Source organism: Dermacentor variabilis, chromosome 3 (assembly GCF_050947875.1).
Source record: "Dermacentor variabilis isolate Ectoservices chromosome 3, ASM5094787v1, whole genome shotgun sequence".
Taxonomy (NCBI): Eukaryota; Metazoa; Arthropoda; class Arachnida; order Ixodida; family Ixodidae; genus Dermacentor; species Dermacentor variabilis.
The window spans coordinates 180,454,894-180,526,982 of record NC_134570.1 but is presented as its reverse complement, the minus strand read 5'-3'; the positions used below and the strand labels follow the sequence as shown (position 1 = coordinate 180,526,982).

The following is a 72,089-nucleotide window of genomic DNA, read 5'->3' as shown; positions in this document are numbered from 1 at the left end:
CGTCAAAATCTATTCATGCCAAAGCATCAAATGGCCCATTGGTCTATAGAGCCGGCGTCTGTAGTAGCGAAACGGCACTTAAATTGTGATTGGCTGCGACGCCACACCACCTGCATGCCTCGATCAGGCAGAGCGGGCGAAAAAGAACGCCTGCTGCAATGCTGTCGCGCCAGGTGCTGCGTGAGGGGAAAATTACCGAACTTCATTTATCGCATGTGTCTGCTCTAAAATAAATAAACAGGATCAATATTCTCACGTACGTAAATTTCTAGTATGTTTGAAATTTTCTAATAAAAATCAACACGGTCTCCAAAAAGGTGTTTCCTGCGATATTCGGCTTGCTCTGCTTAAGAATGACATCGGTTTATTCGCTTCCGCCTGTCTTTTCGCGTCATGCTGGTAGTGGTCCGGTAGTGTGCTCTCTGGCATCATGTTTGTTTGCGCCATGGAGGACTTAGTTCCACAGTTTCACAGATGGCCGAAACACAAAACTCAAGATTTGGCTTTCGTTTTTGAAGAAGTGCTCTTCAGATATTCTATTTTCTATTTTTACTTCCTAGAACCATGCAATCTGTTTCTTATTTGTTAAGTCAGGGCTATTATAATCACAGTTTCTTCCTTCGACAACATACCTACAGGCATGGGTACGTCTGTGTTACGTAAAAAAAAGAACTTTCGTGCTTTTTAGCATGTAATGCAGCTAAAATACAAACAGGTCCCTTAAATTATAGAGGCCTCTAGAATTGTGGCAGAGAAAGGAAATAACAAACCTAGGTTTTTAATGAGCAAGCATTCTATGGCGAGTACCTCAGGAAAATCTATTTTATTTGCACGAAACTTCGTAATTTGGGAAGTTAGGACATTTAATCGTTATAATATTGTAAACACGCATGATTGGTAGCTTTATAAGGGATAACGAACAACTAAAAAAAATGAAATTCAGGGGCGGGCCAATATTAATTTGGGGGTGCACCAATATAAAAATTACGGATTGACCAACTCAAAGTTGGGGCTGGGCCAACTTGAACTGGAACACTGAGGATAAGCCAACATTAAATCTGTCTACAACAAATAAAGTTTGGGGGTGCGCAAACTTTAAATTTTGGGCACACCAACTTGCACTTTGGGGTTGGGCCAAATGAAATTTGGGGGTGTGTTTGTGCATACTTAGACAACTCCAGTGGAGTTCTTGCATACCTTTCTGAGGAAGAGGAAGAAGGAGAAGCCGAAGGGAGCGGATGCATTTCACGCCGGCTCCGTCTTTCGTAAATGATTTCGCAGTGTTTTTGCAAAATATATCTGTGATTTTGCACCATCATCTCTCGCAAGTTATCCTGACTCTACCGATATTTGTCTTCAAGGTGGGAACTGCTTTTTCACCACTTTATTGGACCATTTCTGCCGAGCCGCTGCGCCGCCAAGCTAAGCTTACTCCTAAGCTTAGTGCCCCGGCCGCTACGTGAGCCGCAGTTCCGGCTGCGCGTCTAATTTCTTCAAGCCGCCATGGAAATACAAGTTGAAGGAACTGATATCTCACCCACCGAGATTTCCGAAGAAGCAGGATGGTGTACCATTGGCCCGCGCGAACGACTTTCTCTTTGGGGCAAGCGCGCTAACACCAAAATTGCATCAGCCTCTCAAACCGGCGTTGGAGGCACGAACAAGGCGCAGCGAGGCCCGCGCGCTCACAAGCAGCAAGTTCTGAAGGCAGGGAAGATGCCCACCCTTCCACGTGATCACCACAAAGTAGTTATCAGGCCACGGGGCGGCTTGAACGTTGCAACAGTCGGGGTCGTCCGCCTCGCTTCGGCCCTATATAGGGAAGCAAACGTATCTCCACAAGACGCCACGGAAGACATTGTCTGCCCAAATATGCAGCAAAGCATCATCGTTGTGAGTACCCCTCACTCTCCTAATGCAGAACGGTACCGCCGACTCGACAGCTTTGAAGTCGACGGACACCAGTTCGAGATACGGCCATATAAAACTGCGCCCGACTATACAGTCAAGAGAGTCATCCGAGGCATTCCTCTCGAAGAAGACGCGAAAGAAATTCACCTCAATATTGTCAACAAGAGGAACCCGAATGCCTTAGCGGCCAAAAGACTCAGCAAGACCACGTCGGTCATCATCGCCTTCGATGGTGGTCGACTACCAACGTGGGTCTACTACGCGGGTGCTATGCTCAGGTGTACCTTGTACAGAAAGCAGATTGCCGTGTGCCACCAGTGCGGACGCGTTGGCCATCGCATGGACATCTGCCCGAACCCCCCAGACCGTGTGTGCAGAGGCTGCGGAGCCTCGAACCCAGACCCCAATCACACATGCACGCCAAGGTGTCACCTTTGTGGGGGTGCGCATCCCACTGCGGACAAGACCTGCAAGGCTCGATTCAAGACCCCCTATCTTGTTAAGAAACGACGCGGAGACCGACAGAGGGCAGCGGCGGAGGCCGCCCTCGAGCTACAACAAGAGAACTACAATGAACATTTCCCACCTGCCTCCCGCTCCCGCTCTTGAGGCCGGGCCTGGTCTCGCTCGGCTGCGGGGCCTCCATCCCGCCGGCAGAGCAGGTCTCGGAGCCGGGCATGCAGCAAAACCCCCGGGCCGAGCCATGGCCGTTCGAGCTCTCGGCTTCCGAAGCAAGCCGGCCAGCAAGATTCGGACCTACCTGACAAGGTGAGTTGGGCAGTTGCGGTTAAGGGCTCGCTGAGACGGAAGGCTCAGGGAGCTACTGCCTCAGAATCCAATAATAAAAGGGACCCTAGGGATGTGGCATTAGAAGCAATGCCGCGCAAGAACGCACTGTTACGGACGGTCGTGCTACAATTAACCCACGAAATTCGAGAGATTAAACCGTCGATGGCGCAGACATCTATACCTAAATCTTCTTTAGTCCCGACTCCCTTCACGAACGGTAACGACAGTGCGGCGCCGCCCACAATGAAACGCGCGGTGGCCAGTTCCGAGTCTCAACAGCTCGAGAACCTCAAATCAGCAGTAAGTGATTGGCGCAAAGCACATGCGACGATATATGACTGGCGGAAAGAACCAGAATAAATGAGCAAGCTGCTTTCAGAAATTCAAACCGGGATCCGCAACATCGGCGTTGCGGTCAATAACCTCACTGCTCGAACAGACAGGGTTGAAACCCATATAGACAAAATCGAGACTCACATAGGCCTTCGCCCAGGCATGGAAATGATGCCCACCGTGGGCCCTACAGTCATTCACCCTAGCCTTATTTCAGCTAACACGCAAGTACAGCACCACGATGGCCAGCCCCACTAACGAGCTCGTGGTGTGGCAGTGGAACTGTCGGGGTTTCACTAAGAAGCAACCACTGCTGCAACAATACGTCCGACACGCGCAACCCAAACCCGACATCATAATGATACAAGAAACATAGGTACCATACCAAAGCTTCCAGGTTACACTGCGAATGCCTCGCCGATTCCCGTTGACCGCGGACTTGCAATCTTAATTCGGAAAGGGATAGTAGTGCAAGAACACAGCGTAAGCGGCACACATGCGGAAAACATGCTTGTAGAGCTGCTTCCCAATAGAACACGCAACCACAGTGTATTTCTCCTCAACGTATATAGTAATCCGGCTCATTCACGGGCTCGCTTCCTCTCGCTGTTTCGAGGGGCGCTTGCCTTGGCAGGCGCCCCTCGTTTCTGGATTGGGGTTATGGCTACACTACCGCCAAGGGTCGACGCTTGTGGCAGGACGTGCATGATGCCGAATTAACTCTTATTACCTATCCCACGGCGCCGACCCGCACAGGCACCTCTACGGCACGTGACACGACACCAGACCTGACAGCGGTCGTAACATCCCTCAAGCAATGTGGCGCAATACCTTTGAAGATCTCGGTAGTGACCACATGATCATAGAAACACGAATTCCTCAGGCAGGTACACCCCCTTTTCCTAAGCTATTCAAATGAACGGACTGGGACAAATTCCGAAAGCAGCGAGTTAAACAGAGAGGTGAGGAGAACATCGATGACATCGAGGCATGGATGGAGACGCTCAACGACGACATGAACAAGGCGACGCAGACGCTCGCACCCGAAGTCCAGGTTGACAAGATCGACAGCCGACTAGCCCACTTCGGAGAAGCCAAGACATCCCTAAACGCAAGATGGAAGAAGCAAAGGCACAACCGAAAGCTTCGTAGGAAGATAGCACATATCAACCGCCAGCTGGAAGAACATTGCCGGACCTTAAGCCGCCAGCAGTGGTATGACATCTGCAACGCAATCGATGGGCAGCTCCACAATGGAAGCACGTGGCGTCTCCTTCGTCACCTCTTGAGGGAAACGCAGAGCAAGTCTGCTCAGCGAGCAAACCTGCAACGCCTTTTGCAGAAGGAACAGACTACCGCGAGTGATCACCAGCTCCTGACACGCCTGCTAGCCAAGTACTTCCCTCAACGGCCCGATGTTCCACACGGAGATTACACTAGAGACACAGATGTGGCACTCGATGAAGTATTTCACGAGTCAGAGATCCGCGTAGCTCTCCACGACCTTAATGGCAAATCAGCACCTGGTCCCGACAAGGTTACGAACAAGACTCCGAGAAACCTCGATAATGCCTCGATAACCGCTCTTACGGCATACATCAACAAATGCTGGCAAGCAGGTCGCATCCCAGAGGCGTGGAAACGCTTTAAAGCAGTCTTGATACCGAAGCCAGGAAAGCCGTCCAGCGTCGATTGCTTGCCGCCCTATTCGCTCACATCCGGCGTTGGCAAGGTGATGGAGCACGCGTTCCTCTCCCGCATGAACCACCACCTCGAGGACACTCGAGCCTCAAGGCGCCACTCCACTCAAGGCGTCATGCTCCAGCTCTACCACAAGATTATCAATGACCCAACTAGTGGCAACCGGGCCATGCTCGGCCTAGATCTAGAAAAGGCATTTGACAATGTAGCACATGCAGCAATCCTGAGCCGCATAAACAAGCTCAACTTGGCTGAGGGAAGCTACAACTACGTCAGAGACTTCCTGTCCCGCCGCACAGTCACCCTCGCGGTCGGCAGCATGACATCCGACCAACATACACTAGGAAGCACCGGCACTCCTCAAGGTTCGGTCATATCCCCGTTCCTTTTCAACCTCGTGATGCTGGGTCTCCCGGCCTACCTCGACGAGATCGATGGCCTCCATCACGCCATGTATGCAGATGACATCACCCTGTGGGTCAACAAGGGCAGTGACGGTCAGATAGAATGCACCTTACAAGCAGCGGTCTCTGCAGTCGAAACCTACCTCCAAGACACAGGTTTCCGACTATCTCCACTGAAATCGGAGCTGCTCGTCTACCGCCCTCGCCACCGACCCAAGCCTACAGCTGAATCGTGCCAATGTGACGACATAATCCTCTATACGCAAGACGGCTCCTGCATTACCCGAGTCCAGAAGATACGCATCCTAGACATGCATATAACAGCCAACGGGTCAAACATAGAAGCTATTCGCAAAATCGAAGGCAAGGTTACAGCGGCTAACCGCCTGATCAAACGCATTACAAACAAGCACACGGGCATGAAGGAGGACAGTGTCATGCGCCTCATACACTCTTTCGCAATCAGTCACATCACTTATGTGGCTGCCTTCCACAACTGGAATGTCACTGAAAGGGAGAAAATCAACACCTTTATACGCAAGACTTACAAGATTGCCCTTGGCCTACCGGAGTCCACAAGCACTGCTCGTCTGCTACAGCTGGGGGTATACAACACGCTTGAGGAAATCGTGCATGCGCAAAAAACCTCTCAACTCGAACGCATGTCTCCGACAGCCACGGGCCGGTACATCCTGCAGAAACTCGGCTTCAACTACCACGTCCAACACGGTCCGAAACAGGTCATTCCACCCGACCTCAGCGACACGCTGATTGTCGCCCCTATACCTCGAAACATGCACCCCGAATTTAATCGTGGCCGACGCCACGCCCGTTCCGAGACACTGCTGCGCTCCTTGGGTGGAAAGAGGACTACGCGCTTTGTAGGCGCCGCAGAATACGCACGAGAAGATCGGTTCACGGCGGTAGTCGTAGACGTTAGCTCCCGGCTTACGCACGCGTGTAGTGTCGCAACGGAATACCCCGAAATAGCGGAAGAGGAAGCGATTGCGCTTGCGCTTACGGACCCTCTCTGCGAGGTAGTTTTTAGCGAGTCACAATCCGCAGTTCGCAACTACGCGCGGAGGCGCATTTCCTCCGAAGCTCTCCAGGTTCTAAGGAAAGCTCGTCGACAGCACTTCGATAACACCGCGATCATATGGTTTCCAGCGCACGTCGCCACCGCCACCGATGAGGGCCTCATTAACTTGAACGAGGTAGCACACCGCTTGTTTCCATCCATACCTTTCTGAGGGGAAAGCGGCAGTGGGGCCGAAGCGAACAACGGCTCCACATGACAAATTAGTCCTGTGCAATCCTTTTTCTACAGGTCTCACTGCAGTTCAAATACGCATCGCTGTCTTATAGGCGAAAACAAAACATAAATGAGCATTACCCGTTAAATTATGTTCCATTTATTGAACACCTAAAGCATTAAAATTGCGGGCAGCAAAAGTGGCCTTGTTTTAGAAAGCCTAGACTAGAGTAAACTGAGTGCAAAAATTACTATTTAAACACAATGGGACGCCATAGGATCTGTTAAAAAAATATACCTCGCCGACGCCGTAAACACACCTCATTTCCTGAAATGACGTGGATACGGATTAGTGAGAATTAGCTAGGTCGTAAACACTGAGAATACGTTTGGGGAACGCGTGTAATCCTCTAACTACGCTGGACACGCGCCGTCTCCTTAAAGGACACTTCATCATCATCATCAGCAGCAGCAGCAGGAGCAGCAGCCTGGTTACGCCCACTGCAGGGCAAAGGCCTCTCCTATACTACTCCAACAACCCCAGTCACGTGCTAATTGCGGCCATCTCGTCCCTGCAAACTTCTTAATCTCATCCACCCACCTAACTTTCTGTCGCCCCCTGCTACGCTTTCCTTCCCTTGGAATCCAGTCCGTAATCCTTAATGACCATCGCTTACCTTCCCTCCTCATTACATGTCCTGCCCATGCCCATTTCTTTTTCTTGATTTCAACTAAGATGTCATTACCTCGCGTTTGTTCCCTCACCCAATCTGCCCTTTTCTTATCCCTTAACGTTACACCCATCGTTCTTCTTTCCATAGCTCGTCGCGTCGTCCTCAATCTAAGTAGAACCCTCTTCGTAAGCCTCCTGGTTTCTGCCCCGTAGGTGAGTACTGGTAAGACACCGCTAGTATACACTTTTCTCTTGAGGGTTAATGGCAACCTGGTGTTCATGATCTGAGAATGGCTGCCAAACGCACCCGAGCCCATTCTTATTCTTCTGATTATTTCAATTTGATGATCCGGTTCTGCGGTGACTACCTGCCCTAATTAGATGTACTCCCTTAACACTTCCAGTGCCTCGCTACCTATTGGAAATTGCTGTTCTCTTCCGAGACTGTTAAACATTACTTTAGTTTTCAGCAGATTAATTTTTAGACCCACTCTTCTGCTTTGCCTCTCCAGGTCAGCGAGCATGCATTGCAATTGGCCCCCTGAGTTACTAAGCAAGGCAATATCATCAGCGAATCACAAGTTACTAAGGTATTCTCCATTACCTTTTATCCATAATTCTTCCCAGTTCAGGTCTCTGAATACCTGCTGTAAACACGCTGTGAATAGCATTGGAGAGATCGTATCTCCCTGCCTGACGCCTTTCTTTATTTGGATTTTGTTGCTTTCTTTATGGAGGACTACGGTGGCTGTGGAGCCACTATAGATATCTTTCAGCATCTTCACATACCGCTCGTGTACACCCTGGTTCCGTAATGCCTCCACGACTGCTGAGGTTTCGAGAGAATCAAACGCTTTCTCGAAATAAATGTAAGCCATATATAAGGGCTGGTTATATTCCACACAATGAGTGACTATACTTGTTTCTGGATACAGGACGACTGATTTCCAAAACATTGGACTGACAGCTGCATAATATACGCCGGCATGTGACTTTTATGCATCGATATAAAATTCGCGGCAAGAATAATTTAACTGCATTTCTAGGAAGCGTATTCAGACACCCAACTCGGCAGCGTATTTAATTATTTCCGCAAATGATGACTCACTTTGAACGAGCTGACATTGCCATGGCGGCAAGAGTTCTTTAGAGCCGTTAGACGATCTTCAAAAAGTAAGACACGTATTTCCTCACCGAGTTTCCTCACAATCACATAGTGAGGTCGATTATAAAATAATCTGGCACTGGTCATATCGTTTAATGTTAAATAGCAAACATCTTCAGTGTTGGGCATTTACTTTAAGAAGGTATGCGACGCCGAAGTAACACCTCTGCAGATACAGTCACAATGCGTTTGTTTCTACGTAGATACTTCTTACGAGACTTGTCCTTGAGGCACCTGTGGCAAGGCCGACGCCTAAAGGTCAAACCACACGCGGCTAATCGTATGCGGTTGGCTACGCGTCACGCGTCGGCGAGGGCGCGCGCACTTGTCGTACGCGTCTATCTAGACAGGGGAGAAGCGCAGGCAGTGCCCCTGTCGGGCCGTGGTTGATATTGAGCGTCACTTTGAGCGTGCGCAACCGAAGTGGCAGCCTCTGCGCCATCGCCACGTGGCCTGCTGTAAACTTCCGGTGCGAGTCAATCTCAGAATGGCGCTGAGATGGCGCGAGTTGAATTGAATTCTGAGGTTTCATGTGCCAAAACCACAATTTCATTATGAGGCACGCCGCAGCGATAATCACGCCGAGAGTCCCGTCCGGTTCCGTGTCGCAAAGAAGCGATAAAGCCTATCAATAATGCAACTCTGGTGGCCTGCCTGAGCCTCGGCCTGCACCTTGATCAGCACACCTCAAGCACCATAAGAATAAACTCGGGACGAGGTGCTTGATGGTTGATGTGGCGCAAAATTTGATACCCAACGCTGCCATAACATGGACGTGATCGAAGTTTTATATGACTGTCGCTTAATCGCGATGGAACCTGATCGGGATCAGATTTTTCGATCGCTGATTGACTCTTTTGCGCAAGTTGAGAATAATCGTTCCTCAATCCTAATGACCAACGTCTCTTCCGAAAGTGATCTGGAACACTGTGCTACGCGCAATGAAGCGCTCTCTTGAGCACGTTCGTGTGTCTGCGTATCGTGTGGCTCCGCATTCACCCCACCGCGTAGGCTGCCGCGGCCTCTCCGAGCGGTGACAGATGAGAACATTACTTGCAAGAAACTTCGCGACTACGTTAAAAACAACAAAAAAGAAAGCACGAAATCACTTCGCTATTGTTCTATTTGCTCTACATTCTTTAGAATGTTTTGGTACATAATTCCCGCTGTAATCTATTATCTGAATTATGCTCTGTTTGTTTAGCCACGCGTCTTTGTGGATTTATCTTTGTTAATGTAGTAACTTCTGTTTTTTATTTTAATTTTAAACTTTGTTAGGTGTATGCAGTAACTTCTCTTTGTTGATTGTGAATTTCAAAACTTTGTTAGATGTGCGGTGTCATGAATTTGGAATTAATGCGGTTCGTACTTCTGGGCGTTGAAACAAGATGCCATAAATGTTCAAATTATCATTTTTCTTTTGTATGCAGAAATTTCAATGTTTCTGGATTTATATGTTACATTTTACTTGATTTCCTGACCGCTACGTGAAGTTGCCAGTGCGGGGGCCTGTGGCCTTGTCAATCTTCCTATACGACAGCTCTTTCTGCAGGCCTCTATCATCATGTACACGCGTGATGCGAGCAAGTTTATTATTATTATTATTATTATTATTATTAATATTATTATTATTATTATTATTATTATTATTATTATTATTATTATTATTATTATTTCACGGATCACCGGAGAAAAAATGATTGCCAGATTATCCTGAAGGGCGAAATACTAACAGCCACAGCAAGGTCTGTCGTTGCGCTTGGAATCTTTTATTTGTAATTTGAAATCTAGCTTCAAATCATTAAATACTTCAACACGCCATGTATGGCCTGCAATCTCATCGCACAGTTGCCACTGCGCTGTCCATAAAGGGCAGTGTCAATGAAATAAAATAATTTTCAGAGTACGAGTACAATTAATTTCTTTTTCGCTTTTTAATAGTGAGATTTAGAATAAAAGGCATACGGTATGAATGAATGCTTTAGCAACTTTGGTTTGCGTGCGGCAATTCGAAAAAATTGTAAGCAATAATTCAATTAAAACATAGAACTGGTCGCAGTAACATTGTGGCTGCATGATATAGCATCTACTTCGCATATACGACACATAATAAAATATAGCATACTTATACATCAAAATATAAGGATCGTCACGGTGACGACGCCGCCGAAAATTCACCGAGTGTCCGATTGCTATTGCAATAGAAGCGCTTGTGAAGCGGTCACCCGTTGAGCCGACTTAGTTGTACCTCAAGACACTTCCAAACCTTGTCCTGTTTACTAACCTTATATCTACGCAGGCAGCTGGGCTTGTTCGCTATACACCGAATAAAGATGCAACCTAACTGCAACAAATACATGTCATCAAGAGCGCAAGTCTGTTATTAAAACAGACCTTCCTATCCTTTCTATGCCTAATTTCCTAATCATCTGCTAGGCATACGCTGGCCAAGTATTGCCACCTTGTTGATTTGCGCGATCACAGCGCGACACGCCTATATGAGAGACATCTTTGGTGGAGCCCGGCGAAAGGCGATTCGTGTTAAAATAGGAGAACGGTGCATTAAGCTGAAGCTAGTTCCTCACCTTTACTCGGCTATCATGAAGTTCACTTTGCGGCATTGGTTTAACGACATCTTCATTCGAAAGGTCAGTGCATCGGTACTTACCGTTGTCGCAGTGGGCTTCAACTTCGAATTAAAGGTTACTATTATATATGACTGCCGCAGTCCTACTGATGTTGCTGCTGCTTTACTGCTAACAATATCCAGGCTTGTTCGTTTTACGCACATTTCTTTATGCACGTGGTATTTCATCATACGGGGCCCATCATCCGCTTACTTTGACCAGGAAGCCGACAGTCCAGCGTGACATATGGGTTGGGCTACGCATGCCTAATGCTAATTTAGCAAGATGTAATGCGATTGTAGTTGTTTTTCAAAAAGAAGCGTATGGCGCATTTCCTCAATATACTGTACAGCTTCATAAGGTGGGCATTTCTATCATCCAAGTGAATTGTTTTAATATATTTTATAATTTCATCTCTGTGGTATTTTAGACAATACAAAGTGTGGCTTCTCTTCTTTAAACGATCGCATTGATAGAAAAACACGCAAAAGGTACACCGTGAAGGCAATTTCGGCGACATAATTTGGACGACTGTGCCTAGTCGACATTAAGCAGCTTTAAAAGAGGAATTTCAGCATGAGTAAGTGTGGTTCTTGGAAACAGCAATTAAATATTCTATGTGACCATGAATCGGAGTTCACGATAATGTTCCAGCACCTTGTGACATTTGCACTAAATAAATAACATATTCATCTACTTCGCATTTACGTAGAGCAATAGGCAACGAAACCTGCCAGCAGTTTCTAACTGAAGATAGCGGAAATGGGAACTAGTGGCCGTTCTCGCATAAAAAGCATAAATTTAGTGAAAGTTCCAGAAAAAAATTTTAATGTTATTAGTCGTTTATCACTGAATGTACAGAAATAAAACACGCAGGCACGAACGGTACAGGCGCTAACTTCCGAATAACCTCCAGAGTCAGATGTTCTGAAAGTAAACAGCAAAACAGATAAAGGAAAAGAAGGAACATGACTAATCACCTAATTTTTCCAACACGTTCGCGTTACTAAGCACTTGTTACCAGCTTCCCTCCAGAAACTCCAGAACGAAAGAGACAGTAAGCTGACGCACTCACAATCATCACCATTCATTACAGCAGCTTCCAAAAAACTTGGGGGTGCAGCAGTCTTTGTGTCTCAACAAGACTGCAATGTTGTAAAGATACGCAGCAGAGCCAGAGTCACGGCAGTGTTCCTATCCACCCTTCATCACGTTCCTGCTGTGCTCTTTTAACCACTCGTTTCGGCATCGCTCCGTTCGTCAGGTCTACGTTCGTTCTGCCACACGATAGTGGTATCCGATACACAGTACCTTCGGCACATGCGATGATGATGATGATGATGATAAAGCAACATTTGCTGGGCCCGAAATAAATCGGTGGTGCAAACAGGCACCAGACGGGGTGGTTCCCTAGTTACGGGTCCCATATGTTTCCAGCAGCTCCTGGCCCCTGTCCGTCAGCGCGAGCTGAATCGGTAGGGCGGTGCTGGATAACAAGGTCTCCCATCGCTCAAGGGGTTGGGGATTGGGGGTGTTGGTGGGAAGGGGAGGAGGGGGGTCTTGAGTTCTGTGCACTCTGCCAAGACGTGCGGCAGGGTGCCCTTTTCTCTTCTGCAAAAAGGACAGAGCTTATCGTATTCCGCAGGAATTGCCTCCGGTTCATCAGTACGGGATGCGCTAGCGATCCCGCCTGCGCTCGACGCAGGATCGTCTGTTGTTGCCTGGTGAGTTTGGGGTGTGGTTCTCACAGTCTGCACCTTTCTTCTCGGTACATCCGGGTAATGTCCCGAAAGCTGGTAACCGGGTGCGGTAGCTCTTCCGGCTCGTGCTCGGCCCGGATTGACATTTCTCGGGCATGGTAGTCGGCGATGGTGTTGCCTGCTACCTGCGAGTGAGCCGGGACCCATATGAGCTCTATGGCTCTTCTGGGAGGCTTGTGCTTGGCTAGAATGGCTCGGGTCGCGGAGGAGATTACCCCACTGCGGAAGCTTCCGTAGGCTGTCTTTGAGTCGGTGACTATGGTGTCCACGCTCGGCTGTGAGAGTGCGAGGGCCACGGCCGCTTCTTCGGCAACTGCGGGGTCTGTTATCTTCAGGGACGCGCTGACGATCAGCCTGTCTTTTGAAGTAACCACCACGGCTGCACGGTCACTGCGTGACCGTGCAGCCGTGGCGCCCGCGCAGCGAGGCGCCCGCGTAGAGGACCCTGGGGCTCTCTTCCAGCTTACAGGTTAGGGCTTTGGCTCGCGCGGTGCGCCTCTCGTCGTCCTTGCCCGGCGTCATGTTCCGGGGAAGGGCTTTTGTCTGAATGATCGTTTTCCAGTCTTCCAGAAGGGGCGTCTTGATGGGTACTGGCTCGATCTGCCATCCTATCTTGCGTAGGACGGCTCGTCTCTGTTCCGTGTGACTGAGCCGGATCCTCTGATTAGAGAGGTGCGTTTCGATGAGCTCCTCCACCGTGTTGTGGGCGCCCATGTCTAGCAGTTTTTGCGTGGACGAGTATATGGGCATGCCCAGTGCTTGTTTCGTTGCCTTACGAAGCAGCGTATTTAGGGTGTCCCTATTCGCCTTCGTCAGCTGGAGATACGGGGCGGAGTAGGTAACCCGCGACACGACGAAAGCGTGTACCAGGCGCATGGCATCGTCCTCTTTAAGGCCTCGGTTTCTGGTTGATACCCTCCGAATCATACCACGTATCTGTTCGGTTATAGTCTTGATCTTTGTGATGGCGGCCTGTGCCTTTCCGTCGCTCTGAAGTACTAGGCCGAGAATCCTAATCTGCTGTGTTGTCTTGATGGTCTTTCCGGCGATCGTGATAATCACGTTCGGCGGCAGCTCCTTCTTGGTTTTTCCCGGTTGGATTATGAGCAGCTCTGATTTCTGGGCAGCGCAGCTCAGTCCGCACGACTTTGCGTACTCTTGCACGGTCGTTGCCGCCCGCTGCAAGACTTCCTCCATACAGGCATCGGATCCGGCTCGGGCCGTCCACACCGTAATATCGTCGGCGTAGAACGCGTGATCCACGCCTTCGATTTGCTTGAGTAGATCGGTCAGGGGCAGCAGGGCCAGATTGAAGAGCAGGGGCGACAAGAGCGATCTCTGAGGGGTGCCCCTATCGCCGAGCTCGACAGGGTCCGACTTCTCCTCCCCTATCCTGATGGTAGCCGTTCGGCTTGACAGAAAATCTTTTATGTAGCCGAATGTCTTTCGGCCACACCGGGTTTTGTTTAGATTCTGCAACACGCTCGCGTGGGACACGTTGTCAAACGCTCCCTTCAGGTCGAGAGCGAGTATCCCGCGCGGCGCGTGCCTCGTTGCCGGCTTGACGACCAGTTCGTAGAGTTGGATCATCACGTCTTGGGTGCTGAGATGTTGCCTGAAGCCATACATCGTCTCAGGCATCTGATCCGTTTCTTCGAGGTGCTTCTGCAGCCGGCGAAGGCCCATGCGCTCCATCACCTTCCCCACGCAGGATGTGAGGGAGATGGGCCGCATGTTGTCTATTGTGAGGGCCTTGCCGGGCTTTGGAATGAAGCGGACCTCGGCGTCCTTCCATTCCTTCGGCAACTGCGCGCTCTCCCAGGCTTCGTTAATGTGCTCTAGGAGGCTGCGGGCCGCTGTACCGCTCATGTTACCGAGTAATTTGTAAGTTATGGCGTCCCTGCCGGGTGCACTTCTCTTGTTACTGTCATCTACCGCTGTCCACAGCTCCGTCATGGTAAACGGCCGGTCCAGTTCTTCGTTGCCGGGTCCTTCGTACCTCTCGGGCACCGGGTACTGGCCCTTCTCTGTCTGTAGGTACTTGGCCTTCAGGTCTTCCAGGAGCCTGCGGCCGTCTGCCTTGTACGCGTTCAATACATTGGCGAGGTTGCGATTGGTCGCAGTTTTGCTGCTCAGCGGGTCGATCAGATGTCTCAAGAGAGACCACGTCTTCCACGTCGAGAGCTTGTCCTGTAGGCCGTCGCAGGTCTTCAGCCAATTTTCCTTACATAGTTTGGCCGCGTACTCAGCGATCTGTTTGTTCAAGGCTGCTATGCGCTTGGCCAGCTTTCTGTTGTGTCTCTGAAGTTTCCACCGCCGCGTCTACGAGTGTCGGGCCGCCCACATGTGGGTCAGTCTGGCGTCCACGTACGGTGTCTGCGACGTCGTTGCGATTTCTTGGGTATATTTATCGAGAGCCTTCTTCTGGTCCCTCACCCATTCGGTGTAGGTCCTTTGTCTTTCAGCCTGTCCCGTTTCTTCCTCGGATGCCTGTTCTTGTTCTTGTGTAAACTTTCTCATCTTGTCCCAATCCGTGATCCGCGCCGTCTCCAGCACAGCCCGATATCGGGAGCCTCGGATCGTGATGCCGATCACGCTGTGGTCCGACCCCAGCTCTACTTCGCTTCTCCAGGAGACGTCTAGCGTGTCCGATAACCACGACAGGTCTGGCGTGGCGTCTCTAGCGGCACTGTTGCCTCTCCTGGTGGTTACGTCCTCCTCGTTCAGGAGAGCCATCTCGTGATCATCCATTGCTTTGGCCAATGCTTTTTCTCTCTTGGACTGAAACTTCTAGCCCCACGTTTTGTGAGGGGTGTTAAAGTCGCCGAGGATCAGGAGCAGCCTAGTGCCCGCCAACCCTTCGGCCTGGCTCAAGATGCGGTCAAATTCGTACTGCCGTTGTGACGGCCGGGAGTAGGCCCTCGTTACAAATAAATTGCCCGAGCTGCCAATTTCTCTCGCATGAATTTCGACCAGCGTGTGCTCGCACCCACCCTGCGCCGTGACATGTTGAGTAGCCGCCACGTTACTGCGGACGAGCTCCGCCGTCCCGTTCTCCGTGGGGTCCGTGTGAGTGACGTACCCCGGGAGTCTTGATTTCCCGTTTGTTTCTTGTAGAGCAATTACATCGCGCTTGTTTTCTTGTTCATCAATGTGTAGTAATAGTTCCGCTTCTTTGTTGCGAATCCCGCGGCAGTCCCATTGGTAAATTACTGTGGTATCCCCCCCGGTTTTCTTCTTGTGCTTCTTACTTGGCGTCTGCATCATCCTTTCCGGACGTCTCGAGTCGATTGCGCCTTTTCGCGATCGCGCCTTTGATTTTTTCGGACCCCTCCTTTTTCAGGGACGCGAAGCGGTTCCTCACCAAAGTTGAGGCTACTTTTCGAGCTAGGCGCTTGTGCTTCACCGATCGCGTGGGAGACTGACTCTCGACAGCCTCAAGTCGGGCGTCGATTTTGCCTAGCCTTTCATTAATTTGGGAAAATGCGGCCAAAATGGCCGTCAGCTCTCCTCGCGGGATCTGTGTCGTTGCCTGGTCGCGGTCTCTGCGGTCACCGCTTCCTCTCCGCTCGCAGAGCTTATTTCGGCGTCCATCGCCTCTTGATTACTTGATGCACGCTGCGTAACCCCAACCTCTCCCGCCGCCCGCCCTAGGGGGGGCGAGGGAGCGTCTCTCCGCGACAATATGCGCAAGCCTGCGGCGTTGTTTGTCGCCGTGTTGTTTTTATGAGGGCTTGCATTTGCCGAGCGTCCGTTATTCGCCAGCGTTTCGATCTCATTCATAAGCGCCCGTATTTGGGCGTTCTGCTCCTGGATCTGAGCAATTTGGCGCTCTATGATCCTCTTAAGTTCTATCACTTCGCTACTGTCCTTTTGCGGATTCGCTTGTGAGTTAAGGGGTTGGGAGGGGGTGAGCGGTGGGAATTCGATGTTGTTGGTTCGAGCGACGGGAGGCCTGTTAGTCCAGCCCACCTTTTTCTCGGCGATCCCTCGGCGTCCGGTTGACTCGCTCCGGGACCTTTAACTGGCCCTTCTTGTGCTTCCCGCGATCTCCATCGTCGAATTCTATTCATGTCAAAGCATCAAATGGCCCATTGGTCTATAGAGCCGGCGTCTGTAGTAGCGAAAGGGCACTTAAATTTTGATTGGCTGCGACGCCACCACCTGCATGCCTCGATCATGCAGAGCGGGCGAAAAAGAACGCCTGCTGCAATGCTGTCGCGCCAGGTGCTGCGTGAGCGGAAAATTACCGAACTTCATTTATCGCATGTGTCTGCTCTAAAATAAATAAACAGGATTAATATTCTCACGTACGTAAATTTCTAGTATGCTTGAAATTTTCTAATAAAAATCAACACGGTCTCCAAAAAGGTGTTTCCTGCGATATTCGGCTTGCTCTGCTTAAGAATGACATCGGTTTATTCGCTTCCGCCTGTCGTTTCGCGTCATGCTGGTAGTGGTTCGGTAGTGTGCTCTGTAGCATCATGTTTTTTTGCGCCATGGAGGACTTAGTTCCACAGTTTCACAGATGGCCGAAACACAAAACTCAAGATTTGGCTTTCGTTTTTGAAGAAGTGCTCTTCAGATATTATATTTTCTATTTTTACTTCCTAGAACCAAGCAATCTGTTTCTTATTTGTTAAGTCAGCGCGATTATAATCACAGCTTCTTCCTTCGACAACATACTACAGGGATGGGTACGTCTGTGTTACAAAAAAAAAAGAACTTTCGTGCTTTTTAGTATGTACTGCAGGTAAAATACAAACAGGTCCCTTAAATTATAGAGGCCTCTAGAATTGTGGCAGAGAAAGGAAACAACAAACCTAGATTTTAATGAGCAAGCATTCTATGGCGAGTACCTCAGCAAAATCTATTTTATTTGCACAAAACTTCGTAATTTGGGAAGTTAGGACATTTAATCGTTTTAATATTGTAAACACGCATGATTGGTAGCTTTATAAGGGATAACGAACAATTGAAAAAAAATGAAATTCAGGGGCGGGCCAATATTAATTTGGGGGTGTACCAATGTGAAAATTACGGATCGACCAACTCAAATTTGGGGCTGGGCCAACTTGAACTTAACACTGACGATGAGCCAACATTAAATGTGTCTGCGCCAAATAAAGTTTGGGGGTGCGCAAACTTTAAATTTTGGGTACACCAACTTGCACTTTGGGGTTGGGCCAGGCACTTTTTGTGGGCTACATACGCTACAGCATGCCTGTGTTATCTAACATGGGGTCATCTTGTATATGCACGCTGGAGAGCCTTCAGGCTCAAGCACTACGGATATGTCTTGGCTTGCCACGCTGCACGTCAACTAAGGGCACAATAGCGGAAGCACGGGCTTGTCCTATCGACATATACAGGTCTTGTGAACCTGTGCGCACCTATCTTCGCCTGCTAACCAGACACTCACACCATCCACTGTCAACGCTTCCAAGCATCAACCTTGACTGTGCTTTTTCTAAAGCTATTGCATGTCACGCAAGCATTGTACCTGCAAGATTTTAGGCAACCGACATCCCCGCGACACCTCCATGGACATTGCCAAGACCACTAGTGAGGCTTCAGATACCCGGAATTAGGAAGAAATCTCACGTTTCCTCCATTGGCTTGAAGCAGCTCACCCTGTCCCATATATTTACTTTATATAGTGGGACAGTACAAGTATATACCGGTGGTTCGGTCACGCCATCTGCCACAACGGCCGCATTTGTCATCCTACAACTTGGAATTACTCAACGATTTCGATTAGACCACAAATCGACATCTACGGCTGCGGAACTTGCGGGAATACGGGAGGCTGTCCGTTTTATGAGAACGCAGGCACCCTATATATGGACAATATTGTGCGATGCCAAATCAGCGCTACAGGCGCTAAAATACTGTTTAAACAAAGGACCATACTATCTGCTCATGCTGGAAATCGTCGAACTTTATCTCAGTGCCGAGTTAAGTGGCCACGTGATCACCTTTCAATGGGTGCCTAGCCATTGTGGTGTTTTTGGTAATGAACTCGCTGACAGTGAGGCAAGATCGGCCTCCTCTTCCTCTGATGAAGTACGGATTGCCTACTCGCGACCTGACATCAACTCCATGATCAAAGCACTCATGCAGGACCTTGCAAAGGCTTACAGAGCCCAATCTGATAACATTCACAGACGTCTACATATGATTGACCCAGACGGTAAATTCTGTTTGCCCCCGAAGCTTACACGGAGCAAAACATCATTGCTACACAGGATTCGGCTCGGCGTTGCTTTCACCCGTCGCTACGCACACCTCATCGGCCAATCGAACAGCCCTGATTGTGTACACTGCCAGATGCCCGAAACACTGCAACACGTACTGTGCGACTGCCCAGCATATATGCTGGAGCGAAGGACGTTAGACAGTTTCTTAGCCAGTGTTGGCAGGCAACTACTGTCGGAGGAAGCTATCCTCGGCCCATGGCCTGACACTGCAATTTCAATGCGTGCAACAAAAGTATTGTTGGAGTTTCTGCAGGACACCAAGCTCGACGAGCGGCTCTAGCGAGGCAACTGTCTCATGTACATAAGCACTCACCACTTCTCTTATCATCATCATCCATTCCAATACTTTCACTCCCCTTCCCTCTTCCCCAGTGCAGAGTAGCAGACTAGAGCGCACTAGCTCAGGTCGACCTCTCTGTCTTTCCTATCAATAAATTCTATTCATTCATAGACAACTCCAGTGGAGTTCCTGCATACCTTTCTGAGGAAGAGGAAGAAGAAGAAGCCGAAGGAAGCGGATGCATTTCACGCCGGCTCCGTCTTTCGTAAATGATTTCGCAGTGTTTTTGCAAAATATGTGTGTGATTTTGCACCATCATCTCCAGAAAGTTATCCTGACTCTACCGATATTCGTCTTCAAGGTGGGAACTGCTTTTTCACCACTTTATTGGACCATTTCTGCCGAGCCGCTGCGCCGCCGAGCTAAGCTTACTGCTAAGCTTAGTGCCCCGGCCGCTACGTGAGCCGCAGTTCCGGCTGCGCGTCAAATTTCTTCAAGCCGCCATGGAAATACAAGTTGAAGGAACTGATATCTCACCCACCGAGGTTTCAGAAGAAGCAGGATGGTGCACCATTGGCCCGCGCGAACGACTTTTTCCTTGGGGCAAGCGCGCTAACACTAACATTGCATCAGCCTCTCAAACCGGCGTTGGAGGCACGAACAAGGCGCAGCGAGGCCCGCGCACTCGCAAGCAGCAAGTTCTGAAGGCAGGGAAGATGCCCACCCTTCCACGTGATCACCACAAAGTAGTTATCAGGCCACGGGGCGGCTTGAACGTTGCAACAGTCGGGGTCGTCCGCCTCGCTTCGGCCCTGTATAGGGCAGCAAACGTATCTCGACAAGACGCCACGGAAGACATTGTCTGCCCAAATATGCAGCAAAGTATCGTCGTTGTGAGTACCCCTCACTCTCCTAATGCAGAACGGTACCGCCGACTCGACAGCTTTGAGGTCGACGGACACCAGTTCGAGATACGGGCATATGAAACTTAGCCCGACTATACATTCAAGGGAGTCATCCGAGGCATTCCTCTCGAAGAAGACGCGAAGGACATTCACCTCAATATCGTCAGCAAGAGGAACCCGAATGCCTTAGCGGCCAAAAGACTCAGCAAGACCACGTCGGTCATCATCGCCTTCGATGGTGGTCGAGTACCAACGCGGGTCTACTACGCGTGTGCTATGCTCAGGTGTACCTTGTACAGAAAGCATATTGACGTGTGCCACCAGTGCGGACGCGTCGGCCATCGCATGGACATCTGCCCGAACACCTCAGACCGTGTGTGCAGAGGCTGCAGAGCCTCGAACCCAGACCCCAATCACACATGCACGCCAAGGTGTCACCTTTGTGGCGGAGCGCATACCACTGCGGACAAGACCTGCAAGGCTCGATTCAAGAACCCCTATCTTGTTAAGGAACGACTGGGAGACCGACAGAGGGCAGCGGCGGAGGCGGCCCTCGAGCTACAGCAACAGAACTACGATGAACATTTCCCACCTGCCTCCCGCTCCCGCTCTCGAGGCCGGGCCCGGTCTCGCTCGGCTGCGGCACCTCCATCCCGCCGGCAGAGCAGGTCTCGGAGCCGGGCACGCAGCAAAACCCCCGGGCCGAGCCGTGGCCGTTCGAGCTCTCGGCGTCCGAAGCAAGCCGGCCAGCAAGATTCGGACCTACCTGACAAGGTGAGCTGGGCCGATGCGGTTAAGGGCTCGCTGAGACACAAGGTTCAGGGAGCTACTGCCTCAGAACCCAATAATAAAAGGGACCCTAGGGATGTGGCATTAGAAGCAATGCAGCGCGAGAACGCACAGTTACGGACGGTCGTGCTAAAATTAACCCAGGAAATTCGAGAGATTAAACAGTCGATGGCGCAGACATCTATACCCAAACCTGCTTTAGTCCCGACTCCCGTCACGAACGGTAACGACAGTGCGGCGCCGCCCACAAAGAAACGCGCGGCGGCCAGTTCCGAGTCTCAACAGCTCCAGAACCTCGAATCAGCAGTAAGTGATTGGCGCAAAGCACATGTCACGATAAATGACTGGCGGAAAGAACAAGAAGAAATGAGGAAGCTGCTTTCAGAAATTCAAACCGGGATCGGCAACATCAGCGTTGCGGTCAATAACCTCACTGCTCGAACAGACAGGGTTGAAACCCATATAGACGAAATCGAGACTCACATAGGCCTTCGCCCAGGCATGGAAATGATGCCCACCGTGGGCCCTACAGCCATTCACCCTAGCCTTATTTCAGGTAACGCACAAGTACAGCACCACGATGGCCAGCCCCACTAACGAGCTCGTGGTGTGGCAGTGGAACTGTCGGGGCTTCACTAAGAAGCAACCACTGCCGCAACAATACGTCCGACACGCGCAACCCAAACCCGACATCATAATGATACAAGAAATATAGATACCGTACCAAAGCTTGCCGGTTACACTGCGAATGCCTCGCCGATTCCCGTTGATCGCGGGCTTGCAATTTTAATTCGGAAAGGGATAGTAGTGCAAGAACACAGCGTAGAGCTGTGTTCTTGCAAGAACACGTGCTTGTAGAGCTCCTTCCCAATAGAACACGCAACCACAGTCTATTTCTCCTCAACGTATACAGTCATCCGGCTCACTAACGGGCTCGTTTCCTCTCTCTGTTCCGAGGGGCGCTTGCCTTGGCGGGCGCAAACCCGTTTCTGGCCTGGGGCTATGGCTACACTACCGCCAAGGGTCGACGCCTGTGGCGGGACCTGCATGATGCCGAATTAACTCTTATTACCGATCCCACGGCGCCGACCCGCACGGGCACCTCTACGGCACGTGACACGACACCAGACCTGACGGTGGTCCGTAACATCCCTCAAGCAATGTGGCGCAATACCTTTGAAGATCTCGGTAGTGACCACATGATCATAGAAACACGAATTTCCCAGGCGGGTACACCCCCTTTTCCTAAGCTATTCAAGTGAACGGACTGGGACAAATTCAGAAAGCAGCGAGTTGAACAGAGAGGTGAGGAGAACATCGATGACATCGAGGCACGGATGGAGACGCTCAACGACGACATGAACAAGGCGACGCAGACACTCGCACCCGAAGTCCAGGTTGACAAGATCGACAGCCGACTAGCCCACCTCTGGGAAGCCAAGACATCCCTAAACGCAAGATGGAAGAAGCGAAGGCACAACCGAAAGCTTCGTAGGAAGATAGCACATATCAACCGCCAGCTGGAAGAACATTGCCGGACCTTAAGCCGCCAGCAGTGGTATGACATCTGCAACGCAATCGCTGGGCAGCTCCACAATGGAAGCACGTGGCGTCTCCTTCGTCACCTCTTGAGGGAAACGCAGAGCAAGTCTGCTCAGCGAGCAAACCTGCAACGCCTTTTGCACAAGCAACAGACTACCACGAGTGATCACCAGCTCCTGACACGCCTGCTAGCCAAGTACTTCCCTCCGCGGCCCGATGTTCAACACGGAGATTACACTGGAGACAAATATGACACTCGATGAAAAATTTCACGAGTCAGAGATCCGCGCAGCTCTCCACGACCTTAATGGCAAATCAGCACCTGGTCCCGACAAGGTTACGACCAAGACTCTGAGAAACCTCGATGATGCCTCGATAACCGCTCTTACGGCATACATCAACAAATGCTGGCAAGCAGGTCGCATCCCAGAGGCGTGGAGACGCTCTAAAGCCGTCTTGATACCGAAGCCAGGCAAGCCGTCCAGCATCGATCACTTTCGGACCATTTCCCTCACATCCGGCGTTGGCAAAATGATGGAGCACGCGTTCCTCAACCCGCATAAACCACCACCTCGAGGACACTCGAGCCTACCCACCCATTGTGGTGGGCTTCCGCTCACACCTCTCCACTCTAGACGTCTTGCTCCAGCTCTACAACCAGATTATCAATGACCCAACTAGTGGCAACCGGGCCATGCTCGGCCTAGATCTGGAAAAGGCATTTGACAATGTAGCACATGCAGCAATCCTGAGCCGCATAAACAAGCTCAACTTGGGTGAGCGAAGCTACAACCACGTCAGAGACTTCCTGTCGCGCCGCACAGTCACCCTCGCGGTCGGCAGCATGACATCCGACGAACATACACTAGGAAGCACCGGCACTCCTCAAGGATCGGTCATATCCCCGCTCCTTTTCAACCTCGTGGTGCTGGGTCTCCCGGCCTACCTCGACGAGATCGATGGCCTCCATCACGCCATGTATGCAGATGACATCACCCTGTGGGTCAACAAGGGCAGTGACGGTCAGATAGAATGCACCTTACAAGCAGCGGTCTCTGCAGTCGAAACCTACCTCCAAGACACAGGTTTCCGACTATCTCCACTGAAATCGGAGCTGCTCGTCTACCGCCCGCGCCACCGGCCCAAGCCTACAGCCGAATCGCGAGGTAGTTTTTAGCGACTCACAATCCGCAGTGCGCAACTACGTGCGGAGGCGCATTTCCTCCGAAGCTCTCCAGATTCTAAGGAAAGCTGGTCGACAGCACTTCGATAACACTGCGATCAGATGGTTTCCAGCGCACGTCGCCACCGCCACCGATGAGGGCGTCATTAACTTGAACGAGGTAGCCCACCGGTCTGCGCGAGAACTGACCCGCCGCGCAGAATCTCAGACCGCTTCTTCGAGTTCGGAACTCCTGGCTCAAAACACACGAGAACGCCTGGTCGGGTACAATGACATCACCAAGCACTACCAGCTAGGCAGGCGGTTGCTGCCCCCACCTCACCCCATGTTGAAATGTCGCCAGGCAGTCATCTGGCGACAATTGCAAACACAAACATTCCCCAGTCCGGTGCGATTGCAGCACATTTTCCCCGCGCAATATCGACTGCTCTTTGCAAATTATGTCAGGAAAATAGAGCGACGCTGTCACACATGTTGTGGGAGTGTCGGGTTACGTCAGCTACAATGGCAGTAGTTCCGGAGGCTCTTGCGTCGAAGTGGGTCGCCGCTCTGCGCAGCTTCAACCCCAGGACACAAGAGTGGGCTGTCCAGCAAGCCCGAGAGGCGGCGACGAGGCAAGGCCTCGAAGTCCCCTCTTGGGAGACCTGAGCCCGGGTCGTCAAATTTGCCGGATTCAAAATAAAGTTGTTTCCATCCATACCTTTCTGAGGGGAAAGCGGCAGTGAGCCCGAAGCGAACAACGGCTCTAAATGACAAATTAGTCTTGTGCATTCCTGTTTCTACAGGTCTCACTGCCGTTCAAATACGCATCGCTGTCTTATAGGCGAAAACAAAACATAAATGAGCATTACCCGTTAAATTATGTTCCATTTATTGAAAACCTAAAGCATCGAAATTGCCGGCAGCAAAAGCGGCCTTGTTTTAGAAAGCCTAGACAAGAGTAAACTTAGTGCAAAAAATTACTATTTAAACAAAATCGGACGCCATAGGATCTGTTAAAAAATATACCTCGCCGACGCCGTAAACAGACCTCATTTTCTGAAATGACGTGGATACAGATTAGTGAGAATTAGCTAGCTCGTAAACACTGAGAATATGTTTGGGGAACGCGTGAATCCTCTAACTACGGTAGACACGCGCCGTCTGCTTAAAGGATACTTCTTCTTCTTCATCATCATCATCATCATCATCAGCCTGGTTACGCCCACTGCAGGGCAAAGGCCTCTACCATACTACTCCAACAACCCCGGTCACGTGCTAATTGCGGCCATCTCGTCCCTGCAAACTTCTTAATCTAATCCGCCCACCTAACTTTCTGTCGCCCTCTGATACGCTTCCGTTCCCTTGGAATCCAGTCCGTAATCCTTAATGACAATCGGTTATCTTCCCTCCTCATTACATGTCCTGCCCATGCCCATTTCTTTTTCTTGATTTCAACTAAGACGTCATTAACTCGCGTTTGTTCCCTCACCCAATCTGCCCTTTTCTTATCCCTTAACGTTACACCCATCGTTCTTCTTTCCATAGCTCGTTGCGTCGTCCTCAATCTAAGTAGAACCCTTTTCGTAAGCCTCCAGGTTTCTGACCCGTAGGTGAGTACTGGTAAGACACCGCTATTATACACTTTTCTCTTGAGGGTTAATGGCAACCAGCTGTTCATGATCTGAGAATGGCTGCCAAACGCACCCCAGCCCATTCTTATTCTTCTGATCATTTCAATTTGGTGATCCGGTTCTGCGGTCACTACCTGCCCTAAGTAGAAGTACTTAGGGCAGCCACGTCCAGTGCCTCGCTACCTATTGTAAATTGCTGTTCTCTTCCGAGACTGTTAAACATTAGTTTAGTTTCCTGCAGATTAATTTTTAGACCCACTTTTCTGCTTTGCCTCTCCAGGTCAGTGAGCATGCATTGCAATTGGTCCCCTGAGTTACTAAGCAAGGCAATATCATCTGCGAATCACAAGTTACTAAGGTATTCTCCATTAACTTTTAACCACAATTCTTCCCAGTTCAGGTCTCTGAATACCTCCTGTAAACACGCTGTGAATAGCATTGGAGAGATCGTATCTCCCTGCCTGACGCCTTTCTTTATTGGGATTTTGTTGATTTCTTTATGGAGGACTATGGTGGCTGTAGAGCCGCTATATATATCTCTCAGTATTTTTACATACCGCTCGTGTACACCCTGCTTCCGTAATGCCTCCACGACTGCTGAGGTTTCGACAGAATCAAACGCTTTCTCGTAATAAATGAAAGCCATATATAACGGCTGGTTATGTTCCGCACACTGAGTGACTATACTTGTTTCCGGATGCACGACGACTGATTTCCAAAACATTGGACTGACAGCTGCATAATATACGCCGGCAAGTGACTTTTAAGCATCGATATGAAATTCGCGCCAAGAATAATTTAACTGCATTTCTAGGAAGCGCATTCAGACACCTAACTCTTGAGCGTATTTAATTATTTCCAGAAATGATGACTCACTTTCAACGAGCTGACATTGCCATGGCGGCAAGAGTTCTCTAGAGCCGTTACACGATCTTCAATAAGTAAGACACGTACTTCCTCACCGAGTTTCTTAACAATCACATAGTGAGGTCGATTATAAAATAATGTGGTACTGGTCATATCGTTTAATGTTAAATAGCAAACATCTTCAGAGTTGGGCATTTGCTTTAAGAAGGTATGCGACGCCGAAGTAACACCTCTGCAGATACAGTCACAATGCGTTTGTTTCTACGTAGATACTTCTTACGAGACTTGTCCTTCAGGCACCTGTGGCAAAGCCGATGCCTAAAGGTCAAACCACACGCGGCTAATCGTATGCGGTTGGCTACGCGTCACGCGTCGGCGAGGGCGCGCGCACTTGTCGTACGCGTCTATCTAGACAGGGGAGAAGCGCAGGCAGTGCCCCTGTCGGGCCGTGGTTGATATTGAGCGTCACTTTGAGCGTGCGCAACCGAAGTGGCAGCCTCTGCGCCATCGCCACGTGGCCTGCTGTAAACTTCCGGTGCGAGTCAATCTCAGAATGGCGCTGAGATGGCGCGAGTTGAATTGAATTCTGAGGTTTCATGTGCCAAAACCACAATTTCATTATGAGGCACGCCGCAGCGATAATGACGCCGAGAGTCCCTTCCGGTTCCGTGTCGCAAAGACGCGATAAAGCCTATCAATAATGCAACTCTGGTGGCCTGCCTGAGCCTCGGCCTGCACCTTGATCAGCACACCTCAAGCACCATAAGAATAAACTCGGAAGGAGGTGCTTGATGGTGGATGTGGCGAAAAATTTGATACCCAACGCTGCCATAACATGGACGTGATCAAAGTTTTATATGGCTGTCGCTTAATGGCGATGGAACCTGATCGGGATCAGATTTTTCGATCGCTGATTGACTCTTTTGCGCAAGTGGAGAATAATCGCTCCTCAATCCTAATGACCAAAGTCTCTTCCGAAAGTGATCTGGAACACTGTGCTACGCGCAATGAAGCGCTCTCTTGATCACGTTCGTGTGGCTGCATATCGTGTGGCTCCGCATTCACCCCACCGCGTAGGCTGCCGCGGCCTCTCCGAGCGGTGACAGATGAGAAAATTATTTGCTAGAAACTTCGCGACTACGTTAAAAACAACAAAAAAGAAAGCAAGAAATCACTTCGCTATTGTTCTATTTGCTCTACATTCTTTGGAATGTTTTGGTACCTAATTCCCGCTGTAATCTATTATCTGAATTATGCTCTCTGTGTTTAGCCAAGCGTCCTTGTGGATTTATCTTTGCTAATGTAGTAACTTCTGCTTTTTTATTTTAATGTTAAACTTTGTTAGGTGTATGCAGCAACTTCTCTTCGTTGACTGTGAATTTCAAAACTTTGTTAGATGTGCGGTGTCATGAAATTTGAATTTTTGCGGTTCGTACTTCTGGGCGTTAAAACAAGATGCCATAAATGTTCAAATTATCATTTTTCTTTTGTATGCAGAAATTTCAATGCTTGTGGATTTATATGTTATATTTTGCATGATTTGCTGACCGCTACGTGAAGTTGCCAGTGCGGGGGCCTGCGGCCTTGTCAAGCTGCCTATACGACAGCTTTTTCTGCAGGCCTCCATCATCATGTACACGCGTCATGCGAGCAAGTTTATTATTATTATTATTATTATTGTTATTATTATTATTATTATTATTATTATTATTATTATTATTATTATTATTATTATTATTATTATTATTATTATTATTATTATTATTATTATTATATCACGGATCCCCGGAGAAAAAATAATTGCCAGATTCCCCGAAAGGGGAAACACTAACAGCCACAGCAAGGTCTGTCGTTGCGCTTGGAATCTTTTATATGTAATTTGAAATCTAGCTTCAAATTATTAAATACTTCAACACGCCATGTATGGCCTGAAATCTCATCGCACAGTTGCCACTGCGCTGTCCATAAAGGGCAGTGCCAATGAAATAAAATAATTTTCAGAGTACGAGTACAATTGATTTCTTTTTCGCTTTTTAATCGTGAGATTTAGAATAAAAGGCATACGGTATGAATGAATGCTTTCGCAACTTTGGTTTGCGTGCGGCAATTTGAAAAAATTGTAAGCAATAATTCAATTATAACATAGACGTGGTCGCAGTCAGTTTGTGGCTGCATGATATAGCATCTACTTCGCATATACGACACTTAATAAAATATAGCATACGTGTACATCAAAATATAAGGAACGTCATGGTGACGACGCCGCCGAAAATTCACCCAGTTTCCGATTGCTATCGCAATAAAAGCGCTTGTGAAGCGGTCACCCGTTGAGCCGACTGAGTTGTACCTCAAGACACTTCCAAACCTTGTCCTGTTTACTAACTTTATATCTGCGCAGGCAGATGGGCCTGTTCGCTATACACCGAATCAAGGATACAACCTAACTGCAACAAATACATGTCATCAAGAGCACAAGTCTGTTATTAAAATAGACCTTCCTATCCTTTCTATGCCTGCTTTCCTATTCATCTGCTAGGCATACGCTGGCCAAGTATTGCCACCTTGCTGATTTCCGTGATCACAGCGCGACACGCCTATATGAGAGACATCTTTGGTGGAGCCCGGCGAAAAGCGATTCGTGTTAAAATAGGAGAACGGTGCATTAAGCTGAAGCTAGCTCCTCACCTTTACTCAGCTATCATGAAGTTCACTTTGCGGCATTGCTTTAACGGCGTCTTCATTCGAAAAGTCAGTGCCTCGGTACTTACCGTTGTCGCAGTGGGCTTCAACTTCGAATTAAAGGTTACTATTATATATGACTCCCGCAGTCCTACTGATGTTGCTGCTGCTTTACTGCTAACAATATCCAGGCTTGTTCGTTTTACGCACATTTCTTTATGCACGTGGCATTTTATCTTACGGGGCCCATCATCCGCTTACTTTGATCAGGAAGCCGACAGTCCAGTGTGGCATATGAATTGGGCTACGCATGCCTAATGCTAATTTAGCGAAATGTAATGCGATCGTAATTGTTTTTCAAAAAGAAGCGTATGGTGCATTTCCTCAATATACTGTATAGCTTCAAAAGGTGGGCATTTCTATCATCCAAGTGAATTGTTTTAATATATTTTATAATTTCATCTCTGTGGTATTTTAGACAATACAAAGTGTGGCTTCTCTTCTTTAAACGATCGCATTGATAGAAAAACACGCAAAAGGTATACCGTGAAGGCAATTTCGGCGACATAATTTGGACGACTGTGCCTAGTCGACATTAAGCAGCTTTAAAAGAGGAATTTCAGCATGAGTAAGTGTGGTTCTTCGAAACAGCAATTAAATATTTTATGTGACCATGAATCGGAGTTCACGATAATGTTCCAGCACCTTGTGACATTTGCACTAAATAAATAACATATTCATCTACTTCGCATTTACGTAGAGCAATAGGCAAAAGAACATGCCAGCAGTTGTAAGTGAAAACACCGCAAATGCGAACTAGTGGGCGTTCTCACACAAAAAAAAACATCAATTTAGTGAAAGTTTCAGAAACTCAATTTTTATTGTTATTAGTGTTATCACAGAAGGTACAAAAATAAAACACGCAGGCACGAACAGAACAGGCGCTAACTTCCGTATAACCCTCAGTGTCAGATGTTCTGAACATAAAGAGCAAAACAGATAAAGGAAAAGAAGGAACATGACTAATCACCTAATTGTTCCAACACGTTCGCGTTACTAAGCACTTGTTACCAGCTTCCCTCCAGAAAACTTATTTCTTTGCCAGAAAACGAAAGCGACGGTAAGCTGACGCACTCAGAATCATATTACAGCAGCTTCCGAAATTTCGGGGGTGCACCAATTTTTGTGTCTCAACAAGACTGCAATGTTGCGAAGATACGCAGCAGAGTCACGGCGGTGTCCCTGTCCACCCTTCATCACGTTCCTGCTGTGCTCCTTTAACCACTCCTGTCGGCATCGCTCCGTTTGTATGGCCTGCGTTCGTTCTGCCACACGATAGCGGTATCCGATACACAGTACCTTCGGCACATGAGACGAATTTTCTTCTTGTGCTTCCCGCGATCTCCATCGTCGAATTCTATTGATGTCAAAGCATCAAATGGCCCATTGGTATATAAAGCCGGCGTCTGTAGCAGCGAAACGGCATTTAAATTGTGATTGGCTGCGACGCCACACCACCTGCGTGCCTCGATGAGGCAGAGCGGCGAAAGGGAACGCCTGCTGCAATGCTGACGCGCCAGGTGGTGCATCAGGAGAGAGGGTATCACCGTGAGGCCAAGTCACAATCGCTCTCGGAAGCCTGTTGTTATACCCCTGTAACACGGCACATGTAATGTCATTCGTAGCCAATAGCCGCGTTTACATGAATGGGACACTGGCGCATAAAATTTAGAAGCGAATTTCAGAAAGGCGATGCGACGCCATTTACATGTAGCGCATGAATGCTCCCGAGAACGCCGCGCCACACGCGTGAGTCGATTCTCGCCCGCAAATCTACCTCGCCTGCCGCATTAATGCGATGCCCCTTCCTAGCGCATTACCGCTGTTTACATGAATGCGATGTGCTAGAAATGTGATGCGATGCTTACTGTCGCATTCATGTAAACGCGACTTACGACATTCACGGCTAATGGCATTCGCGCTTATAATGTGTTTTTCGAACTCTTGCAAGCGCGAATTGTGTAATCTCGACGTCATGGGCTTGGGAAAAATTACCAAATCGATAAGTAAGAACGAAATGCAATCAGAGTAAAGGTTTTCATATTTGCCGTTATGAAATTTCTTTATAATTTTATGACGTGCAGCACGATAGTTGAAATAGTTTGTGCGACTATATTCTTGTTCCCTGTCTCCGACTGGATGCTAGCACCTCTTGTCGGCCATGTTTATGAACGTTTGTCAGCCTTTCTTTTTTTATTTCTTAATATTGGCTTCAAAGTAGTGCCGCGCTGAAGCCAGTCCGCCAACGACGCAAGCCCAATCTGTAGCTTCGTCAGCTGAGAATAGGAAGGAAAAACGCACTGAACCCACGAGAAGACGCGGGCGCTGCTGAAGTGTGCGAAGACCACCTCCACAATTTGCGCAGGGCGAAGCGCAACCTGAAAGTACACATGTCGATTGCATACCGAGTAAGTGCGAGCGCATGGTGCCGATAAATGTCGCCATCAATTGGGAACGTAATTTTCTATAACCATGTAAACAAGGAACGCAAGACTGCAATGACATTTGGTATGAATGTCATTTATTGTGAACGACCTTACACGTGCTGTGTGACAGGGGTATTAACCTCGCTGTCTTCTTCCGCGCAAGCTTTAGCCTGCGTTTTAACTTCGCCTCGGTAATCGCAATAAAGAAATGGATCTATAAAGAACAGAATAAATTCGGAAGAACAAACGTTTGCCGTGATGAGTTTCGAACCTACGACCCCACGCTCAGAAGTGGAGTGACTTAGCCACTCGGTTCAAACCAGCGCATCCTAGATACCAGGCCTGTGCACTCTGCTTGACGACAGCATGCTACATGGAGCGAAATTTCTGCTGCCAAGCCCAGCGGGGCGAAAGCGGTGACGTAAACATCACCGCGGCTTAAGGTTGTTTCAAATGGCGCGACTGGAGCGAAAAAAATTGCTCTGCCGCACAAGTCGCAGAGCGACTTTCGCTGACAGATTTCACATGCGTTTAAGGCAGCGTGGTTTCCATCGCAGCGATCCGCAAGGTTGCCCCCGGCTCACGAAGTATCCATGCCTGCATCGTTAAGCAAACATAACATTGCAACTTGTCAAATATTAGAATTTTCCTATTAGAATTCGATAATAGAATAAGTACACCATTTTCTACCCTTTAAAAGCGTGGAGACTTTGCGACCACTTGCAGATGCAATGAGTGAGACGCTGCACAACACAGCAAGTGTGAGGGTACGGCTTGGGCGGCGTCGGTGGAGTGGTTCCTTTTCTAGTTTCGTTGCTACTATGAAAGCCACAACTTCTTTCCTGGATGAGTATTTGCTTTTGCAGAAGTACTAGCTACAATTAAGTTTGCCTGTATAAGCAGCTGACACAACTTGTAGCGATGAAGAGCTTGCCGACGGTGGTGGTCAAGTGAGTACGTGCGTTATGTGGAAGCGGCGCCTACCGACCTGGATAGCGTGCAGCTTCTCTTTTTAAACGAATTGTGTAAGGAGACGAAAAAAAAAGGTTGTGAAGTTCCTAAGCCGCAGGTGCTGGTGCGTACGCTCTATTGAAACATAACTAAAGCTGGCACGCGACATTGCTCCACAGAGCTACCAACGTGCAGTAAAACAGCAAAGCGCCAATTTTGACGGCGCTTTGTTTCGTCATACATTGCCCCTCCAACATAGCGCTGATCGCTGCGACTCAGCGACGGCGCGACCAACTTAGAATCCAGCCGCGGAGAGCCCGCGACTTTGCGGCGGTCGCTGAGCGTCAGAATTCGATGTGTCGATGACTGAAAATCGCTTCATCTGAAGCAGCGTTTACTCGGGAGCCTGCCTTTAGATTCTATGGCAATCGGGCAAGGTAGCCCGACTTTATCCATCGAAGCTCATTTCGATGGATGACGTAACGCTACTTTGCATGACGAACCTTGCGTGCTACCTTGCAACTCGCAGTATGACTTCATGGATCACGGAGATTAAGCAGCCAGCAGAGAGAACAATGGTCGTCAACACGGTGACGGGGCTCCCGCACAGGCATGACCAGAAGCTCTATACTTCAACATCGCTGCAAGGCATTGCTGCTTGCTCTGTAATGATATAGTTGCTCTATCACTTGCTCTAGGAGCGACCCGCACAGGTAATGTCGTGCTCTCTGGTAGCAACGCACTGAATAAGAGCAGCGGCGACTCCAACACCGTTAGCATCCATGTGAACTTCTGTGGGAGCTGTACGGTCTGAGTGTCAGATAATGGCACGGGACGTCAGAAGAAACTTCGGCCCAAGAAACTGGCCTCTCATTCAGGAGTCAATTCAAAGGGCACACCCTTCTGAAGGAGGCATGTCAGCGGATACACGACTTTGGAAAATCCACGAATAAACCGGCGGAAGTGCGAGCTAAGGCGCAGGAAACTGCGTAGCTGTTCTGCTAAGTGCGGTTGTTCGAAGGCTTCAGCAGCATCAGTCTTCGCAGGATGAGGTCGCATGCCTTACCCTCTAGATGGCCCGGAAACAGTGTTTGGCGCTCTCCAAAAAATGCAAATTTCTTCCGTCGCATTTCTTCCTAGATACCGGAAATGCCATTTATTCCATTTGAGCCGTCTAGCACAAGATAGTGACGTGCGCTGTGCTCACTTGACGTGCGCCATAAGATCACTACATCGATTAAATCGCACATACACAATTTCCCCTTCAAACTACGCCGTATCTATTCCATGAAGCGCTCTAAAGTTGCAGGCGCATTTACAGAGCCTGGACGGCATCATATTAAATTGAAAGGTGTCCTGCTGATACTACAAATGCCATTTTCTCTCTGTCTGCTTTACGAATAGGAAATCGCCAGTTCCCCGAGCTGATGTCGACAGACGAGATCAACGATGCTGATGAAAGGCACTCGATAGCACCATCAATACGTGGAAGAGGATACACGTTCTCTTTAGTGATGGTGTTGACTCCCTCCAGTAGTCAACACTAAATCGCCTTGTACCATATTTCTTTTTAGCGAGAATCACTGCACGTGTCCATAGACTACATGACTCGTGCGTTACACGATTATTGAGCATTTCGTGAACTTGGTCGTTGATCACCTTGCGTTACGGTGGTGCGATTCTGTACTGCTTATTTCCCAAAGGTTAGACAGATTCCGTACGTGTACGATAGGAGGTATGAGGAGAATACAATGGTGGCCCCTCTTGGTGTGAAAAGTCATAGAGTCGGGCATGTTTTAGCAGAGCATTACCCACTTCATGACGCTGCTTCGTTCTTAGCGACTTGTTCACCATAGTCAGCATGAAGAAGCTCGCTGCAGGGCATGCATTAACGAAATGTCGTTCAGCCATATACAGGGGTTGAATGTACTCCGCATATTTCTCAATCAGCTGATCGATGACATTAACGTAATAGATTGTGGAATATCTCCTCTTCAAGCCAGCCTGTTCTCTTGGTTGACTGTAGTCAAATGTTGTCTTGATTCTACTTGAAATGATCTTGGTGAGTATTTAATACAATGATCAAAGCACGGTAATGGGCCTAGTGTTTTTTTTCAATTCATTAACGTTTTTCTTCTTATAGAATAGTACACTGTTGGCATTCTTCCAGCATTCTGCTACACTTAAATTTGTGAGGTATTGGGTATAGAACTTTTCCTCGGGCTAGAAGTAAAGCGTGTGCTAGGACCCCTTCCTCCTCTGCATTGCACGAGCCCGAGCGACGCTACTTCAATGTATGGCCGTGGCGTGCTACGCAACAATTTGGAGGTGTTTCTTTTAGCTTATTCTCCGAAAAATCTACGCTATTTCAGTTCATACAAGGTCATCGGGGAACCACTGTGCATTATAGACCAGTAGTGTATATGGTTGAATAGGGGCCGCATTTTTTCTTAAATATCGGTTGTGAATCTAAAGGAACCAAATATTAAACATGGCAAATTTCTGGAATCCTTATTCAGCCAACGCGGCCCAAATGCGAAAACATACTTTGGAATCTCTGACGTCACGCTGACGTACCGGCACTGGGGTTTAGGCGCGAAATTCAAATACTGATACTTGGACCTTCATTTTCTGATCCAATAATCAAACTATTTTTTTTAAATGACTGCCTGCAGGGTCCTCAAACAATGCTTCATTACTCTAAACTGATTTATCGTTTCGCTTTAATGTCCCTTTAAAGTTTAACTTATCGTAATGAACCTGCAACCAAACAAAATTCAAGCATGCTGTACCACAACCCTACCACCATTTGTACCCGCCGTGGTTGCTCAGTGGCTATGGTGTTGGGCTGCTGAGCACGAGGTCGCGGGATCAAATCCCGGCCACGGCGGCCGCATTTCGATGGGGGCGAAATGCGAAAACACCCGTGTGCTTAGATTTAGGTGCACGTTAAAGAACCCCAGGTGGTCAAAATTTCCGGAGTCCTCCACTACGGCGTGCCTCATAATCAGAAAGTGGTTTTGGCACGTAAAACCCCAAATATTAATTATTAAATTACCACCATTTGTTTCGGTTCAACATCCTTACTAACGTAGTGTACTTTGTGTCCTTGAAAATGAACACTGAAAAACTAGCAACTGCTGTACTTCAGGCTCTTAGGTTTATTTCCAACAAATATGAGGAGTACAGACTCACCAAACAACGTATTGCACGTTTGTGGCCTTCGGACATTCCAAAGTAGAGCTATGAAGCCTGCATAATATTTATAGTTAAGCTTCTTTATGATGCTTTCAAAATAGACCAGTCTTGATATGTTGTCCATTAAAAAAATGGATTGAAGAGAGTGTTTCAATTTTCTAATTTCATCGCCCTGTTCAATTTGAGGATTTCCCTATATAAATTAAATTGCTGCAGGACGTGGTTGCTTTGGCAAAATAGTCGCTTTCAATATAGCCGACATCATGAAGGGCAAGAAGGAGCATTTGTAGTTATTTAGATTTCGACAATATCATCCAATCTGCTTATTGCTCATTGGCCACATTGTGGACCATCTGCGGGAAAACAGAACAATTCTAATAGGCAAATACATTACCAATGGGTGTCAATGATCCATTACGCAAACATGGAAGCGATGCATTACCACTAAGCAAATCTAGTTTCAACAGGAAAATGCTGAACCAATAGGCAACTATAGTTCCAACAGGCAAATGCAGAACCATGTAGAGCTATATATTTCCCATATGCAAATGCGGAATCAATAGACCAATAGCTGTCAACCCATTAGGCTACTGGTTTTTCAATTGGGAAGTTTTCCTTGGATAAAACTCTTCAATATAAACCAACTGTTAAAAGTCTATACGTGCAACATAATGAGCAAGGTCCATGGTTTTTACAGGAGACTTCTCTGTACCCGACAAGTGAAATGAATATCTCCTCTAATTGCTTCGAATTTATTGTGACTAGCAGTAAATATGCCGGAAAAGACATTTTCTACCTGCGGAAGCGCTGAGTAGTTCGAAGTACCTCGGGAAAAGCCGCCTTTTGCATGCTATGGGCAGTGCAAACAAGGATAACACAATGTGACTACGGAGGCACTGCTACTACGAGCAGCAACAGCTCTCGTTGTTAGTGGGAAAACAATTTAAATTACCGACACGCTGTATCAATGTACCACGAACAAAATACAAGTTGCATTTTCAAGCACTTTTGGCAAGCATGATAAATTAGCTTTTCTGCAAGGGTAAAGACAAATATCACTATATTTAGGGGAACATATTTCAATACTGGCTCACAATTCTGGACGTTTTCCAGGTTACACTCATTAAAATCTCAAGGTATGGAGAGAGACCTTATAGAGACTTCGCTACAAATAGCTATACTCATCTAATTTTAAATCATGTGGAAGCGATTGTGTGGAGTAACGCACTTTTGAGAGTATTAAACTTCTCTTGAAACTTCCTATTCCCCCTCGCACATTAAGACGTGAACGGCACGTCTAAAGGCTGAAGTGGACATTTCGCTTGAATACTTGCTTGATTTCGTATGTGGACAATATGACAGCAACGCTGTAACCATGCGAAGACGATTTCTGCTCTTAATGCAGTTTTTCATAACGTTCCCTGCTTCTGTGGGCCCCCCTCCGGCAGTCCAGGATGCATCGTCGATTCTGGAGCAACGGTTACAAGATTCATCTTGTCCGCGCCTGAAGTGCCTTATCTTCTCTACTGAAGATAGCCTTGTCCCTGCCGTCGCTGATTTCAACTTCTCTTCGTTCGATTACGTGATCACGGACTGTCCCATCCTGCTGGTACCCAACGCAGTGACGTCCGTGTCTGCGACTAAAAGAGCCTCACCGCAGGCCAATTTATTCAGTGGGCAAGTTTACAGGAACGCCGTAACCATGCTGAGAGAAATTCGGCTTTGTGTAGGTATGCCACTTTCATAATGCTTACTGCATTTGATCTGACGACCCTTTCTTTTTGCTGGTGCCGCACCCACAATGCTGCAGCTCCTTTTCTGCGTACACTTCAATGGAGCTTGTGCATCCTCTTAGTAGCATTTCGTTGACTGGTGATGTTGAGACGAACCCGGGCCCTCCTAACAAGAACCCTGAAGCTAACACTGGACTGAACACATGGTCCGAATCCGCCCCTACCGTCGATAGCTCGCCAGCCGTGGTTACTGGCCCTCACAATTTAGAACAATCCCATCGCAACGTTTGTGATATGACTTCGCAGGTACTTGCGCGCCAGAACCCAATTGCGCAAGATATTGTGGAACATAAGACGTCCGTTGACTCCCACTTCGAGGCTTCTGAAAGCCGCCTAGCTACTCTCGAATCTTGGTTCCCGGTCTCTAACTCTGTCTGATCATCTGCAAGATAAAATTCAGGAATTCACAGCGACACTGAACGAGCTTGTCACGCAGACTGGTGAACTGGAAGCTTGCCTCTGTCAACACAACTTCGAGTCTGTTTCTTCACTTTTTGAAGACATAGACAAATCCAGGACAGCAGCAGATAACGCCCCTGCGGTCACTGAGCTGTGGCGAAACTACAGGCAGAGGTAGCTTCGTTTTCGACAACTGCGACATGGCTACTTTCCAAGAATGGTGAATTAGAAAGCAGGTCCCGTTGAAACATTATAATTCTCCACGGTTTTGATGAACCGACCGGCGAAAGTCCAGAAACATTTATAGCTAATGTTTCGCAGCTATTTTCAGAGATACTGATGATGCAATGTCCGTCAAATAAGCGGTGTCACAGGCTTGGTCAGCTTCGGGAAGGCCACCGGTGCCCGGTCATAACTAAGATCCTAGATTTCCATTGTCAGTTCTTGTTCTTCAAAAATTTCGCTAATGTAGAAAATTTACTCAGTTTTACTCGCAGGAAATCTGTGCAGCACTTTTTTTTAAATTTTACTTGTTTCGTGCGCCTACGACTCTTGTCAGCCGGTAGCAACAGTACATTAGCCATGAGAATTCCTATTTTTAACACTGTTTTGTAAATGTAGCAAGAAATTTTGCCACAGACACCTCTTATATGCCGCATGAAGGTACCTAAGAAAATTTCATTGACATCACCTCATTTTACGCGCGTTTCTTGGTGGAATACTGATCACTGACAATGAGCAAACAAAAGAATATTATAGCGAATTACACCAGGTTTCTTAACTTTTTGACGCGAAGAGATGCAGATGACCAATGTGCATATTGGTAGATCTGATGGTATATAGACATATATATCGATTTTATACATGTAAGAGAAAAATTATCACATATTCTAAATGCGCTGATTGCAAAAGTGAAAACTCCCGACTTGAATGAGCGTGCTTCCTTTAAAAGCTGCACCAGCACCAGGTGAACCAATCGAGTTTCTGAGAAAATGAATGAAGGCCATTATTGGAAGTTAATATGAACAACAGCATTAGGGAAAATATTGTCACGTGGTGGTGACGTTGACGAAGACAGTAGCAAATACTGTGAAAGACAAAACTAACTTTTACTGGGCGAACCTGTGCCCAAAAAAACAGGCTACACTTATAGCACAACGATAGCGGCGAACACGGTCGGCGATCGTCGAAATCTGATCAGCGGGTCAAGTGCGTCTGCCTTTATACAGCAGTCATCGAATGTTCCAGACTAATCGTTGGGACCCGCATGCCTTCCACAAAGTTCTACAACACTCGAGTCGTGCTATGAAATCAGATAACACAAGGTTCGGCGACAACAGACAGCGGATAGAAGCATCGATAACTTTGCAGAAACTTCGGATACATGCAGACGCGTCCCGCGCTCTGCGATAACATTTGTTAGGCGGCGAAACGTGGTCGCCCGTTAAATATAAGTACACGTGTCAATACCCCCCTCTTAAAAAGCATCAACCCGATGCTGCACACAAACGAAAGTAATAAAAGAAAAGCACTCCTAGCAAAGAAAACAAAAAAATAAAGAAGTTCGTCAGCGTCCGTAAAAGTGTTTAAGACGCACCACGCGGACCACTTCAGATCGTGCGCGGCGTCGCTGTGAATGCGAAATGCCGTCTGGCACGACCTCATAGTCCAGTGCGCCAATACGTTGGATGACCTTGTAGGGTCCGAAATATCGTCGGAGTAGTTTTTCACTGAGTCCTCGTCGGCTTATAGGTGTCCACACCCAAACACGGTCGCCGTGCTGGTACTCGACGAAGCGTCGTCGGAGGTTGTAGTGTCGGCTGTCGGTCCTCTGCTGGTTCTTGATCCGCAAGCGGGCGAGCTGTGGGGCTTTTTCGGCGCTCCAGAGGTAGGTAGCGACGTCAAGGCTCTCCTCGCCAGTGACGTGCGGCAGCATGGCGTCGAGCGTCGTCGTCGGTTTCCTGGCGTAAACCAGCTTGAACGGCGTCATCTGTGTTGTTTCTTGCACCGCCGTGTTGTAAGCGAATGTTACGTACGGCAGGACGGCATCCCAGGTCTTGTGTTCGACGTCGACGTACATCGCTAGCATGTCGGCGAGGGTCTTATTCAGCCGCTCCGTAAGACCATTCGTCTGCGGGTGGTAGGCCGTTGTCTTCCTGCGCCTTGTCTGACAGTACTTCAGAATGGCTTGGGTGAGCTCCGCTGTAAAGGCCGTTCCTCTGTCGGTGATGAGGACTTCTGGGGCGCCGTGTCGTAGCAGGATGTTTTCGACAAAGAATTTCGCCACTTCGGCTGCGCTACCTTTCGGCAGTGCTTTTGTTTCAGCGAAGCCACGACGCCACGACGATCCACTTATTTCCGGTTATTGACGTCGGAAAGGGTCCCAGCAAGTCCATCCCGATCTTCTGGAATGGTCGGCAAGGAGGCTCGATTGCATCTAGTAATCCGGCTGGCCTTGTCGGCTGTGTCTTGCGTCGCTGACAGTCTCGGAATGTTCTGACATAACGGGCGACGACGGCGGTCAGGCGCGGCCAATAATACTTTTCTTGTATCCTCCATAGTGTCCGGGAAAAATCCTAGGTGTCCAGTGGTCGCATCGTCATGCAGGATGTAGGGCATGCAATATTTCTGGACGAAGTCTTGACGAGACAACAAGAAGGTAATTGGCGCAGACTGGTGAGAAGTTCTTCTTCACGAGTAGATTGTTTTGAAGCGTGAAGGAAGATAATCCGCGCTTAAATGCCCTGGGGACAACGTTGCTGTGCCCTTCCAAATATTCGACGAGGCCTTTTAGCTACGGGTCTGCCCGTTGCTGTTCAGCGCAATCTTCCGCGCTTATAATTCCAAGGAAGGCGTCGTCAATCTCGTAATCTTGCGGCGGCGGGTCAATGGGTGCGCGTGATAGGCAATCGGCATCGGAGTGTTTTCGTCCGGACTTGTAGTTAACAGTGATGTCGTATTCTTGTAGTCTGAGGCTCCACCGCTCCAGTCGTCCTGAAGGATCCTTTATATTCGCTAGCCAACACAACGCGTGATGTTCAATGACGACTTTGAATGGCCTGCCTTAAAGATAAGGGCGAAATTTAGCTGTAGCCCAAACGATGGCGAGGCTTTCCTTTTCGGTCGTAGAATAGTTGCCTTCCGTTTTTGACAGCGACCGGCTAGCGTAAGCTCTCACCTGTTCGACTCCGTTTTTTCTCTGGACTAGAACGGCACCGAGGCCTAGGCTACTGGCGTCAGTATGGATTTCTGTATCGGCGTACTCGTCGAAGTGCGCAAGTACCGGCGGCGACTGCATGCGTCGTTTGAGTTCTTCAAATGCGCCGGCCTGCGGCGTTTCCCACTTGAACTCAACATCACATTTAGTTAGACGTGTCAAAGGTTCGGCGATGCGTGAAAAGTTCTTGACAAAGCGCCTGTAGTAGGCACACATGCCAAGGAATCTACGCACTGCCTTTTTGTTGATGGTTTGCGGGAACTGTGCGATGGCAGCTGTCTTTTGCGGGTCTGGACGGACATCAGATTTGCTGATTACTTGACCCAGGAACAGAAGCTCATCGTAAGCGAAGCGGAATTTTTCCGGCTTCAGAGTAAGCCCTGACGACTTGATGGCTTCTAGTACTGTCGCAAGCCGCCTGAGGGATCGTCGAAATTTCCAGCGAAGATGACGACGTCATCCAAATAAACGAGACAGGTCTGCCACTTCAATCCTGCTAACACCGTGCCCATGACGCGCTGGAACGTTTCAGACGCCGAGCAGAGTCCGAATGGCATAACCTTGAACTCGTAGAGGCCGTCTGGGTAGATGAAGGCCGTCTTTTCGCGATCTCTTTCGTCGACTTCTATTTGCCAATAGCCAGACTTGAGGTCCATCGACGACAAGTATTTAGTGTTGCAGAGCCGATCCAATGCGTCGTCTATTCGTGGGAGGCGGTTTACGTCCTTCTTCGTGATCTTGTTCAGACGACGATAATCGACGCAGAAACGTAGGGTTCCGTCCTTTATCTTTACCAGGACAACAGGTGATGCCCACGGGCTTTTCGACGGCTGGATGATGTCGTTGCGCAGCATTTCGTCGACTTGTTCTCTTATAGATGCACGTTCTCGCGGCGAAACTCGGTAAGGGCTCTGGCGGAGTGGTCGAGCGCACTCCTCGGTGATTATGCGGTGCTTGGTGACTGGTGTTTGTCGAATCCTCGATGACGTCGAAAAGCAGCCTTTGTATCGTCGGAGCAGACTTCTGAGCTGCTGTTCCTTAATCACGGGGAGACTTGGATTAATGTCGTAGTCTGGTTCGGGAACCATCGCCGTCCGGGTAGATGCGGCGGAATCCGAGAGGACAAACGCATTACTGGTTTCCAGAATTTCCGCGATGTACGCGATCGTCGTGCCCTTGTTGATGTGCTTGAACTCTTGGATGAAGTTTGTCAGCAACACTTCAGTTTACCCTCCATGCAGTCGAGCGATCCCTCTTGCGACGCCAATTTCACGGTCTAGCAGTAGACGTTGGTCGCCTTCGATGACGCTTTCTACGTCAGCGGGTGTTTCGGTGCCGACCGTAATAACAATGCTCGAGCGAGGCGGGATGCTCACTTGATCTTTGAGAACACTCACGGCGTGGTGACTGCGAAAGCTCTTCGGCGGTATCGCTTGATCTTTCGACAGCGTAATCGATTTTGACTTCAGGTCTATGATTGCGCCGTGATGGTTCAGGAAGTCCATGCCGAGAAGGACGTCTCGTGAACACTGTTGGAGGATAACGAAGGTAGCAGGGTAAGTCCGGTCATGAACGGTTATTCTTACCGTGCAGATTCCAGTCGGCGTAATGAAGTGTCCTCCAGCGGTCCGAATTTGGGGGCCCTCCCATGCAGTATTAGCCTCTTCAACTGGGTGGCAATGTGTCCACTCATTACGGAGTAATCTACCCCTGTGTCGACTAAGGCAGTGACTACGTGGCCGTCGAGAAGTACGTCGAGGGAGGTGGTTCTTTGGCATTGCAGTTGGGTCTTGGCGTCGGATCACGGCTGCGTCGTGTTGAACTGAAGCTGGAACGTCGCGTCGTCGAGCCGTCTTTCGTCGGTGTATTCTTGGCTTCCTGACTTCGTCGGGACGGCGGCGTGTCGTCATTAGGTCGTCGAGATTGTTTCTTTGTCGTCTTCGTCGGCGGCGGAGGATCTTCGTCAGTTCGACGAAGAGCAACCGCACCTCCATCGGTTGCTGCTTTTAGTTTTCCGGATATGGGCTCACTGACCGGCCCCGCGCTGGGCCAGCGTATGGTCGGTGCTGCGGCGAGAGGTATCGGCCGGGTGATGGCGAACGCGACGGTCGTCGAGAGTTCCACTGAGTAGCGGCGAGGTAGTCGGAGATATCGCGAAGGCGTTCACTTGCTGCGGGCGCGGAGAGCTGACGGCGAAACCTAGCAGTCCCATCACCCGGTATGGGCATCAGCGATAGACATGGCCGGCTTCTTCGCAGTGATAGCAGAGCGGGCGGTGGTGGGGGGTCGCCAAATGTCCGTCTTCCTCGCGTAGGTGCGCTGGGCGACGGGTGGGCGTGCTGGCGGCGGCGGCGGCGGACGACGGAATTGCGTCGTTGCAGGGCCCTGGCGTGGTCGCGGAGGGGGACCTTGACGGCGTGCGACGGCAGCGTATGTCATCGCTTCTGGCTGGGGCGGCGGCAATTGTGGTTGCAGCTCGGGAACTCCAAGCGATCGGTGTACCTCTTCTTTCACGATGTCGGCGATCGAAGCCACTTGGGGCTGCGACGAAGGCAGGACCTTGCGCAGTTTTTCGCGTACAATGGCCCTGATGGTCTCCTGAAGGTTGCCGGAACCCAGTTCCTGGATGGTGTACTTCGGCGTGAGCCTCTGGCGGTGCCTCGTCGTCGTTGCCTCTGCAGAAATCTCAGCTACGGTCTTCGGCGGGTTACGAATAAGTCCTGCAAAAAGTTTTTGCTTGAGATCCGCATCAGGAAGTGGACTTTTTTCTCCTCTGACATTTCCGGGTCGGCGTGCCGGATAATATTGTCTGTGTATACTCAGACTGAATCGGGGAGACCGGGAATTCTTAACCAATGTAATCTCCGTGGCTTGTCTGGCGATCTCCTTCAGGGTGTGAACAGGCGGAAGGATGTAGAAACATATAGTTTATTTGAAAGGGTATTTGCTATTCATATCGTATTTCACTTCTGAATTGACTATTAATAATTCAGAGCCATTCCACAACGAATGTAAATGACCAGCAGAGCTGTATATAAATAAAAATAACATGAACTAAAACAACTAAGCAATATAACACAAATATTGTCACGGATCTCCTCCGGAGAACACTCTGGCCGAAAAAATGGACTAGGCGACAGGTGTACCCACACAGACGCACATTTAATACACCCCACGCGACAAGAACAGCAGCACACAAACCTAACAAAACTAACACACAAGATACAAAAAACTATCAGTACACACGAACCGGTAACACTGCCACTAGCGTTCCATTGAGAGTGGTTGGCGTTCGTGCTTACGTCTGGTTCGGTGCGGATGTGGCGTGGTGTGGGTCCCGTAGCCGGCGTCGGAGTGGCGTTCGACGTTCGAGGACTGGCGTCGCTGGAGGCGTCGTTGGTTCCGTCGTACACGCTCCCGGTCCGAGCGCCCGTGGAGGTGTGGCCGACGATGTTGGCGTTGGGGCACCACCCGGAAGAGTGGTGACAGCGGTAGAGACACCCCTGGCAGTAGCAGGTGGTGGCGTCCTCCGTGGACTCCCCGGAACGGGCTCAGGAACGGCAGGAAGTCTGCGGTGCAAAGCCGTAGAACACGAGCACGCCGGAGCAGTAGCCGGCGTCGCTCTCTTCCGGTCGAACCGACCCACACCCGCCGAGTCTCCGCTGCTTTCTTCTCCCCCCGTGTCTCGCCCTTCCTCGCCCTTTTATAGCCTTCTTGTTAGTCCACGTAATTCTTCTCTTCGTCTTCTTCTCTTCTCCACCAATCGTCGCTTTCCATCTCACCGGATACTTCTCCACCAATCATCTCTTGTCACCTCACTGGAAACTTCTTCTTTATCTTCTTTCGTCTTCGGTTAATCCACGTCATTCTTAACGCCATCCTCGTCGTCTTCTGGAAACCTTTCTTCGTCTACCATTTTATTTCATCTTCCTTCTTATATGTGACAAGGGCCCCCTCTCTCAAGAGTTTTTCCCTGAAAAACTGCTCACGTCGTCCTCCTCTTCAAGTCATCCAACCAGCCGACTATCTTCTGTGGCAATTCTGGCCCCAGCACACCATACAACACAACGTAGATGACCAGCACACACCAAAAGCACATCACTAACACATCACTGCCGTTGTCCATACAGTGTCCTTAACAAACATGGTAACGTTCACAACCAAACTGCGTTTTCAGAACACTGCCGTTGTCCGCACGGTGTCCTAACATAAACATGTTAATGTCGACAACGCACTCGTTTGTAAAATCACGTAACAACCACAAAAACACCAACAACACGATATATCCCTGAGATACATAGCACAGCAGCAACAACAAGATACCTCCCAGAGATACCTAGAGCTGCTCAGTTGGCTCGACTCATGAAGTCCGCTCCAACGTTATCCCTGCCTTCAATATATTCCACCTGAAATGCGTATTCTTGTAAGGACAAACTAGACTTACTGGACTCCTTACTCTGCTTGTCCTTGCTATGCTTTCCTTTGTTTGCGTGCTTATCCTTGTTGTGTTTCTCCTTGCTTTGTTGCTTTTCTTTACTTTGCATATCCTTGTTGTCTTTCTCCTTGCTGCCTTTGTCCGCCTTCTCCTTGCTTCCTTTGCCCACCTTCTCCTTGCTGGACTTAGCTTTGCCAGCCTTCTCCTTGCTTCTGGATCTCGAGCTGCGTTCCTTAGAGGAGCCTTTCTTGGCCTTCTTGGACTTGCGCTTGCCTCCCCCTTTCTCTTTGGTGCTCTTGCAGCTCTTGCTGCTTTTGCTGCTTAGCCAAGTATAGAAACCCTTCTTTTTCTTGTTCTCTTTACTATCCTTGCCTTTGCTTTTCTTGTCTTTGCTCTTACTCTTCTTGTCTTTGGACTTGTCTTTGCTCTTGTTCTTCTTGTCTTTTGACTTGTCTTTGCTCGGGTGCTTCTTGTCTTTGGACTTCTCCTTAGCCTGTTTCTTTCTTTCCAAACGCTGCATTGCTCTGCCTGTCGCTTGAGCTCTTGTCTCCACTGCCGACGAGAAAGTGACTGCCCCATCACTCGCCTGAGTTGTCGTGGACTTTTCCTCTTTTCGTTTTTCTTCAACGTCGAGCATGCTCCACTCGGGATCGGGGTCCTCGACACTTCTTGCACCCGTAATGTTTCCCACGATGAGATCGTAGATGGGTTGCTCTACGCATTTTGCCACTACCTTCCCAGTATAATATGGCGTGGACACTAGAATCCTGGCTTCAGGAAGGTACCCTACTGTGCAATCTGCGAGAGTGAGGGTCGACGTTTGCCCTGTAAGCTCCTCGTCCTTCACCAGGCTTCTCCTGACCAAAGGCGTGTTGGCTCCGCTGTCTCTAAGCCCCAATACAACATGGTCCCCTATTTGCCCAACCACCACCGGCATTGCTGCTTTTGACTTGGGTGCTCCACTCACCACCTCATTTCCCAGCGGGGTTTGTTCTCCTTTTCGCGGTGGAACTTCAGGTGGTGTGACAAGTTCTGCCCGAGAGCCGACAACGCATGCAGCTTGGTCTTGCCCCAGAGCTATCCGCTCGAATTGTTGCGGATACGCGTCCAAATCATCTCATTTGTCATCAAAAGGAGCCCTCAACTTTCTTGGACAAACCCTGGCCGGCCTAGGAGATTCGGTACCCGCAAAGGAACGCTGATTATCGTCCATGACCCCCTCATATCCTCCTGCGATATGCGCCTGTTTCCACAAAAGGAACTGCTTCTCACGTTCTATCCTTCTTTTCGCCTGCTCTTCTGCCTCGCGAGCACTTCTAGCCTCTCGCTCTTCTGCCTCGCGAGCGTCTGCGCGTGCTTGCGCCCTTTCCTTTCTCTGCCTTTTTGCTTCTTCTTTCTTCTCGTCCCAGAGACGCATCGCCTCTTCCTTGCTTAACCCTAGCTTGAGCGCAAGTTCTAGCGTTTTTACCAAATCCATACTTTCTGCCGTCGAGAGATCGGAAAGATCCGAGACAAAGAAAAAAGAAACAAGGAAATGAATCCTGGCAGGCTCGCCACTTGTCTTTGTCACGGATCTCCTCCGGAGAACACTCTGGCCGAAAAAATGGACTAGGCGACAGGTGTACCCACACAGACGCACATTTAATACACCCCACGCGACAAGAACAGCAGCACACAAACCTAACAAAACTAACACACAAGATACAAAAAACTATCAGTACACACGAACCGGTAACACTGCCACTAGCGCTCCATTGAGAGTGGTTGGCGTTCGTGCTTCCGTCTGGTTCGGTGCGGATGTGGCGTGGTGTGGGTCCCGTAGCCGGCGTCGGAGTGGCGTTCGACGTTCGAGGACTGGCGTCGCTGGAGGCGTCGTTGGTTGCGTCGTACACGCTCCCGGTCCGAGCGCCCGTGGAGGTGTGGCCGATGATGTTGGCGTTGGGGCACCACCCGGAAGAGTGGTGACAGCGGTAGAGACACCCCTGGCAGTAGCAGGTGGTGGCGTCCTCCGTCGACTCCCCGGAACGGGCTCAGGAACGGCAGGAAGTCTGCGGTGCAAAGCCGTAGAACACGAGCACGCCGGAGCAGTAGCCGGCGTCGCTCTCTTCCGGTCGAACCGTCCCACACCAGCCGAGTCTCCGCTGCTTTCTTCTCCCCCCGTGTCTCGCCCTTCCTCGCCTTTTTATAGCCTTCTTGTTAGTCCACGTAATTCTTCTCTTCGTCTTCTTCTCTTCTCCACCAATCGTCGCTTTCCATCTCACCGGATACTTCTCCACCAATCATCTCTTGTCACCTCACTGGAAACTTCTTCTTTATCTTCTTTCGTCTTCGGTTAATCCACGTCATTCTTAACGCCATCCTCGTCGTCTTCTGGAAACCTTTCTTCGTCTACCATTTTATTTCATCTTCCCTCTTATATGTGACAAATATGTCAGTTAACTTTAGTTGTATGTACGTTGATCTCGTGACCACAATATTTATTTATTTGTTTCCTTAATATTTGTTTATTTATTTTCTCATTTATTCATTTAGAATACCTCAAGGGCCCCAGTGAAAGGTTTTACATGAGGGGCAGGCTATTTAAGATGTTTTAAATGTTATAAAATTTTTCGATCGCTATCTTGAAGTCGGCGCTCCTGGAGAGGAGCGCAACGCCAGAGGCAAGCCGATTCCAATCTTGTGATGTTTTAGCAAGAAATGAATAAAGGCGCGCAGTGGTTGGAGCAGATGGCGGGTATGCAGCTTTTCCGTGATTGATGAAATCTGAATTGAGATGAGCTAGCTTGATGGCAGGAGTACGCTATGACGTGTGATAAAACTTGAACGATAGGTAGAGACATGTTATTTAGCGGAGTCATGAAAGACATCCAAGGTGAGCACGACATTTGGGTTCGGTGACACTTGAGTGACATGTGTATTCTGAGACAATGAGTCGGGCTGCGCGAGTCTGTACATATTCTGGCATTTTATTGAGGTTACATTGGTGAGGGTCCCAAAGTGCGCATGCGTATTCAAGTTTTGGTCTGATTCGTGTCTGTTAGGCGAGAAGTCGGAGAGAAGGAGATGCTAGATAAAGGTTACGACGCAGACAACCAAGAACGCGTTTAGCTTCATTAGTAACGTGCATTATGTGAAGGGATCTTGTTAAATCTGACGACAAATTAACTACTAGGTATTTGTATACACTTACACATCAAATCTCGAAGGTATCAGAATCTTTCGTGGTGGGAAATATCGCTGGCGATGATACGTACTGATGTTTTATTCATATTTAATGACGTGAGCCACTTGTTGCACCAGATTTTGATTCGATGAAGATCAGACTGAACTGATTGAATGTCACAGAGGTAGATAATTTCACCATACACGATGCAGTCGTCTGCGAAAACTCTGATGTTAGAAGAAATGGTACTCGGTAAATACTAGGAATGATAATGGGCCTAGGACCATGCCTTGAGGCACGCCTGTGATGACAGGACGGTAGGCAGAAGACTGATTATTGGCGTGCACGAACTGCTGGCTCTAAGTTAGGAAGTCACAGGATTCATTCAAAAACAATCAAAGTTCAGGCACGAAAGCTTTAGAGACAGGCGTTTATGGGCAACGTTATCAAATGCTGTCTCGAAATCCAAGAAGAAGGGCGCCGACCGATATGTTTACGTCAATGTTAGAGGTAATGTCATTGATAAACAGCTAAAGTTGAGTGTCGCAGGAAACACCGTTCTGGAAAACGTGTTGGTATTCATGTTACAAATTTGACTACGTGAGATGAGATCACCAGTTCCATTACTTTCGAGCAGACGCATGTGAAGGATATGGCGCGATTTTTTTTAGACAAATATGTCGTAGTTTTCTTCGGGATTGGAATTAGTTTATCCACCTACCAATGTTGTGGCACCGCTACAGATAAAGATACTGCTGCAATATATGCGATAAGGTAACACTTGTTACGGTTCTAGTATTCTTCAGTATTTTACCATTGATGCTACCGTACCAGTGAAACATGTCTGCTTTAATGAATCGATCATTTTGGCAATGCCATTGGCATCTAACGTGATTTCAGGCATATTTGGATGATTCGCATGAAAGGCGTGAAATCGTTGATTATCAGGTCAAACTGTTACACTGAACAAAAAGTGGCATTTTGTACTTGCGCGACCCAGTGTTCTGGGATCAAATTAGTACGTCCGTCTCTCACCAGGATGTTCTATGAAGGCGTAGTGCATGATGCGTTGATAGTTTTCCAGAATTTTGGGAGGTTGTTGCGTAACATGCCGGGTAAAGCTAATGAGTAGAATGAGCGCTTGGCTTGAGCTGCAAGAGAATTGAATAACGTTTATGTCGTTTGGAATGTATCCGAAATGCATTTATTATTTATTATCTTTGCGCATTGGAATTGACGCTACATTTTGTTTTAGGTCGCTTCGGTGAAGCGTTGAACCAAGGGAAGTCTGATCGTACCCTGATTATGATAGTGGGGACATGACTTCTGATTAGTTGGTACAGCTTAGCTTCAAGGGGGTGCCAGTTAGTTTCGATAGAGCGCAGGACAAGATCGATGACAAATGATTCTTGAAAAATTGACGCTACATTATTTATGGCAGCGTAGCTACCTTTATCATATAATGTTATTGTTTTCTTTATCTTTTGGGGGGTTAAGTAGGTAGCATTTGAATGTCGCGTGAAGAACGTCGTGATCGCTTATAGCAGAGAAATGTGCAATATAAGAGAACTTATCCAGATGAGTTGTCAGTAAGAGGTCCAGGATTTTAGTAAAATGATACGTTTGTCGGGTCGGCTCAGAGATTGGCTATCATAATTCAACCGTTAAGCATGAATTGAGGAATCGACTATCACTGATATTATGATTTTATGCTGATTGACCATGTTATGCCGGGAAACCTAAAGTCACCGAGTAAGATTTACGGAGCGTTATGATATGCTGTCATTACGGAATGAACAGCGTCGTGAAAATGACTGACAAAAGTGGCATCTGGGTCCAGTGGGCGGTACCACGCGCTGATTATAATGGGTGGGTTAGAAGTGTGGCAGCATGCGTATCACATTTCTAAGGGGAAGAGAACGTTGACGGTCTACACGTAAGGCTGCTGTGAGCGGCTATCAGCACACCACCGCCACGTTTGTTTAGTTGGTCACGACGGAAGATATGGAACTAAGGTAAACAAGAAGCCAAATCAGTGTCTGTGACTGACGAATTCAGCCAAGTGTCGCTTAAAATTATAAGATTAGAATCAGTTATTTCGGCTATGTGTAAAATAGAGTCGCGCTTTGGCGAGATAGTTGTGATGCTGGTATAAATTAGTGATAAATTAGTATACGTAAGGTTTCTGTCAGAAGATCTAGCATCATGCGATAGCTGTCGTGGCTGTACGATTACTTTCCATTCAATTCGATCCAAAATGTAGGTTGTATTTCCAATTATTACTTTGTTATAAGAAAGCTTGAATGGTTCTTGCAGTGTTTTTCCGAATTCGGCGAGTTTCTTGCTTACAAGTCGTTGTTTAGTGAGAAACCTGCTGTGATACTGTTATGAGGGCCAATCAAGTGTGCTCTTATTCACAAGATGCGCTGTTGTTTGGACGCGGCCAATCCTGTGAGCGCGCCCGATGTTTCTTGGCTCCAACTTTTGGCCTGTTGGTTTGCTGCGTGACAACACTGGACACACACACACACACATACATAATATATATATATATATATATATATATATATATATATATATATATATATATATATTATATATATATATATATATATATAGTGGATGAAAAAACTCGGCGCAGGTGGCGAACGATCCCACAACCTTCGCATTTCGCGTGCGATGCTTGAGCGATTGAGCTACCGTGGCGCCGTTTCCCGATCCACTTTCTTGGGTATTTATGTTTCCTAGTAGAACCCTGGGAGTCTTAGGCGGCGCCACCACCGATAGACCTTGGCGGCGGACGTGGAACGTCCATTCTGCCGCAGGCGTCACGAGAGCCTGATCGTTTGGGTGAAGGCAACTGGTCAATAAACCAACACATGCTACCGGATGGCATCAATGTTGCCGAATTCCAGACCCTCGTTATGTAATAAACGAGAAGAAAGGGTGTCAACCGAGGGGCCCGATTTTTGTTAATCATATCATAAGAAGCCAACAAGCACTGACGCCAAGGACAACATAGGGCAAAGAACTTGTGCCTAATAAATAAAATAAAGAAAAAATAAATATAGGAAATAAAAGGTTGTGGGATCGTTCCCCACCGGCGGCAAGGTGTTTTTTCATCCACTGTTAGCTGTCTTCTAGCGCCTCGATTGTCAAAGTCAGAGTCATGGTCGTAGTTTTATAGACACAGAAAGTGAAGTGTAAAAGCGAGCTGTAGCACGAAACGATGGTTTGCGAAATGCGTCTCGAAGACACTTCAAAAGGCGGTGGACGCGGTCATCGCATAAACTCTTCCCAGATGTGTTTTTCGGCACGTGACGCCGCGAGCGATTAGCTAATCGATGTTTACATTAATTATTATTACCCTTTGAAATAGAACCTTTCTGTAATATTCTCAATGTTGTTGCCGCTGTCAATACTTCGCCTAAACTGCGAACCTTTACAGCAAAACTTTTGTTGGCTACCTCCACCGCATGGCCCCTTGATAGAAGGCCTGTCCACTCTACCTATTGACGCCATGCTACATGCACCGAAAGTTTCATGGCCGGCCTGGTGAAAGCAGAGACGTCGAAGTGAGCACGGCGTATTCAGGAGATTAGGTTAGATTACATTCACGTTATATTCTATGGCACTCGGCCATGTTCGCGTGGCGTCATGGATTGAAGTGCACTGGCCGTGTGCTGTATAGGAAGCGTTGCCTCCCTAAGATTTGGGGGATTGCAGTAAAAACCATTTTGTGGGCGAGTTGGTGCATAGCTTTCTATAGGTGCAGCGCCATATTGATGGGACACAAGAAGGAATACAGACAGGACAAGGCGCTTCGACAAGGGATCGCCGTCGACAAGGGACAAGACGACATGGGATCGTCGTCGTCGGACCCGCCGAGTAGAAGCTGTTGCTGTCGGACACGAGAGAGAGATAAGCCATAAGGGAAAGGCAGTGATGTTAATCGGGCTGAGCCCGGTATACTACCCTGCTGGGATCGAAATAGGAGGAGAAAGAAAGAAGGCCAGAGTCTCCACTTATACGCACACAAGAGTGCACCGCTGAGTCAGCCACATGCAGTTATACAGGCTGGTGCATTTCAAGAGTCGCAGCAGCGCCTTACTGGCCTTGCACATAGCAGACGAACGAGGCCATGGGCCCAAGATCTCCTCTGTGAAAGGACGGTCGTCTAAGCGCTCGAAAGCTGTACGAAGGGCACGCTTCTCGTCTTGGTATGTAGTGGAGTCACACAGGATATGTTTGGTCGTTTCTTCGACACCACATCTGCTGCATTTGGGACTGTCGGGGATACGATCACTTTCTGTGGTTACATGAATGCGGCACCAGCCAATCGCATTGCCTACCGAATCGCGATAATACTGTGCGACAGGGCTTGTGTATGGCGCATCCTCGTTCATACAAGACCAGCTGGAACCTTTTCCTGGCAAGTGCACTTCCGCCTTCGTTTCTCTCTTTCCCTCAATGCTATTCTTCTTCGGCTTGGCCATGCTGGGATTCATGCGCCGAATCTAACGTCCCATGTCTGCGGCTAACATTGCGACAGCCTTATTTCACTTTTATATTTGTGTCTCAAGGAGCCGTTATACATTAGCGTGTCGACTCGTGTTCTGGAAGGTCTCAAACAACCGACGGCAAAGGTTATCCCACCTTTATAAATGTCCCTCGCAGTTCTTAAACGATGTTTTTCAGTAACATTCAGCATTCGTTGGTCAGTTCCGGTTCCGGACGCGAGCGATTGCACATGGCTACGCGTTCCTACTCATCCAGCCGGTATTTCGCATCTTCATACGCGTTAGCGTGAAAGCTCGTGAACACTTGTTGGATGCTTGTTCGACAATTGTTAGATGCTTTGAGCTCTCAAGTGCCCTTTCTTGAGCATCCTTTGGGAATGTTTCTTGCACAAGACTGACTTCTGGGTTCAGGCATTACAGGCGGCAACTAGACCTATGCACAGGCGTCTCGAAGTGGGGATATCGTGCCTGGCTGGATGCAGGTCTGCTCGCGGGAGTCCCAATTATGAGGCGATAGCGCAATACTCAGCACATTCAACTGTTCCGCGGTTCATTCCCCTAATACCAGAGCGAAAACTGCAGTCGTACTCGAAGAGCTGATCCAAGCTAATGAAGCATTCTTCTTCTCTTCGTTTACTCGCACTCGCGAGCAGGTCGTAGCTTTGCTTTCGCGAACGTGGCTTGACGCCAGATGAGAAAGAAATAAACTTAGCAATTATTTGTAATAATTTCATTGTCTGAAAACTTGGGGGGAGGAGGGTATTACATAGTGTAGGGGCAGACTTCATGACAATCACTAAATAAGGGAGACGGGAGGGCAAAGATGTAGGTTGAAAATCTATTGACATTATAAAAACTTCAAGAAATAACAAGAAAAAGAAATATATGTTCAGACCATATGTTGAAGGTGTGAGCTTATAAGTATGAGCACTAAGCCAATTGACTCTTTCCATTTATTGTTTCAATGCAAAAACATCAAATGACCCGTTGAGCGAAGAAGACGCCGACTGTCGGATGGACAAGTGAAATGGGGCACCGGAATTCCCATTGGATGTGACACCATATCACAAGCGCCCCTCGCGGAACCAAACGGGCGAATGTGAACACCAGCTGCTGCGATAGAGCGCCATGGACGTGTTGCTTGAGGGGAGAGAAAATCGCCGTGACACCATGTCATCCTCACTCTCGGAAGCCTGCATTATCCGCGTTCCCTTTCCGCCCAAGCTCTGGCCTGCATTCTAAAGTGCGCATGGGTAAGGCCAAATCAAGTAGCGCCAAGTTAACGCCTCAATGATAGCAGGTCTGTGCACGCTGCTTTATGATGTCATGCTATTTGGACTTAAAGTGCCAATGCCATGCGCACCGTGACAAAAGCTGTGATGTCAACATCACCGCGACTTACTCGGGAGCGTCCCCATTTGACTCTATGAATGTCGGGCAAGGTAGCATAACGTTACGGACCAAAGTGCACTGGCTGTGTGCTATCTAGGAGGTGTTGGTCAACCGTCTCAACGTACTCGCTTGCCTGCGAGAAGTAATGACTCGATGAAACGCTCCGCGGCATTTCATTCGATAATGCTTCTTTCGCATTCCCACTTCATAAGGAGCGCTTAGCTGTCCTCGGATTTCCTTTTATTTCTGTAAGTAAGCAAGAAACATTTCTCGACTTTTTAGAAGTGTAATATAATTTCTATGGGGGAACCCAAGTAGCACATATGGAATGTCTATCCTTATCGTGTGACGAATATTTCACTGATATCTTCGCAAAACGCATACAAAAGCATTTCAGCGTGGTTCTGCAGGCCATTTCATACGATTTATTTTCGAAATTCGGGATGTGTTGGCACCATATCTAAGCTCTTAATTTCCCTCTAAATACCCCGTGGTGGGTCGAAGATTCATAAAGTTGGCTCTAAAAAAGACGTAGATAACTGTACCCATTTTACTTACGTACGTACCATGCAAAATATGAGAACATATTTTATATCAAGAGATAATCACACATTTATTGACAAATAACATACTGGCTTCACAACAACATGACTTCCATAACGGTCCATCTTGCACAACACAACTGATTGAATTCTATCATGACCTTTATCTCATATCGACAGCCGCGGACAAATTGATTGCCTTTACCTGGACTTTCAAGAGGCTTTTCATACTGTTTCACACCCTTTGCCTACAGGTAAACTACCATAACTAAATACTGAATGTCAGACAGGTTGGCAATCTCACGATATAGGGCGCAGTCGCCTTCGAAGAGTCTGATGTTAGACGAAATGTTACTCCGTAAGATCTCGGAATAATAGTGGTCCTAGAGCCATGCCTTGATGCATGTATCCGCTACTGTCTTGGTGTAACGTGTGGCAAGAAGTGGCGGCAGACTTGGCACTCGCAGGGACTGATATGATTGTCGTGTCGTCACAGCGGCAGAGCTCCTTTATCGCACATGGCATAGGTGGTATTTCTTCACCCAACTCAAACTGGCCCCAAAGTACTTGTTGGGGGAGAGTTCATAGCGCCTCATCGGTCGCGGCGCTACTGCTTCTCTAGTGCAAGAGGCAGTGTTGTGACGATCTACGCTCCTAAGTACGGCGAATTCTTGGACTTCCCGCTAAAACATCCATTTACCCTACCGATCGGCTCGGAGCCCTCGTGGTACCTCAATTCAGAAAAAGCACTCATCCACGAATGGTCATGTAGCTATTTTGCACTGAACACACGCAGTATATGCGTGCTCGAAAGTGTAAAGAACGAGCGACAACTGTCGAAATTGGCAGTAACAACCCCAACAGTCACCGTTGTCTATTTCTGAATTTCTTATTTAATATGGATATCGCACATCAAAATTTAAGTTCTAGCACTCCACGATGTACCTGTCGATGGCAACAACACTTTTTCTCTTCGAGAGATGCGGCAGTTGACGCGGTGGAGTGATAGCGGAACTTCGCTCTTAAAATGAAAATGTAAACATCAGCGCATCGTACTATTGAGCTGAGAAGATCTGGTTCGGGGAAACTCCTAATAAGCGCGCATTGTGTGACGAAAGGAGATACGCAACACAAAATGAAATCAGAGCAATTACGTGTCAGAACACTATAACTAGCGACATTGAAGAAATTGAGCGTGCATTTGTCGAGCACTATGAGAACTTAATAGGTGTAAAAATAAGTTGGAGCATTCCGTTGACACAGGATACTCTTGATTTAATGCCACGGTTAGATGGTGATACTCGAGCCCTTTTGGAGAAACCCATTAGCGTAGACGAAATGAAACAGGCGATAACTGAACTAACGCTGGGGAAGACACCTGGGCCAGACGGCCTCGGTGCCGCATTCTACAAAGCTTATGCCGATGAACTGGCGCCCATTTTACACGCAGTCATCACGGAGGCGTACGAAACGAAAGAAATACCGCTCTCTTTCCGGGCTGCTCACGTGGTGCTGATTCCTAAAACCGACGACCATGCTACGCTGCTATCTGTGGACGCGTACCGTCCGATAACGCTCACGAACACCGACTACAAAGTTTATACGAAAGTGCTGGCAAAACGACTGCAGAGCGTCATCAAATTTCTAGTCGGACCACACCAGACATGTGGCATAAAAGGTCGCTCTATCTCTTCAAATGTGCATGTAGCCCGTAGTATTCTTGAGTGCTGTGACATTTTTGGCGGACGGGTCGCTATGTTGCAGCTGGACTTAGCAAAGGCATTTGACCATGTTTCGCATGAAGCTCGTTTTTGTTTCCTTGAACACGTTAACATAGGCACAGTTATACTCGATGGTCTAGAAATGATATACAATGACTGCATAGTAAACATCGTGCAGAATAAGACACTAATTGAGAACATTAAACTCAGATCATCAGTGACGCAAGGTTGTCCATTGTCACCGCTGCTCTTTGCAATTTATTTAGAACCTTACTGTTTATCTCTAATAAGTAACGAAAAAATCAATGGTTATAAGCTTGAATCGTCCCATATTAAAGTGCTTGCATATGCTGATGACGTCGCAATCTTTTGTACAGATCGCCAAAGTGTACTAGAGGCGATAAGCGATGCTAAAAGATATTGCAGGCAAACCGGATGCGAGATCAATTGGGACAAGAGCATAGGATTTTGGCACGGAAGCTGGGACAACACACCGTCTGTCGTTGCAAATTTACAATGGACCGTGTCTCCTTCGAAATATTTGGGGCTGCCGCTTGAGCACTACGAGAGTGCCGCGCAGTACTGGGAGGATGAGACGTCGCGCGTAAAAGAGAAAACCGGAGGATGGAAAGGTCGTGATTTGTCAATGTTTGCAAAGGCAACTGTTTGTAATTTGTTTTTAATTGCCAAAGTGTGGTATGTCCTCCAATTTTTGTCGATGACCCGTGTGAATGTACAGAAAATACACAGAGTATTTACTGTTTTTAGCTGGGGTTCCACTTGGGAAAGGGTCAGCCGTACCAACTTGTTTCATCCTGTTCGAGATGGTGGTCTTGGGTTGTCGCATTTGTTCTTACGACAGATTGTTTCTAGTTTTGTCTTCTTACGAGATCAAAGTGATTCATTCTTGCGTACGATGATCCAGATCCGTTTGAAAAGCGTTTTGCCTGAATTTATTGTGTCTAGTGCACAGCCTGTAAACTATCGGCTTAAAGGCTACTTGCGAGAGGTAGTCGACTCCCTTCGAATACTAAGAGCTCGGTTTTCCCTTCAGTACCTGAGCACAGCAACAAGAAAGAAACTTTACAAGGATTTAGTTGAAGTTATGATGCCAGTGCCATTGTACCGAATGAAATACTATGGTGGCCCAGGACAAGATGTTTTAAAAAGAGTTAAAAGGATGCCAGTGAGAGCAAGCGTAAAGTCGTTCTTCTTTAAATTGAATACATCTACCCTTCCGGTCAAAACATGGATAGCCGACAAAGGAATGTTTGTACTATGGACGACAAAAGTGTGCGCTATGTAACAAGCCGGAGACCATTGAGCACGCCTTCATTGAGTGCTGGGATGCAATTTTTTATTGGGACCGTTTTGCAAAGAACTCTTAAAAAGGAACTGCCGATAACATCACAGGGTATAGGTTTCCTGCCGGTAGACAGCCATCAGGGCTTCCCGTACGACATGATAATGCTCCTGGGCCTCCATAGTCTTTGGAAGACACGGATGACGGTAACGCACGCCGATGTGAATGCGCGCTCAGCACGAGAAAATCTTGTTGAAAGCATTATTTTCATACGTGAGATATATCGTGTACAGGCAGATCCGCCTGACTGGTTGGGTATTCTTGATGAATTGGTGAATTTCAAGAAATTTTAGCTTGTCACGTTGGTCCAAGTAGGCCAACGTGTTTTTCTGTATGTATGTCATTTTGTGAATAAAGAAAAGAAAGAGGATCGTCGACCCCGTTTTTGAACGAAGATGCAAGCTACAAAGTTGTCCTCCCGCGTCTATCAACCGGTAACGATGTTTTGAATTCTATTTTCCTTCATGCGGACTTGAGTGGCCGACCATACCGTGCTCCCGACTTCCGAGACGCTCTGCTTGAGGTAGTGAATACTTCAGATATTGTAGGTGTCGGACAGTATCAAATGAGCCTGGTATGGATGGTTACTTGCGCTAGTAGTGCGGCAAAACAGACTCTCGTCGCCTGTGGTGAGCTCCGTGTCAAAGGGCTGAAGTGCATGGTGATAGATCCGGAGACTAAAAACATCAAGCTTAAATTACTATGGCTTCCACCTCACCTTGAACCACGACGCGTTGAAGAGGCGTTCCAGGCCTATGGTCAGGTGAAGTCGGTGGAGAGAGAAGCATGGAGATGCACTGGCATGGAACAGTGGGTGACAACAAACCGGGAGGTTTCCTTGGTGCTCAAGGACAATATCACCGTAACCTCAATACCGCACATTATGTCCATTTATGGACACCAGTGCCTCGTACTTATCCCCGGTAGGCCTCCTCTGTGCCTTCGTTGCAAGCGCGTGGGACACGTTCGACGACAATGCAGAACACCGAGATGCTTACAGTGCCATCGATTTGGTCACTCAGCGGACGCCTGCGTGTCCACCTACGCCAATAAGCTTCGTTCTGGGCAATATAGCGCAGACGAGCCACAACTGGACCACCTCATGGATTCTACAGAGGGAGTAGATGCCACCGGAGAGACTACAGGTGGCTTTAGGGACGAGGACCAGGAGCCCTTGAAGCCAATGCCAACCAGTCATAACAGCTCAAGTAATACTAGCGACGCTTCCGGCGAGGATGACTCAGTTTGCCCACCTGGCCTAGCAAGCCTTAAAGACAAGCCCCCTGATGACAAGGAAGAGGACGAAGAGGCGATGGACATCAGTAGGGCCAGGAAACGTCCGGCACCATGCAACGACGAAGCAACAGAATGTGCACTACAGGCGCCCGAGAAAGTGTCTCCTAGTGCTCAGCAAACTCCCTCTCCTGGTGATAATGTGCCCCGCCGGTTATATCAGCGCAGTCAGGAGAGTGGCACAAAGAAGTCCAAAGGGAGCAAGACCACAGATTTACCTGTGGCCAAGGGCAATGAAATACAAAAGCTTTAGGTGAGCAAAATGGCTACCGCCTTCACCCTCCCTTTATGTGTAGCGACACTCAACGTACGTGGGCTGAGGAATATAAGGCGTCAGCAGCAATTACTACACGTGCTTAGGCAGCATGAATTTGATGTTGGTGCAGTGCAAGAGACAAAGATATCGTCTGCTGGTGATGTCAACCTTGCGCTGCAAACTTTTCAACCTGATTACGAGGTGTGTATTAGCCAAGCATGTGGTGCTTCCGCTGGATGCTTTTTGTTAGTCAGAAAGCAGTTAAATCACTCTTCATTGTCGCTGCGTGTTGATGGGGAAGGCCGTCTTATATGCTGTGACCTCTGTTTTCATTCCCGTAATTGGCGATTTATTTGCGTTTATGCTCCCTCAAAAGTGAGTGACAGGAAGGCTTTCTTCCTCTCACTTGCTCCGCTCCTAGATACTGACAGAGATTTGGTACTGTTGGGAGACTTCAACTGTGTTTGTCATTCCAGAGACCACTCATACCTAACTAATCGTTATGATGCAACTGCTGTTTTCCTGCATCAGTTAACGGAAGTTCACAATCTAATAGACGTGGGCGCCTACACACCATCTTGGGTGCGGTTCACGCACTTTCAAGGCGTCTCCCATGCTCGACTCGATCGTGTGTATGTTTCGACGAGTCTCTGGTCTAACATTCACAACTACGCCGTGAAGCCTGTATTTTTCACAGACCACTGTTTAGTAGCTGTTTCATGGGGTCCCCGAAAATTCCGCAGGTTTGCTCCGAACTGGGAACTGTGGAAACTTAATACACAACTTTTGCGAGAGGAAAGTTTTGTAAACAAAGTGAAAGAATTATGGCTAGAAATATCACAATGTCAACAGCTTCCTTTGTTTGCTCGATGGGAAATGTTCATAAATAGAGTAAAAAATGAGGCGATTGCCATTTCATGTGAGCTGTCTCAAAGAAAAAAAGCTGAAAAGCATTACCTTCATGATCTACTTCACAAGCTGCACGCTTTCGAAAGCCAGGAACCAGGGTTGTATAGCGATGAAATCAACACAGTTCGCGCACAAATACAGAAATATGAGACGGAAGTGTACAAAGGAGCGATGGTTCGTTCACGCACAACTCGCTTCGCAGAGGAACAGCCCACAAAAAGGGCTCTCGGTGATGAGAAGCGATACGCGCTTTCCAAGCAAATATTAGAAATTGAGTCTGGTGGGTCTATATACACAGACACGTCCCAAATAATAAGCCTATTTGAAGCTCACTATAAAGATCTTTTCGCTGCAGTTAAGCCTCAGAATGGTTACGAAAAAAACGCTGATCAGTTTATTTCGCTTATGCCACACTTAGAAGAAGATGATCGACTCAGCGTTGATGGACCAATAACCCGAGAAGAAATTAATTTTGCCGTCGAAACGCTGCAGAAGAACAAGACGCCTGGTCCTGATGGCCTTAGTGCTGAATTTTATATAAAATTTCAGGAATTCCTGTGTCCTTTTCTGCAGCAGCTTTTCGAGGCAGCCTATCAATATGGTGAGCTTCCTCCATCTTTCTATCAGGGCCACACAACCTTAATACCAAAAAGCACTGATGATGAAACAATAAAGAGAGTAAACGGATATAGGCCGATATCATTATGTAACGTGGATTACAAAATATTTGCAAAAATACTGACAAATAGATTGCAGACAGTCATTACTAAATTAGTAGGTGATCATCAAACATGCGGAATTCGAGGCCGCTCTATACAGACAAATGTTCATATCGCACGTTCAGTCCTTGAGTGCATAGAGGGTAGTACGGATCAAGTAGCTCTTCTCCAGATTGACCTCGCCAAAGCCTTTGATAAGGTTCAACACGACTTTTTATTCCAACTACTGCGACATCTTCAGTTAGGGGATGTATTATACAATGGTATAACACTTTGTTATAAACACTGCACTACAAAGTTAATTGTGAACCGTACCCTCTCAGATATAATACAAGTACAGTCATCCGTTCGTCAAGGTTGTCCGCTCTCGCCTTTACTCTTCGCCATATACTTAGAACCGCTTTGCTTAAGCGTGCTTTGCGACTCGAGCATTAAAGGATATATGTATGCCGATGAGGAAATTAAAGTGCTAGCTTATGCAGATGACATTGCCTTCTTTTGCGTCGATAAGCCAAGTATTACCAAGGCAATAAACGCTACCCTGCGTTTCTGTGAGACTGCAGGAGCTACTGTAAATTTTGATAAAAGTAGAGGCTTTTGGCTAGGCATGTGGGCGCTCACTCCCTCTGCATTCGCGAATATTCATTGGAATCAGTCTCCGTTGCGATATCTTGGAGTACCTCTCGATAACTTCCGTAATAGTGGACCTCATTGGGCGTCCACGGTAACCACTATCCGTCGAAAGGTGACAACCTGGCAAGGACGTGATCTCTCCATTTTTGCGAGAGCTAAGGCATGCAATACATTTCTCGCTTCTAAGCTTCTTTATGTTCTGCAGGTCTTGCACTGCTCACGTGTCCATGTCCAGGCATTTCATAGAATATTTGCATGTTTTATTTGGCATTCATCATGGGAAGCCATGAGAAGGGACAACCTTTTTCTCCCGCTTGAAAAGGGCGGCCTGGGTCTTGTGCATTTGTTTGTGCGACAATTGGTCATGCGCTTATTTTACCTTAAAAATGTCCGTCATCCATTCCTTCTCGCAGTGAATCGAGCACGTCTTGCGTCACACGTCCCTTTTCTTTTTGTCACGACAAACTTTGCTCAAGAACTACCGTTATGGGGCTTCTTAAAGGAACTTGTCGACACTATTTCATTCTTAAAAGCCAGATTCAACCTTGAATATTTGTTTACCGTTAATCGAACGTCGCTAAATGCAGCACTTATAGATAACCTTTTCCCTGAACCTCTGTACCGAAAGCCGTATCTGTCTCTATTTGGTCAAGATGTTCTTTGCCGTGTCCGTAGAATGTGCATTGCGCCAGCAGCGAAAACGTTTTTCTTTAAGCTGCACACCTCCACACTGCCAGTTAAAACGTGGCTTCAGGAAAAAGGACTGTATGTACCCTGGAATACAAATTGTAGGCTTTGCAATCAACCCGAGACAATAGAACATTGCTTTATACTTTGTCGTGACGCATTTCTTTTTTGGGACATTTTACAAAGAACTATCAAAAAAGACTTTCCTCTCACATGTTATGGTATCCGGTTCCTTCCTTTCAAAAACACAGCCAGTAATACACCATATGATTTGTTTATGTTATTAGGACTTTATTCATTATGGAGAAGTCGAATGATCGACAGACATGCCGCGCCACCTCGCTCGACAAGGTCTATCTTCCGCGAAGAGACTGCTCAAGTCCGGAGTGTAGTGGCTACATATGATCCCGTCCCTGAATGGATTTCGCGTCTGGACGCTTGTGTTTGTTTACCAGAATTTTGAACTGTCATTGGACTGTATACTTTCTGTGAATTTGTTTCTCTTGTATGATCGTATGTAATGTAACTGCATCGGTTTGACAGTAACGATAATCCCATGCAATAAAGAGAAAAAGAGGAGTGGTGCAGTGGTAAGATGCCGGGTTCGGAATCGTGAGGTCGCAAGTTGGAATCCTCGGCGGGGACGTTTCTTTTTATTTTTTTTTACTTTTATATTTTTCTTTTTTGTACTAACAAATTTACATAGCCTTAAGTAGGTCTCTGTCAATTTTTAACTAAATATTGATCAAGAACTACAGACCTCTCTACTACAGGAAGTCACACTACAGACAACACTACTACAGACAACAGAACTACAGAAACAACGTCCCAAAATACGACAGTCTGAAATTTCCTGTTGTGTTTTTCAACTGGGAATGCTTCGCCTAAACTGCGAACCTTTAGAACAAAGCTTTGTTTGGCTACCTCCGCCGCATGCCTCCTTGATAGCAGGCCTGAGCACTCTACTTAATGACGTCATGCACCGAAAGTTTCGTGGCCACGTTTGGCCTGATGAAAGCAGTGACGTCGAAGTGACCCCTGCGTGTTCAGGAAATTACGTTAGATTAGATTCACCTTAGATTCGATGACACTCGTTGAAGTTAGCATGCCGTCATGGCTCGAAGAGCAGTGGCATTGTGCAGTATAGGAAGCGTTGCCTACTCAAGATTTAGGGCCTCGTCGTCGTCTGTCCCGCCGAGTAGAAGTTGTTGCTATTGGCAGCGAGAGAAAGATAAGTCATAAGGGAAAGGTTGACCAGGCTGAGCCAGGTAGGCTACGCTGCTCTGGGGAAGCGGGAAAGGGGCTGAAGGAGAAGAAAGAAAGAAGGTCACGGTCTCCACTTATACGCACAGAAGAGTGCACCACTGAATCAGTCACAGACGGTCCTACAGGGTGGTGCATTTCAACAAGCGCAGCAGTGCCTTTGTGGCCTCCCACATAATAGACGTACAAGGCCACCGGCCCAAGATTTTCTCCTGTGTGAAAGGACGGTCGTTTAAGCGCTCCAAAGCTGTACGAAGGGCACTCGTCTCGTCTTCGTATGTAGGGCAGTCACACAGGATAATTTTGGTCATGTTTGGAATGTAGCACTAGCCAACTGCACTGCCTACCGAAGAGCGATAGTAGTATGCGACAGGGCTTGTATATGGCGCATCCTTCTTCATACAAGACATGCTGGAACCTCTTCCCGGTGACTGCACTTCACTGTCGAGTATAGGTGGGCACGGATCTGCAGGCATCTTCGTTTCCCTCTTTCCCTCAATGCTATTGTCCTTCTGCTCGGACTTGCTGGGATTCATGCGCCGAAACTAACGTCCTATATCTTCGGCTAACATTGCGAAACCGTCATTTCACATTTGGATTTGTGTCTCAAGAAGCCATTGTAGATTAGCATGTCGATTCGTGTTTCATAAAGCCTCAAATAACCGACAGCAAAAGTTATCCCACCTTTACAAATGTCCCTCGCAGTTCTTGAAGGATGCTTTCAGCTCCATTAAAGGGAGAATTCATCATCATCATCAGCCTGGTTACGCCCACTGTAGGGCAAAGGCCTCCCCCATACTTCTCCGACAACCCCGGTCATGTACTAATTGTGGTCATGCCGTCCCTGCAAACTTCTTAATCTCATCCGCCCACCTAACTTAATGCCGCCCACTGCTACGCTTCCCTTCCCTTGGAATCCAGTCCGTAACCTTTAATGACCATCGGTTATCTTCCCTGCTCATTACATGTCCTGCCCATGCCCATTTTTTTTTCTTGATTTCAATTAAGATGTCATTAACTCGCGTTTGTTCTCTCACCCAATCTGCTCTTTTCTTATTCCTTAACGTTCCACCTATCATTCTTCTTTCCATAGCTCGTTGCGTAGGAGAAGGGAGAAGTATGCGTTGGTTAGATCAAGTTCAGGACGCGAGCGATTCCGCATGGCTCCGCGTTCCTACTCATCCAGCCAGCCTTTCGCATCTTCATACGCATTACCGCGAAAGCTCGCGAACAGTCGCGGGTTCTGCATTGTTAAATGCTTTTGGCTTTCAAGTTCCCTTTCTTGAGCAGCCTTTGGGAAAGTTTTTTGCACGAGGCTGATTTCTGGGTTCAGGCATTACAGGGGGCAACTAGACTTGTGCACAGGCGTCTCGAAGTGGGGATGTCGTGCGCGACTGGATGCAGGACTGCTCGCGGGTGTCCCAATTATGAGGCTATAGTGCAATACTCAGCACATGCAACAATGTCGCAACAATACCGGAGCGAAAACTGCAGTCGTACTCGAAGAGCTGATCCAAACTAATGACCTATTCTTCTTCTCTTCATTTACTCGCACTCGCGAGCAGGTCGTCACTTTGCTTTCGCCAACGTGGTTTGACGCGAGATAAGAAAGAAATAAACTTAACAATTATTCGTAATAATTTTTATTGCCTTAAAACTTGTGGGGGTATTACATAGGGTAGGAATAGACTGCATGGCAATCACTCATAAGTGAGACCAGAAAGTAAACATGCAGGTTGTTAATATATTGGCTTTATAAAAACTACAAGAAATAACAAGAAAAAGAAGGAAAACGTAGCCAGTATTAGCACTAAGTGCTACAAGCAGATTATCTCATGAAAGAGAAGAAAAAGCATAAAATAGAATAGAGAAAGTTTGGCTGACCAGTATGCAAAGCAAGCGTACAAGTACAGGGTGTTTGCTCATGATTGTTAGCCGTTAAAAATATAACAAGGCCGACTGAACATTTATCAGTCCATTATCCCGATGTTTGTGCAAAGTAATAAGATGAGTGTTATTATTACTGATTTTTCTGGTTTAGTTTGGGCAAATATTATTAATATGTTCAAGCCATGATGACTCAGGCCTAATGCTTCATTCCGGGAAAGAATGTTTTTTGCCAGAGAATGTCAGTTTACTGAGATGATCAGGACAGGCAAAGCTTTCCATTTGCATAGGTTTGCTTCGCAGGGCAGGCGGCGTTATGGTAAGCTTTTTCAAAACTGATACATTCCGATTTCGAGAGCATGACAAAGAGGTAACGCTTGCTGTATAATTAGGTAGAACTCCAGCAGTTTAGCTAAATTTACGCGATGAAATGTCACTCATCATGCTTTTAAAGACCATATGTTGAAGGTCTGAAATTAAAAGTATGAGCACTATATTTGGCTCTTTCCCATCAAATGGCCCATTGAGCGAACAAGACACCATCTGTCGGCTGGACAAGGGAAACATGGCGCCTTAGTTCCTATTGGCTGTGACACCAATTCACGAGCGCGCGTCGCGGGGCCAAACGGGCGAAAGTGTACACCAGCTGTTGCGATAGAGCGCCATGAGGTGTTGCTTGTGGGGAGAAAGCATCGCCACGACGCCATGTCATCCTCGCGCTCGGAAGCCTCTATTATCGGCATACCCTTTCCGCCCAAACTCCGGCCGGCTTTCTAAAGTGAGAAACGGTAAGGCCAAATCAAATAGCGCCAAGTGAACGCCTCATAGATAGCAGGTCTGTGTACTCTGCTTTATGACGTCATGCTACTTGGACCAAAATATCCAATGCCATGCGCACCGGGACAAAAGCTGTGGCGTGAAAATCACCGCGGCTTACTCGGGAGCGTCCCCGTTAGACTCTATGGCTGTCAGGTAAGGTAGCATGACGTCATGGACCAAAGTGCACTGGCCGTGTGCTATCTAGGAGGCGCTGGCCAAGCGTCTCAGCGCACTCGCTTCCCCGCGAGGAGTTTATGACTCGAAGGACCGCGCAGCGGCATTCAATTCGGCACAGCTTCTTTCGCGTTCACAATTCATAAGGAGCGCTTAGGTGTCGGCGGATTTCTTTTTATTTGTGTAAATAAGCAACAAAAATTTCTCCACTTCTTAGCAGTGTAATAAGTAGAATTTCTATGGGGGAACTCAAGTAGCACATAGGGAATGTCTATCGTTTTCGTGTGAGCAATATTTTACTCGTATGTTCGCGAACCCATACAAATGCATTTTAGCGTGGTTCTGCAGGCGATTTCATTCGATTTATTTTCCAACGATGGGAAGTGTCTGTACTATATGTAAATTTTTCATTTCATCTTAAATACAGCCTGATGGGTCGAAATTTCATAAAGGTGGGTGGATAAAAGATGTAAATAACTATGGGCCCCTTTTACTTATGTCCACCTCGCGTAAATTATGAGTACACATATTATATGAAGAGATAATAACACATTTATTTGCAAACAACGTACTGGCTTCACAACTTCATGGGTTATTTAACGGCCAATATTGCACGACACAACCTATTCAATTTTATTATGACCTTGTATCTCATATCGACACCGATAGCCAAATTGATTGCCTTTTCCTGGATTTTCAAAAGGCGTTTGATACTGTTTCACCCCCTTTGCTTTCAGGAAAACTAGCATTACTAAATATTGACCATACAGTTCTTGCTTCGATCGAACACTATCTATCGGTCCACGGACAGTGCGTAGTATTAAATGGCAGGAAATCCAGTTTTGTAGGTATCACATCGGGCGTCCCACAGAGCTCAGTTTTCGGGCCATTCTTTTTTTTATGATACATAAATTACATTTATTCAGGAAACAACTGTTATACGGTTGTTTGTCAACGAATGAGCCTTATATGGCAAAATTGGAAAAGAAGATGACGTTCCCCTGTTACAAAGTGACTTATCATGTGTTGTGGGATTGATAGTGAGCTTAAATACTAAAAAAATTCGCTCATGATGTTTTACATGTAAAAAAACGCGCTTACCTCGATTTATATCGTCAGCAATAACATAGTGGGGAAAAATTACACTATAAATACTTAGGTGCGACATTTTCAGCCGATTGTTCATGGAATGCTCACGTGTATAAATGGATTGTGAAGGCTCCCAGGACCTTAAATTTTACATAGCAAAATCTCAGACACATGCCGCCTTCTTTGAAATCAACTGATTAGCCATCATACGTTCGACGAATGTTCGAATATGCTTGTGCCATGTGGGACCCTTGGCAAAAAACACTAAGTGATAAACTGGAAAAAGGCCGTAGCAGAGCTGCAAGGTTTGTCTTGTGCCGGTACTCCAGAAACGATAGCTATACCAATATGAAAAATGAAATTGGATATATAACTCTATCCTCTCGTCGAAAAAAAAGTACGAATTCAACTCCTTTATCAAATATTTCATGGTAAAACCAGTATTCGAACGGAAATATACTTACACAGGCCTCATTATGTCTCGGCACGTACTGCTCATCATTTCAGGATTCTAGAATACCGCACAGAAACTAATATGTATGCTATTTCATTTTCTGTTCATTCCATTAAGGAATGGAATCGCCTATCAAGTCAGCAAGTCTACTATGTCAATGAAGATGTGTTTCTTGGAAATGTATCCAGCTTTGTAAAACGCCTTCAGGCTAAGCGGGGTAATCATTTAATAAAGAATAAAGAAAAAGAAAAAAACAAGTGGCAATGGGAATGCACTTTGGCATGAAGGGCTTCATTATTTCAATAATGAATGCAAAATATTGAAAGTGTTGTTAGGGTAACGTGTCCGAGCAGTTGTAACATTTTATTAGCACGAGATCTCACATAGTCAATAGTGTTGTGCCAATTGAGATGTAAGTGTATTGTAGCGAAGCTTAAGTTCTTTCACTTTTCAAGATGTCTGCAATAATGAAGCATATTCAAAACTCTCTCAACATGCTTTGCAAATTATTTTTGCATAATGAAATTTGTCTGCTATAAGTTCTCAGATTTAAGAGATCAGTTGTTGACGCAAAACATCAGAATCCGGACTGAAAAGTCCTGAGGTGACCCTGCTTATGCTAATAGGCTCTTTTAATTCTTGCGCCGCAAATGCTGCTGCAGCGCTCGGCTTAAGATATGCTAATTTTTGTAATTTCATTTAGCTCCTTTACTTAAGGACGCCAAATATAAATGTTATGTCAACCTGCACTATAAAAATATAAATGCAAAAACACCGCAGTACAAACGCCGCAGTAAAACGCTTAGTTTATTGCAAAATCGCATATGAAGTGTCCCTATTGCTCTAGCACAGTTTCATTTACCGGCCACGAGCAAAGAGGTGGGATGTTGCATGCGCCGTCACCGTCCTTTGCTGTCATTCGTAACGTCGGTGAGTGAGACATCGCCCAACAGCAGGTACTCCGGCTTCACGCGTAAAACGCGACAGCTTGACCAGAAGCTTAGCAAAGTGACAGCTGACGCCATGTGAAATCATAACGTTTCAGCTGCTTGCAGAAATATCCCTTGTCGCCGGGGCGACCCCACGGCGGCGCGCCCAGCAAGATGACTGCAACGAGTGTACACACTTCAATCCAAACTCGTTCTTGCTGCTTGCTTTCCTCTTTGACAGCAAGGAATGCTTGGAAGGGTCAGCTTACGGTTTTTTCATCTCGCACGTAGTACAAAGCCTCATGGTGCCACAGCATTTAACACTTTGCGGTATGGAATGCAGTTATTTTGCCGATGACAATAAAATAACAGTAGAGCTAGTATCCTCTGGTAAAATGTCAGCCTCACACAGCATCGAGATTACTTTTCACGGGCGTACAATTGTATTCATTCAGAACACAACAATGCTTTCCGCTATTTGTTTCGCGATGTCGTGCCCGTGTGCTGAGACTTGGGGAGAGTCAACAAGAGAGCGCGGTCTGGGCGTGACCGACTGAAAAACAAAAAAAAACTTTTTGTCATCCGGCAGATACTTATCAACAGTAACGTAATTGAATTCTTGCTTCCAAGAATTGACCTCTGATGCCAGCTGTCCCCTTCAGCATATCATTTCATTTATTAAACCTCATGGGCCCAAGTTGGGGTATTACATGAGGGATGGTTTTAGAGCGCAGCTCTTTGGCGTCCGTTCCTGGGTTTCGCGTCGTCGTCGGCCTCGTAACCAGCTCCGCCCCCCTTTTATCCCCCCAGCGCTAGCAGCGACCGACTGATACCGCTGGATGCCGCTGACGCCGCTAGAGAGTCAAGATAACGTGACTGCATAGAACACCGTCGCCGCCATGCAGAAAGAGGAGGAAAGGGTCCCCCCCCCCCTGTTCTTGTGTGGCGGATAGGGTGCTCTTCAGTTGCCGACGCGCCGGTTATTCGTTGTCCCTGAAACCAACTCCGCAGCTGGGGTTGACTCACTATCGGCGTCAGCGGCATCAGTCAGTCGCTGCTATCTCTTCCCTCCTCCCTTTATCGTGTTGTCCGCTTGCTGCGCGCGCTTCTGCCCCCATCGTTTGCCGCTGGGTGTACACGCCGCCCCCCTCCCCCCTCTTCCTGCGAGTCTCCGGTTGTCAAAGCGCCGGCTCGAACTTAATTCCTTTCTTCGCTCCTCCTCCAATGCAACCCCTGTGCGGTGGCAATCAGAGAGCCAGATCGGTGGCGGCGGATCTGTATATGTGCACCGCCCGAGCCGAAATTGCCGCTGCCGTTCGCCCTGTGCGGTGGCAATCAGAGAGCCAGATCGGTGGCGGCTTGACATAAAGACAAACAGCAATTTCCTAACACTTATGCGGGAGAACATCCCGTTCCTCTCGCTCGTAACGCGTCCCACGGCTGTGACAACCTCGCGAGGCACTTGTATAGATCTCGTCTTTAAGAATCAAGCATTGGTGTACCAAGTCGAACATATATCAGTCCATTTCTCCGACCACAAAGCTTCCTTCATGACTGTCAAGAACTGTTAGTGGAGTCTTTGTTAAAGGAATACGTGTGAAAAATAAAAAAAAATTCTGTGATAGCGCATACATGTGTTGCTCGATTTCTCTGCCTCAATCTGTCGAAAAGGTGAAACAGCTTATTTGCTGCGCTCAAATTTCGCATTAGGAAGTAACGTAATCGTCGGTAATTTTTTTTAATTACAGTGAAAGTGTGACTCCGGTGCCGGCTTTAATTGATGTGAATCGGAGTGGTGCACGGCAATTGCAGGAAGATGGTTCCAGTCCCATGCGGTCATCACAAAAAAGGAGTGAAGATGAGTGGTAGTTTGCGCTGGGGGAGGGTAAGCCGGTATGGGATAGTTTGTACGGCTAGAGAAGAGATGAACTGTCAAGATAGCTGGAACTTGAAAGGGAGCATAATAAAATTTGTGGTAAAGGCATAGTCTAGATATGAGACATCGCAATTAAAGGTTGGTAAGATGACCATGAACCTTAAGCTTTGGGACGCAGGAATGGTAAGAATACACATAATAAATAAAACGAGCTGCATGATTTTGGACTGATCCGAGAATATTAGATAGGTTAGATTGATGAGGGTCCCACACAGCGCATGCGCATTCTATTGTTGGGCGAACAAATGCAAGATAAGCTACTAGTTTCACTGATGTGGGAGCGAGTCTTAAGTGCCTACGAAGAAAGCACAAAGCGCGATTCGCGGAGTTAGCTGTGTTTGTTACGCGGGTTGACCAGGAAAGATTGCTTGAAAATATTACGCGAAAGTATTTATCAGATTCAGTGGATGGTGTTTCGGAGCTGGAAATGATATATTGAGCTCGCTGGTAATGCGGCCTGCTGTCGAAAGATATTAGTGAAGTTTTCTTTACATTTAAGGACATTAACCAAGTGTTACAACAGGACTCAGTAAGGTTGAGTTCATTTTGAAGAATATTATTATCTGCGGTGTTTCAAATGAAACGATATATTACGCAGTCGTCTGCGGCCAGTCTACCCTCGCCAACCATAGCTCTATTATGGACTACTGGGTATGATTCTCTGAGCGGGAACTAGTAGGTCCACGTTGCTACCCGAGTATACCATGCGGGCCCCGCACAACGGAAACTGGAGACCCCATGAAACCCATGTATCTTACATGTTTCAACCTCCCCCCACACTACCGCAGGTCTCGCCGTTTATAGCCCCTTCCTCATAAGACCCTCGCTCGGGAGGAGAAATGTGCTTGGCGGAAACGGCAACCAAACACTTCACCTAAGCCTTTATTAAAACATACAACCCACCTTGTGCTGCCACAAGTGTCAGGACTGTGGAGTGTATGCCTCGCTGTATGACACCACATGGACTTGCCCCAACACTCCCAACCTTCTGCTAATCGCAAACCCCACCACCGAACAGAGAGAGGCTATTCTGTCCACTTCAAACCCGCGTGACCAGCAGCAGCTGATGTGGTTGTCCGGGCGGGCGGAGGCAGTCATAGGACTCCTTGATTGAGGAGTCCCCCTCGC

At 47.7% G+C, this 72,089-nt stretch overlaps 1 protein-coding gene across 1 annotated transcript; it reads right to left on the bottom strand.

Annotated features, from left to right (window-relative positions):
- Positions 1–43,955: 43,955 nt before the first annotated feature.
- LOC142576550 (uncharacterized) lies at positions 43,956–47,632 on the bottom strand. Its single transcript, XM_075686716.1, has one exon. The coding sequence runs from the start codon at positions 46,147–46,149 to the stop codon at positions 45,124–45,126; it is 1,026 nt and encodes a 341-aa protein (XP_075542831.1). The 5' UTR covers positions 46,150–47,632; the 3' UTR covers positions 43,956–45,123.
- Positions 47,633–72,089: the final 24,457 nt, after the last annotated feature.

Excerpts from the sequence above, each read along its gene's own strand:
- LOC142576550 (XM_075686716.1), bottom strand. The coding sequence starts at position 46,149 with ATGCCGGTGGTGGTTGGGCAAATAGGGGACCATGTTGTATTGGGGCTT.